The sequence below is a fragment of the Pongo abelii genome, chromosome 15 (assembly GCF_028885655.2).
Source record: "Pongo abelii isolate AG06213 chromosome 15, NHGRI_mPonAbe1-v2.0_pri, whole genome shotgun sequence".
Taxonomy (NCBI): Eukaryota; Metazoa; Chordata; class Mammalia; order Primates; family Hominidae; genus Pongo; species Pongo abelii.
Window position 1 is genome coordinate 97,154,756 of NC_072000.2, and position 72,089 is coordinate 97,226,844.

Consider the following 72,089-nt stretch of genomic DNA (forward strand, 5'->3'; position numbering starts at 1 on the left):
ATTAATGTTTATTATTCCTGTAAATTTTTATACCCTTAATATGCATTTCAATATCTATACAAATTATATAGTATTATTTTATAGGTTTAAAAGTTTTAAATAAATGCTATTATACATGTATTTCTGCAACTTATTTTCTTAATAATTATGTTCACTTCTAGCTAATTCTGACCAACTAGGCAAGTGTGTATCAGATACTCTATAAGGCCTGGTGAAAAGGTGAACTTGGGTTTGGGAATAGCAGTTGCTCCACTCTGGCTGAACAGGTGAACTCCCACACTATATACATTGTCTTTTTTGTTTTTAACTTTTTATTACAAAAAATCTCAAATATGTAGTAGCGTAGGCAGCACAGTGTAAAGGACCATATGTAATGATCAGCCAAACTCAGTGTTGATCAATGATGAGCAGTCTTGTCTGATTTGTATCCTCGCCAAGTTCCCCCAGTCCAGATAATCTTCTAGCAAATCGCAGACATTACTTGTCAACAATCTGTAATTGTTGGCCCCAAGATGGCCCCTACAGATCCTCACCTCCTGGTACACGTGCCCTCCTGTATTCTCCTCCCACAGTGAATTGGGGATGGTCTGTGAAACTAGTACAATATGGTGGAAACGTTGGTTTCTGACTTCCAAGGCTGGATTATAAAAGACATTGTGGTTTCCTCATTGGTCCCTTAGATTGCTCCCTGTAGGAGATAAGCGGTGCAGAGAGTAAATTTCCAGGCAGTGAGAATAGCAAGGCCAATGTTCCTGAGGGCTAGATGGCTGGAGCATGTGGGTAAGGAGGAGAGCAGTTTAAGATGGAGCTGGAGAGAGAGGCCTTATTTGGACAAGATCTGATCAGTTGCCCACCTGTAACTGACTGAACCTCTGCTGCTATGATTGGCTGAGACTTTCGTTACAAAAGTATACTCCTAAGTTAGGCTTTCAGTTTATGTGCCAAGTTAGGTTGCAGTTCCTTATGTAAGAACTCAAGTATAGAGGCATCCTCAGGCCAAATTTAGTTCAATTTAGCACTTTAAAGAAATAATTTTGGCTGGACGCAGTAGCTCACGCCTGTAATCCCAGCACTTTGGGAGGCCAAGGCAGGCGGATCACAAGGTCAGGAGTTCGAGACCAGCCTGGCTGATATAGTGAAACCCAGTCTCTACTAAAAATACAAAAACTAGCCGGGCGTGGTGGCAGGAGCCTGTAATCCTAGCTCCTCGGGAGGCTGAGGCAGGAGAATCGCTTAAACCCGGGAGGCGGAGGCTGCGGCGAGCCAAGATCCCGCCACTGCACTCCAGCCTGGGCGACAGAGCTAGACTCCGTCTCAAAAAAAAAGAAAAAGAAAAAGAAATAATTTTGTGGCATAAGAAGCAATCACCCACATACACCTTATAAACCACCAACTGAGGCCCTGAGAGAGTTGTCCATGACACCATAGCAAGGCACAACATAGTTTGTTTACTCCCAGGCTTGTGCTATTTCCAGGACAACATAAAGCGCTTTCTCCGCCTAGCCCCACTACCAGCATGGTGACATATGGGGGTTGGAGGGCTCTTCAAAGGCATAGACTGCTGAGGATAGGGAGAGAGGGGATCTAAGAGGCTCATCAGGGGCTCAGGGGTGAAGGGATTTATCCCTGGGAGCAGTTTAGCAGCCCAGATAATATGGAAAACACCAGAACTGGCCTGTCACATCTGGGGAACTTCCAAAAAGGTGTAGGAATATGAAATCCCCTTGGGTCATCCAAGGTCAATTCATAAAAATACTACACTCTGTGCTCTATAAAAGAAAGGATACAGCAATACTCATGTTACTTGTCAGTCTAGATATTATACAACATACATACAAACATAAGGTACATATTTTTAAGTACTAAGTGCCCTCTGCTGCTGGAAGATAAAAATGCACAAAAAGGCTCACAATTTCATTCTCTAGATCTGTGCAAAGTAGAATCACAGCGTCAAGGAGCTGAAAGACACAGGAATCTTCTAGTGAGGGTCACAAAGTCCCTAGAGGAAGCCTGCAGGGGCTGGACAGATACTTTAAATGTGGGGTATAAGGATTCACAGAGGCAGGGCTGTGAAGACATAGAGAATACATTCTGTCTCCTGGGGTATTCAAAGTTTAAAATAATTTTTTAATGTTATTTACTTTCAAAAATAAGGTTCTCATGGTACAGAGTTCAAAGGGTACTTACAAAAAAGGATACATTAAAAAATAAACCCACCGGGCATGGTGGCTCATGCCTGTAATCCCAGAACTTTGGGAGGCCAAGGCGGGTGGATCATCTGAGGTCAGGAGTTCAAGATCAGCCTGGCCAACATAGCGAAACCTCATCTCTATTAAAAATACAAAAATTAGCCAGGCGTCGTGGCTCACTCCTATAGTCCCAGCTATTCGGGAGGCTGAGGCAGGAGAATCGCTTGAACCTGGAAGGCGGAGGTTGCAGTGAGCCGAGATCACACCACTGCACTCCATCCTGGGTGACAGAGCGAGACTCCCTCTCAAAAATAAATAAATAAATAAATAAATAAATAAATAAATAAATAAACCTTCCTCTCACTCCTGTTACCTAGCTAAGCCCTCCTCTCTGGATGCAAACAAGGTGTCCTTCAAGACATAGACTCTACCTATAAAAAGTAGTTTTACACAAATGACAGTGAAACCACATTTGCAAAATTATGACAGTAAGAAAAATCTGACATAGCTGATTCCATCTTGCTTCTAACTTCCAAGCTATCCTTGTTTATTCTTGAGCATAGGCCAAGCTGGCTCTTAGAGAAATTTAGTTTATAATTTAACCTTAAAGCAAGGATGATAGGATCCCTTCCGCAAACTACCCCCTCCTTTTCTGGAGACTAAAACCACCTTTTAAAAACTAATGAAAGGCTGGCTAGGCGCAGTGGCTCACACCTGTAATCCCAGCACTCTGGGAGGCCGAAGTGGGCATATCACTTGAGGCTGGAGTTGGAGACTAGCCTGGGCAACCTGGCGAAAACCCATCTCTACCAAAAATACAAAAATTAGCCAGATGTGGCAGTGGGCGCCTATAGTCCCAGGTACTCAGGAGGCTGATGCAGGAGAATTGTTTGAACCCAGGAGGCAGAGGTTGCAGTGAGCTGAGATTGCGTCACTGCACTCACCTGAGCAACAGAGCGAGACCCTGTCTCAAAAAAGCAAAACAAAACAACAATAATTGAAAAAAAAGTAAAAAAAAAAAAAGAAGCTAATGAAAGGCCATAAGATTAGTATTATGGGAGGGGCCTACACCTGCTAAGATATAAGTGTAGTTAAACTATAACTAGCCATTGTTCTGGAGGTCACAATATTTGTAACCTCCCCATTTTCTCCTGTAGACACCACCACTATTGTTAAAATCTGAGATTGGTGTTGATGGCATTTTTCAGACCCTGTATTCTGATGGACCAGCCGGTGTTGTTGTAGTCTCACCAACGCACCACAGTGTAGCGATCTCTCTTGTGAGGTATCACTCGGAGTTCTTTATCTCACGTCCAAGATGATTAAGGAGCACAGACACAAGAGTGAGGTGGGAGCAAAAGTTTAATAAGCAAAAGACGAAAGCTCTCCGCCAGCAGAGAGGGAAGCCTGAATGGGTTGCCCACTATGAGGCTGGGGTCCAGGGATTTTATAAACTGGGAAGGGGAAAGAATGTGCTTAGTCTGTGGGCTGTCTTGGAGAAAGTGATTCAGCTTGGCCCAAGGACCTTAGCCTGGAACCAATCAGGGGCTGAAATGATGATTCATAGAGGCCAGTCTCACAATCCTAAAAGGAAAGGAAAGTGCCCACCAGAACCCACGAGAGCCTACTGTGTTCATGCCCAAAAAAGGAGAAGAAACTTTTTCCCAGGAGCCCACTGATTATGAAAAGAAAAAGGCATTTCTATGTCAGGCCTTGTTCCCTTATCTGAGTGAGCCAGAGGTTTGTACAAGTTTTTATCTGAACGGGCTGGAGGTTCTCCTATCTGTGCAGCCTCGGGCATGTCTCCAGGCACAACCCTCTGTGCTAGTTCCCTTATTGTTGCTTGCAGCTTGATTTTTTTCCCAGGCTGCTTTTTCTGTTATGTGGGGATGAGGCAGGTCATCCCCTGTGGGTTGGGGGCTCTCTGGGGACCCTTCCCTTGCTGTCTACCTAAGGCAAGCTGGCTAACTCCTCTCAGTGCCACCTGGACCGGTAACCCATACCAAGAAACTGGCTCAACTGGTCTTGTGATCCACCCAGGAAATGACTCAGCACAAGAAGATAGCTTTGACCCTCTATGATTTCATCCCCAACCCAAACAGTCAACATCCTTCATTCCCTAGACCCCAGGCCACCAAGCTATCCTTAAGAAACCCTCACCTCCAAATTTTCAGGGAGACTGATTTCAAGTAATAACCTCCCATCTTCCACTCGGCTAGCCTTGTGTTAATTAAACTCTTTCTCTACTGCAACACTGCTGTCTCAGTAAATCTGTGCGGTGGGCAGGAAGAACCTGTTAGGCAATTACAAAATCACACTATATACACCATTGTTTTCCTTTTGTGTTTTTTTCTAATTTAACATACATTCTTAAGATCTTAGAGCTTTTTTCATATCCTTGCATAAGAGATCCTATTTCTTTTTAAAAACAGCCACATAATATTCCACTGGAAGAATGTACCAAGAATTTTAAATCAATGAACATTTAACTTGTTATTTGCTGTTATAAGCAACACTGTAATTAATAACTTCATATATGTCATTTTGCATAAGTGTGAGTATCTGTAGGGTAATTTCTTAAAAGTGGAACTGCCTTCTTAAAGGTATGTATTTTTTGAAATTTTTTAAGTATAACATGATATATGTAAACAACTGTTAAGTATAGTGTTGGGTGGATTTTTCCATATGTATCTACACCTATAATGAATACCAATGTTAAGATGTAGAACACTATGAGCACCTCCACCTTGACCACTCCCAGTCAATACCTGCCATCCCAAGAGATAACTGATACTATAACTTCTTCTTTTCTTTTCTTTTTTTTAAATTTTATTTTTTTGAGAGAGAGTCTCACTCTATCACCCAGACCGGAGTGCAGTGTCACAATCAAGGCTCACGGCAACCTCAGACTCCTGGGCTCGAGCAATCCTCCTACCTCAACCTCCTGAGTAGCTGGGACTACAGGCACACGCCACCATGCCTGGTTAATTAAAATTTTTTTTTGTAGAGATGGGGGTCTTCCTGCATTGCCCATGCTGGTCTTGAACTCCCGGGCTCAAGTGATCCTCCTGCCTCAGCCTCCCAAAGTGCTGGGATTACAGGCGTGAGCCACCATGCCTGGCCTTGTTATAACTTTTGTAATCACAAATTCACTTTGCCTGTTCTTGACCTGCAGAGAAATAGAACTAGTCTTTTTGGACTGGCTTCTTTTAAGTCAAAATTATGCCTATGAGTTTCATCTATGGTGTTGTAGTTTCTTGTTTTTCATTGGTATGAAGTATCATATTGTAGAGCTATACCACAATTTTGTAATCCATTCACCAGTTTATTACCATTTGGGTTGTTTCCAGTTTGTGTTATGAATAAAGCGGCTTTGAACATCCTTGTAAATAAATGTCTTTGGGTGGATACTTGCATTCATTTCTCTTGAGCAGAATTACTGACTCATAGGGTAAATCTATGTTAGGTCATAGAGTAGGCCTCTGTTTAATTTTAGCAGATATAGCCAGTGTTTTCCAAAGTGGTCCTATCACTTACACTCCTCTCAGAAATGTATGCCTGTTCCAGTGGCCCTATGTCCTCATCAGTACCTGGAATTTTCCATCTTTTTACGTTTTAGCCATTCTGGTGGGTATGCAAATGTATTTCATTATCATTTTAATTCACATTTCTCTGATGACTAATAATGTTGAACACCTTTTCATGTGCTTTTGGATATTTTCTCTTGCAAAGTGTTTATTTATTAGCTCATTCTTATTAGGTGGATTTTTAAAAAATTTTGATTTGTAAGAGTGCATTATATTCTAGATATAAGTCCTTTGTCAGATATATGTGTTGTAAATGCCTTCTCCCAATCTGTGGCTTTCCTTTCATTCAATTTTTATGAACAGAAATTCTTAATTTTGACCAGGCACTGTGGCACACAACTGTAGTCCCAGCATTTTGGGAGGCCAAGGTGGGTGGATTGCTTGAGCTCAGTAGTTCAAGACCAGCCTGGTTAATATGGTGAAACCCTGTATCTACAAAAAAATATTAAAATTAGCCAGGCAGATAGCATGTGCCTGTAGTCCTAGCTACTTGGGAGGGTGCAGTGGGAGGATCACTTGAGCCCAGGAGGTTGAGGCTGCAGTGAGCCAAGACTGCACCACTGCACTCCAGCCTGAGCAACAGAGTGAAATTAAACACTGTGCTGTGACGAAAACAAAACAAATAAAATGAAAGCAATTAATTGAGGCTGCAGATTTGTGATCCCTAATTCTAGTTCAATATCTTCATTTAATAAATGATGCCTGGGAAGAGAAGGGGTTTGCTCAAGTTCCCATAGCTAGAAACTAGAGAATCACAATTAGAACCAAGGTTTTCTTACTTTCTAGCCTAGATATATTCTAGTTGAGTACAGTCTTTTTTCCTGATAATAAAATTGAGGGTCAGAAAGATTAAGTTACTTGAGGGTAATTAACAGCCAAATAAAAACCAGTTCATCTGATTTCTGCCTCTTTTCCATGCTATCGCAATTTACTGAACATTATCTTTCATTCATTATTCAATATGTAGGAGTATCTTCTTGTGCCATGTCCTCTGCTGGGTTCTGCTGAAACAGCCATAGATAAGACAGACACTGTCCCTGCCCTCCCTCATATAATTACAATTGTGTAAATGTTATGAAGAAGTATAGGGTAGAAGAAAGAGTATATCAGTTGTGATGCCAGTTAAATGGGAGACTCAGAGGGGAGTTACTCCCAAAAAGGAGCTTATGTTTCCACTGCTGGAGGAGGAAAACACTCTGAGATACTAGTTTAATTGCTTATCAGGTAGCCTCAACTCACTGGGGGCACTGACAGGAAATGGTTTAATTTCTTCCATTAATTCTCAAAGATATTTATATCAATTCCCATTTTTTCCTCTGAGCCATAGTTTCCTTGATGACATCTTGCCTGCTTCCATCATTTTCAGCCACTTTTAGTAATTAGAACAGACTTGTTTTAGTATTTAACACTCTGCTCTGTTTAATTTCTTTATGCAGATTTGAATTACCACCTGGTGTCATTTCCTTTCAGGTTGAATGATTTTGTTTATTATTTCTTATAGGGCAAGTCTTATAGGACTAGCCACAACTTCTCTAGTCTCTGTTTATCTAGGAATGTCTCTATCTAGCCTTCATTTTTGAAGAATAGTTTTGCTGGAAATAGAATTCTTGGTTGACAGTTGTTTTCACCTTTAGGATTTTACATATGTTATCCTACTGCCTTCTTCCTTCATTGTTTCTGATATGAGGTCAGCTGTTATTCTTGTTCCTCTATCTTTGATGAGTCATTTTCCTCTTACAGCTTTTAAGATTTTCTTTGTCTTTCAACAGCTTGACTGTTATGTGCCAGGTTGAATGTCCTTGTGTTTGTCCTATTTGAAGATCATTGAGCTTCCTAGATGTACAGATTAATGTTTTCATCAAACTTGGAAAGTTTTTGGCCATTTTTTTCATCAAATATCCCCCGTCCTCCCAATCCTTCTCTCCTTCTGAAATTCCCATTACATACACGTTGGTATATCTGATGATGTCACACAGATCTCTGAGAATCACCTCATTTTTTATTCTTTTTTCTTTATACCAATTGGACAAATTCTATTGATCTATCTTCAAGTTTTCTAATTGTCTCTTCAGCCCACTCAAATTTGCATTGAGCTCCTCTAGTGAAATTTTTTATTTTTTACTTATTGTACTTTTCAATTCTAGAATTCCATTGATTTTTAAAATAATCCCTATCTCTTTGCTGATATTCCCTATTTTATGAAGCATTGTTGTAATTTTTTTGTTTTTGTTTTTGGTTTGTTTGAGCCTGGGTCTCACTATGTTGCCTAAGCTGGTCTCGAACTCCTGAGCTCAAGCAATCCTTCTGCCTTGGCCTCCCAAAGTGCTGGGATTACAGGTGTGAGCTGCCACAGCTGGCTGTCATGTTTTCACTTAGTTCTTTGGACATATTTTTTTTCTTTTTTTTAAAAATAGAGTAGATGTGCTGTGTGAGACTTGATGTCACGATTGAGTAACTTCCTTGAAGTCCTTATATGCTAAGTCCAACATCTCACAACATTTATATTGATTTTCACCTCTGTGTATGGTCAATTTTTCTGTTCATTTGCATGTCTGCTTTTTTTTTAATTGAAAACTGGACAATTTAGATAATATAGTGTAGCAACTCTTCTGTTTTGATGTGCCCCTCAGAGGGTGTTTTTTGTTGTTTTTCTTAGTTTATACATTTGTTTTGTGACTTGTCTGGACTAATTCTGCAGAGTTTCTTTTCCATATTGTGTTGACATTGATGTTTCTGCTCAGTTTTATTTTTTTCTCTTTTACGTTTATTTCTAAGGTTGGTTTTCTAAGGTTTTCACCAAGGTCAACATAGCTTAGAATTTAGTCAATGATTGATCAGATGTGGTAATTAGACACCTCAAGCCAGTAAGACTTCTACCCTTTCTTGATGGACCTGTGTCATCTAAATGGGTTGAAGAACATTCAAAGTTCAGGCAATTTACAAGACTGCTCTGGCTTTTGTTTTGCTGAGTTTTCTTGTGTCTCCTCTGCATCTCTGCAAAGCTTCCCTGGCTTTTGTTTACCTGTGTCTCCTCTGCCTCTGTGCAAGGCTTCATGTTCTGCCAGGGTTGAGTAGATGACTGGGGCTTTTGCCAGACTCTCCTGAACTGACACAGCCTTCCAGACCATAAGCACTTCGCCAAAGCCCACTATAGCTATCTGATTCCCTGGATCTCACTGCTAAACTTCCAGCAGGCTTTCTAATCAGTTGTTTGCTCAACCAGTCTTGCAGCCCAGGTAATTGTGATGTTGGCATTCCCAATCAACCTTTCTCCTTGGCCATGGGGTTTTTCTGGCACCACTCCTTACCAAGTCAGCCCCCTCTGGCAGCAAAGCTGCTGGTTTTCACATCTACGCAGCCCTGACAGAACTATTCCCATGGAACTGGAGGAAAGGGATTGGGAATTTCCCCATGGTAACGTGTCAAAGACTCTCACTGTTGTTACCCAAGGTTTAATAGTTTTTCTTGAATAAATGCATTTTAATTTATGTTATACCTGTGGTGGATTTCCAGGAATTTGAAATGGTTGTTTTTCACAATTGTGTCCAATTTCATCATTGTTTTTTGGGGAAGAGAATTTGCTGAATTCCTTACTCTGCCATTCCAGAAGTCACAATATAGCCCCATTTGTTTAAAACTTCATCCTTAAGCTCTATTCAAAGTTCTTTCCCCTGATCTCTGGAGCAGACTAGCTTGGTTGCACTACAGCACTAGAGACTTCCTTCTTCCCCTTTCTTTTCTAGGCTTTAGCTCCACTGGTGGCATTAGGGCGGGGAGGAGGCGGGAAGAAAAGCGCAAATTTTCTGACCCATTGGGCAAGGTTGTAGCCTCTCTCTGTTGTGCTGTTTCGCTGGCTAATCCACCCTGGCCCCAATAATGTATGCATGGCAGGCATCTATATGCTGACCTCTTAGGGGGTATATGTGGGAATTCTTGAAACACTCTTTTTTGGGGCCTGCCCATTGCCATTTTTGGAATATCTGAATTAAGTCTAAAATCCACATTGAATAATTCAAATGCTCAGGACCCGCTATGTGCACAGGATCAGGCTAATTTGGCCCTAATGACAAGCCTACAACATGGTCCCTAGTCTTCATCTTCAAGTTGAGGAAAGTAAGGCTCAAACAGGTTAAGGGCTGGGCACAGTGGCTCATGCCTGTAACCTCAGCACTTTGGGTGGCTGATCAGGCAGATCACTTGACGTCAGGAGTTTGAGACTAGCCTGGCCAACATGGTGAAACCCTGTCTCTAGTAAAAATACAAAAAATTAGCCAGGCATGGTGGCACACGCCTCTAGTCCCAGCTACTCAGGGGGATGAGGCAGGAGAAACACTTGAACTTGGAAGGCGGAGGTTGCAGTGAGCCGAGATCGCACCACTGCACTCTAGGATGGGCGACAGAGCAAGACTCCATTTCAAAAAACCAACCAAACAAACAAACAAAAAAAACTCCAAAAAACACGTTAAGTAATTTGTCTAAGATCATCAGTCCTAACAAGGAGTCCACATTACTCCAAAGCCTGTGCCCTTAGACTCAAAGTTTTGTCTCCAAATTAAATATTGGGAGTAATTACAGCTCTTGCTTTTCTTCCTCTCAGGTCAGGTTTTGTCCAATACGGTGGAAGATTGGTTCCTCCTCAACTTCTTTCATTCTCATCCCTTCGACAATTAAAACATTGTTTCTAGAGTCACACTGACCCAAGTTTGAATCCCAGTTGTTCTACCTTTGCTTCTATGTGGCCATGGGCAAGTAACTAAACCTCATTGAATCTCAGTGTCTTCATCTGTAAAATGGTTTAATATATTAACAGTAGTCTGATTTTATTAGGTAGGGCTGTGTAAAAAACAATCCTAAATCTCAGTGACTTATAACAGCAAAAGTTTATATTTCACTTATGTGACATCTCAGATGTGAGCTGCTTCACATCCCCTTTTTCTTCCAGGACCAAGGCTGAAAGAGCAGCCCCATCTGACACAGACTATTCTCATGAAAGGAAAAATTTCTCTGGTTGAAATACGTAGTAACTCTTAATACTTCTGCTCAGAAAGACCCCCTGCTCCTATTTCATTGGCCAAAAGAAGATCATACAATCAAGCCTGACATCAGTGAGGCTGGAAAGAATGCTCCTCCTACAGGATGCACTGCAGTCGCATGGCAACGGGCGATGATGTGTAATCCTTAACTGGAAAAGCAACTTAATAGTTAGGAACAACAATACCACCTACCAGAGAATAATAGTACCTTCCTTATGCATGTGAGATTAAAATGAGGTGAGGCACATGCAATGCTTAACACAGTATTCTACACTTAATAAAAGGTTTGATAAATGTTAGATGCCATTATTATGATTACCACCTCCTGGTGCTGCTGAAAATTTTTCTCTTCACCGTACTGGGCTAAACCTCACCTGAGAGCAAGAAAAGCAGGAGCTGTAATTACTTCCAATATTTAATTTGGAGACAATAAAGCTTTGAGTCTACGGGGCACAGGCTTTGGAGTAATGTGGACTCCTTATTAGGACAGATGATCTTAGACAAGTTACTTAAACTGTTTGAACCTTACTTTCCTCAACTCAAAGATTTGAGACTTGGAACTGTGTTGTAGGCTTGTCATTAGGGCCAAGTTAGCCCAATCCTGTACACATAGTGGGTGCTGAGTATTTGAATTAGTGAATATGGATTTTAGACTTATTTCAGATAGTCAATGAACTGTATGCATAACATAACCACAGTACTGCCTTTTCCATCCTTTGGGTCTCAGCTCAAACATCATCTTCTCAGAGACCTTCCCTGACCACTTGATTTAAAGTACCTCCCGTGCCTCCAGTCACTTTTCCCCGTTTTCTTGTCGTTACAACTCTGGTAACGCCCTGAAATTGTCTTGTCCATTCACTGTTATGTAATATCTGTCTCTGCCACTAGAAAGTAAGCGCCATGCAATCCGGATCATGTTTTCTTATTTCCACCTTCTGCCGTGGACCTCTGGCATTCTCGTCTGTAAAACTTAGGGGAGATAGTGAGGAAAGGGAGAAACACGAAGTCTAGCCCGTCCACCCGGGTCTCAAGCCCCGCCCAACTCAGGCCTCGCGTCCCTTCCAGGTTGGGCACCGCCTTCGGTCACCCACTCTGCCCGCAGTAAGGCCCCGCCCTTTGTGGGTGTGGCCTTTCACGTTTCGCCGGCCGCGTACGGGCCGTCCACCGGCGGCGAGCCGCGTCACACGCACGCAGGCCCTGAGCCGCGCCTGTTCTCGCCACGGGCGGAAAGGGGCGTGGCCATGCGCGAGGACCCCCCCGTAGCCGCCGGCGCCACCGCCTGAGTCGCCTGCAGGTGGCTGTTCGCGTCTCCCTGCCGTGCAGGCAGCTCGAAAGCCACTCTGTTTGGGGTCCTCGCGCCCCTTCCACGTCTCCCGGAAGCGGTAGCAGGGCCGCGGCGGGTCGGGGAAGAGGTTTACTCAGTTTGTGCCCCCTCCGGGCCAGCCGCCGAGGAGGCGCGGCCCAGGACGGCGGCTAGGCCGTGGTGCAGCCTCTCCGGAGTCCTCAGGTGAGGCGGAGGCGAGGGCCCACTGGACGAGACGGGGGTGTTAACGGTCCTAGGGGCGGGGGCGCAGTACCTTCAGTGGAGACCCTGGTCTCTCCGTCTTCTTTCGGGTCGCGCTCGTCTTCGCCCTGTTAGGGGCTGAGGAGGGTAACTGGAGGGACTTCTTGGGCTTCAGCCGACGTCGTTTACTGCCCTCCTCTGTCTTCCTTTCTCCTGACCCCTGCCTGGCCTGGCCGTTCTTCCCGCACGGAACGAGATGGGTGGGGAGCGGAGTGGGGGTCTCTGCTCGCTTACCTGAGATTCCCCAAACTGACTGACCCCAGGGCTCTACCGACTGGGCCTGACCGACTGACCTCCAGCCTCCCTCCCTCTGTGCTGACGCCTGGCCTTCGAAGCAGGCCCTGCCACCGCCCTCTGCAGACCCATCCCCATCCCACGCACTCTCTCTGCCCCTGGGCAGTGCCTGGGGAATTGACGGGTGCCTCTGAAGTCCTTTGTGTCTTTGAGATGTTTGCCCAGGGCCCATCTAAGTATTTAATTAGGTAATCGGCATTAACTGCAACATTAGTAGCGATTGCATGGTATGTTTTAAAGCTCAATTAATTTTAAAATGGGAGGCAAGATACAAAGAATTCATGAGCGTGTTATTACTTTTTTTTGTAGAGACAGGGTCTTGCCATGTTGCCCAGGCTGGTCTCAAACTCCTGGCCTCAAGTGGTCCTCCCTGCTTGGCCTCCCAGTGTGTTGGGATTACAGGAGTGAGCCACAGTGCCTGGCCTTTATGGTGTTCTGTATGTTACAGAGCATTTCATCTCCATTTTCATTTGATTTTTTATAAAGTCCGAAATACATAGGCATTTAATAGTCACATGTGTAAAGAACAGATTTAAAGGATGAGTTTCTTCCTGAGGTTTTTTAGATTTTGAGCTGCATAGTTTAGGGAGGCAAGGGTTAAAAGGTGGGTTTGGCATTAGGGTGACTTAGACTTGAGTATCTGAGCTGCTGTCTAAACTCTGGGATCTTTCTAAACCCTTTCCACATTTGCTTTTAAAAAAAGATATTGCTATTTACCACATAACGTGGCTGTGAAAATTACATATGATAAAAGATACACGTGTACCTGCGTACAGCATCAGTCATATAAAAATTACACTCAGCAGTATTTGTGAGTGCCTGCTGTGTGCTGGACTCTGGGAATTCATTGGTGAGCAAAACAGACATAATCTTTATCCAGCCACTGCCCCCCTTTCCCCAAGAACAAGAAGCATGTTAAAAAAAAATACGTAATTATAAAACATGAAGGGCTGTAAAGCAAAAGAATAGGGTATGTACAGATAATGATTGACCTAACTTAGCTGGAAAGGAGAACTCTGAAGCAAATGACATTTGAGTGAAGACCAAGAACAAGAAAGTTAACCATGAAAGAGTTCTTGGCAAAAGGAACAACGTGCACATTCTGGAAATGGTTGTGGACTTTATTATAGAACCCTTCTATATCTATGTCTTCATCATTACTTTCATGTATTGTGGCACACAATAAGTACTCAAATATATGTGTGGAATGAGTGGTTATGCAATTTTGATTTTTATTCTGGACTTAGCTTAATGTGCACGTGGTAGGTATTGAGTATTGAATTATTGAACATGTACTTTAGATAAATTATGTGCACACCTAAATTATATGTAATAGTGCTGCAGTTTAACATTAAGATAGCTTTTGTATTTAACGGAAACGTTTTTTCAAGTTTTAGCACTTTAAAACAAACTTCAGTGAATTTTATTTTTATTTGGTTGTACCGGAATTTTGCCATATTGGTTATTTGCTGTTTGGATGTTGTTTTAATTTGCTGCTGTAGCAAAGTACCACAGATTGATTGGCTGGGCCAACAGAAATTGATTTTCTCTGAGTTCTGAAGACCTGAAGTCCAAGATCAAGGTATTGGCAGAGTTGGTTTCTTCTGAGGCCTACTTCTTTTGCTTGCAGATGTCTGCCTTCTCTCTCTGTCCTTTCTGTATGCCTGTTTGTGTTGAAATTTCCTCCTCTTAGAAGGACATGCCAATTATACTTGATTAGGGCCCACCCTAATGACTCATTTTAATTATCACTTTAGAGATCCTATCTCCAAAAACAGTCACATTCTGAGGTCTGGGGGTTAGGACTTAAATAAAGGAATTTGGAGGGACGCAGTTCAGCCCATAACAGATGCTTTTGCTACATTAAGATTTGCCCTTCTTTGAAATAGTAATAATAAAAACAGTAGTGGTAGTTGTAATAATGGTAATAGCAGCCACTAAAATGAGTGCTTATTATGTGCCAAGCATTTTGCAAAGTGTTTTTTATATATTATTTCATCATAAAACCATCCTATAAGGTAAGTACACTTTCCCCCCCATTTTCTAGATAAGATTTATCAGCCTCATTTAAGTAGTTTGCTCAAGGTTACCTAGCTAGTAAAAGATAGGGTTAGGATTTCAACCCAGGACTACCTGACTCCAGAGTCTGGTCTTAACCATTTATCATACTCTGCCATTATGCCACACTGATCATTTTATGTCCTTTTTACAGGTTTGCCAATAGGATTATCCTGCTGCCATCATGTCTTGGTTTGTTGATCTTGCTGGAAAGGCAGAAGATCTTTTAAACCGAGTTGATCAAGGGGCTGCAACAGCTCTCAGTAGGAAAGACAACGCTAGCAACATATATAGCAAAAATACTGACTATACTGAACTTCACCAGCAAAATACAGATTTGACATATCAGACTGGACCTAAATCTACATATATTTTATCAGCAGCTGATAACATTCGAAATCAAAAAGCCACCATCTTAGCTGGCACTGCAAATGTGAAAGTAGGATCTCGGACACCAGTAGAGGCCTCTCATCCTGTTGAAAATGCATCTGTTCCTAGGCCTTCATCCCAATTTGTGCGAAGAAAAAAGTCAGAACCTGATGATGAGCTGCTGTTTGATTTTCTTAATAGTTCACAGAAGGAGCCTACCGGGAGGGTGGAAATCAAAAAGGAAAAAGGCAAGACACCTGTCTTTCAGAGCTCTCAGACATCAAGTGTCAGTTCTGTGAATCCCAGTGTAACCACCATCAAAACCATTGAAGAAAATTCTTTTGGGAGCCAAACCCACGGTAGTTAATCAGTCCTCTATTTCTCTTAGAGTTAAGCGAATTGAATGTGTCATCACGTGATCCGATGGTGTTTCTCATCTACTGTTATGGGATCTGTCTCCACTGGTGTAAGGGCAGACTCTCTGCAAATGTGTGGTGTAAACAAGGGAGGCATCATTGACTACTATTAGTCAATAGACAGTTGTAGCAGGGACTTAATGTTGTCTGGAGGGCAACTTTACCCATTCAGCATCTAACAAAGTATTTCAAATTTGATTCTCTAAGACATTTTGAGATTAAAAAAACATTTTGAAATCTGAAAGAAAACGTGTCAGTTTGGATCGGGGACTATCCCAGTTGATATCTTTCTGTTACTAGGATTATAAAAATGACGAGGCTGTACTTCACATATTTTCTGGGTTGTGTTTTTTGTGTGTTTTTCCCCCCACATCCTCCACAAATAAAGCTGAGAGACTGAACTTTGATCCAAGTTGAAGAGTTGAAGGCATTGACCTAGTAGTGAAGCAAGAGCTTAGAACTCTTGTTTTCAATTGTTTAATTCCCTCTGAGATTACCTCTACAAGTACACCTTCTTTCCTGTGAAATGAGATTAACATGGTAAATGTGGCTAATTCAAGTACCTACTAACTGTCTTAAAATAGCAATAGGCTGGGCATGCTGGCTCATGCCTGTAATCCGAGCACTTTGGAACGCTGAGGCGGGCAGAGCACTTACACCCAGGAGTTTGGGACCAGCCTGAACAACATAGCAAAACTTTGTCTCTACAAAAAATAGAAAAATTAGCCAGGCACAGTGGTGCATGCCTGTAGTCTCAGCTACTTGGGAGGCTGAGGCGGGAGAATTGCTTGAGCTCAGGAGGTCGAGGTTGCGGTGAGCCGAGATTGCACCACTACACTCCAGCCTGGGCGGTAGAATGAGATGCTGTCTCCAAAAATAAAAATAGAAAAAAGGCAAAAAACTTGATAGTAGGTTCTTGCAGGGATTTCTTGTTGTTTTGAGACAGAGTCTTGCTATTATCACCCAGGCTTAAGTGCCGTGGTGCTATCACAGCTCGCGGTACCTTTGACCTCCCAGGCTCAAGCGATCCTCCTGCCTCAGCCTCCCGAGTAGCTGGAACTGTAGATGCACACCACTGTGCCCAGCTAATTTTAAAAAATTATTTTTAATAGAGACAGTGTCTCACTGTGTTGCTCTGGCTGGTCTTGAGCTCAAATGATCCTCCTACTTTGGCCTCCCACAGCATTGGGTATGAGCTACTGTGGCCTGGCCATAGGGATTTTTTTTTTTTTTTTTTTTTTTGAGACGGAGTCTTGCTCTGTCGCCCAGGCTGGAGTGCAGTAGCCCGATCTCGGCTCACTGCAAGCTCCACCTCCCGGGTTCATGCCATTCTCCTGCCTCAGCCTCCCAAGTAGCTGGGACTACAGGCGCCTGCCACCATGCCTGGCTAATTTTTTTTTTTTTTTTTTTGTATTTTTAGTAGAGACAGGGTTTCACTATGTTAGCCAGGATGCTCTTGATCTGACCTTATGATCCGCCTGCCTCGGCCTCCCAAAGTGCTGGTATTACAGGCATGAGCCACTGCGCCTGGCCTTTTTTAATTTTTTAATTTTTTAATTATTTTTTTTGTGAGACGGAGTCTCGCTTTGTCACCCAGGCTGGAGTGCAGTGGCGCGATCTTAGCTCACTGCAACCTCCACCTCCTGGGTTCAAGCGATTCTCCCATCTCAGCCTCCCAAGTAGCAGGGACTATAGGTGTGCACCACCACCCTTGGCTAATTTTTTGTATTTTTTGGTACAGATAGGGTTTCATTATGTTGGCCAGGCTAGTCTTGAACTCCAGGCCTCAAATGATCTGCCCACCTTGGCCTCCCAAAGTGCTGAGATTATGGGCGTGAGCCACCACACCCGGCCAGGGCTTCTTTATAGAGTTGATTATTGATGGGAGTTTGTCATGTTCTTGGATGTTATAGCTTCTTTCATTGTCTTGGCTGTTAGTGAATAAAATCTTTCTTGTATTTTCAAGACAAAAACTTGTATAGAAGAAGAGGTTTTGGGTTCTGAAAATAGGATCAGGCAGTAGCAGTTGATTAATATGTTCACATATTCCAAAATTTCTTCTCAGCTATCTTTCAATTAATTATACAAAGAACCTACTGGGTGCAAGGATATGGAAGTGTCCAGTGGGTGAGCTAGACATGTAAACAGATAATTTACTTGTGGTCTAGTAAATGTAGCAGTTAAGTATGGTCAGAGTATTGTGGAAGTATGAAGGAGGAAGTAACTAATTGCCTAAGGTATTCAGAAAGGATTCACAGAGGGTCTGTATTTTTAGCTGGGTCTTAAAGAATGAACAGGAGTTTGCCAGGTAAAAAAAGAAGTTAGAGACAGCATTCCATGCAGAGAGAACAGACTCTTTAAGGGGCTAGTAGAGTAGAAAACGTTGTAACAAAGTTGGAAACACTGAGTGAGTTGGAGGGTGATGAAGAAAATGTAGCTAGCAAACAAAGTTGGGACCTGTTTGTGAAGGCCCTTGTGTCATACTGTTTATGCAATTAAACCCATTACTCCTATAGATCATAGTTAAAGATTGATTCCTGAACAACAGGCTTTAGAATCACTTGTGTGTTGTTAATTTAAAAATGAATTATTGAGTGCCTTCCCAGGCTTCCTGAATCGTTATTTTCTGAGGATGGAGCCAGGGCATCTGATTTTGTTGTTGTTGTTCTGTAGGTGGTTCTTAGCCAATAAAAGTTGAAAGTGACTGCCATAGCTAGTGTGATGCTAGTAGAGATCTTTAAGTCAAGAGTTGACATGGCTTATTTTTGTACTTTTAAAGAAAGCAACTTGCATTTAATTATAAAGAATGGACCTAAAGGGAACCTCGTTGTCAGGGAAATGAATTAAAACTGGTTATAATACACAGGAGTTACAAAAATTGTTTCTCTTGGGTAGGACCTCTCAACCTTGAGACTTGGTGTTTTGGGCCAAATTAATTCAATAGTGTGGGAAGCCCTCCTGTTCTTTGTAGGATGTTTAGCAGCATCTCTGGCCTCTTAATCCATTAGGTGGTAGTAGCACCCCCAATTGTGACAACCAACAATGTCTCCACAAATTGCCAAATGTCCCTTGCAGGGCAAAATCATCCCAGTTGAGAACCAGTGTCCTAAGATGCCTAGAAGTGTGTGGAAATGGGATTGCTGAGCTGTAGGGTTTAACAATGTTCAGCTACACTAGTAATGCCAAAGTGGCTTTCTGCGGAGGTTGTGCCGGTTTATACTCTAACCAGCTATGGTTAAGAGCTTCTTTTGCTCCACATTTTCACCAACATTTTTTATTTTCAATTTGACTTATTACTTTTTGCTGATCAGATTTGTCGTTGATATTTCCTTCATTGCTAGTGTGGTTGAAGATCTTTTCAGCTATTTGACTATTCAAGTTTCATTTTCTGGAAGTGTCTACTCAAGTCTTTTTTATCAATTTTTTTCTGTTAGATTATTTGTCTTTTTTCTTCTTGATTCATAGACATTCTTTATATATTCTAAATTCTAAATTCTTTTCCTCCTCCAGTTTTACCTTGGTTTTTCCCCTCCCCTTTGTCTATGCTATCTCAATGAATAGAAGTTCTTAATGTAGATGGCATGTGGCTTGTGTTTTTTGTGTCTTGGAAAATCTTTCCTTACACTGAGATCATAAAGATATTTTTCTGTATTGTCTTCTGTAGTGTGCGATAGGCATTCAATTCCCTTTTTTTTTTTTTTTTTTTTTTTTTTGCCATAGGGAAATCAGCTATTCTAGCTCATTTATTCAACAGTCTCTTGTCCCTACCAATTTGCAGTACCACCTGTCTTATATATCAAGTATTCATTAGTGTGTTTCTGGCCACTTAATCCTGTTTTATTGGCCTATTTGTGTATCCTTGTGCCAGTGCCACCCTGTTTTAATTAATGTAGTTTTATGTGTCTTGATAACTGATAGGGTAGCTTCTTCCACCTTGTGGTCTTTCTTCAGAAATGTTTTGGCTATTCATGGACTTTTCCACTCCCATATGCATTTTAGGATTTGCTTATCAAGTTTCACAGAAACTCTGTTGGTCTTTTTATTGGGAATTCATTGCTTCTATATAGACAGTTTGGTGAGAGTCAGCACTTTTGCTATATTGAGTTTTCTTATCCACCAATGGGGTATAATTTCAACATATTTTGTAGTGTCTTTCATTAAAATCTTATTGTTTTCTCCATAAAGATCTTATATACTATATGTTAGATTTATTCCTAAGTAGTTTATATTTTTTGAAACAATTAATATGTCGTATTCCTTAAAATGTTTTGCTTTGTTATTGCTGGTGTATTTTTTGTTGTTTTTTTTGTGTGTACATACATAGCAATCTAGATAGCTCTTAATCTTCATGTTTTTCTGGACGTAAATTTAGATTTTCAACAATACAATTATCTGTGTATAATGATAGTTTGTTTCTTCTTAGCCCTTTTATCTTTTAAAAAATCCTTTTCTTCATTGGCTAGGACTCAACAACCAGTTTTGTATCTTGTTCTTTGTCTTAGAGGGAATACTTTGTTTCACTAAGATGATTTTATATTAGATTTTTCATAGGTTTTTTTATTAGGTTAAGGAAGTTCCCATAAATGTCTAGTTTGAGGTTTTATCATGTTGTATTTTAGCAATGTTTTTTCCTCTACCCTTGGAGATAATAATATAGTTTTTCTTCTTTAATATAGTATGCAAATCAATTTATTTTATTTTTAATAAATCACTTTATTTATTTATTTTTAATAGAGATGGGGTCTTGCTATGTTACCCAGGCTGGAATGTAGCTGCTATTCACATGTATGATCATAGTGCACTGCAGCCCCAAACTCCTGGCTCAAGTAATCCTCCCACTTCAGCCTCCCAACTCACTGGGATACAGGTGCACACCACTGCACCTAGCTCCAGCTCCAACTGATACTTTTAAATATAAAACCAAACTTAACTTTCAGTTTGCTAATATTCCCTTTAGGATTTTTGCATTTATTTAGTTAATTTAATTTTTATTTATTATTATTATTATTATTTTGAGACAGGATCTCACTCTGTCGCCCAGGTTGGAGTGCAGTGGGGGGATCTCAGCTCACTGCAGCCTCAATCTCCCAGGCTCAAGCAATCCTCCCACCTCAGCCTCAATAGTAACTGAGACTGCAGGCACACATCACCATGCGTGGGTAATTTTGTTCATTTTTTGTAGAGACAAGGTCTCACTATATTGCCAGGCTGGTCTTGAACTCCTGAGCTCAAGGGATCCTCCTGTGTTGGCCTCCCAAAGTGCTAGGATTACAGGTATAAGCCACCACACCTAACCTTTTGCATTTATTTTATAAGCGAAATCGGCCTGCGATATTGTTAGGTTTTAGTATTACAGTTATATTAGCCTTATCAAATGAATTGTAAAGTGTTCCTTCTTTTTCTGTTGTGTTAATTAATTGGTGTAAGACTGAGATTATTTATTTCCTGAACGTTTGCTAGAACTCTGTGCTAAAACCATCAGGACCTGGGGTATTCTTAGTGAAAGGTTTTAACTATTGATTCAGTCAGCTTTTCATTTCTTCTTGAATCTGTTTTTGGTAAGTTACATTTTTTTCCCCAAGAATTTGTCAATGTCATATACATTTTGAGGGGTTATACTTATTTAATTTCAGGAAAATAATGTAGGGGTCACAGCTGAAACTTTCAACGCAACCAGACATTAGTTATTCATACCAACCTTGCAAAAACCAATGCTTGATCATGCATACTGTGTGAAGAATATCAGTATCTGGCATATATTGAATCCTTACCCTGTTTCTGGCACTGCACTAAATGCCTGCTTTTAAAAACAGCTTTAATGAAGTATAATTCACATGCAATAAACTGCACAATAAGTATTGTGCAATTGATAGATTTCAGTATCGTGTACATTTTAAAATTTGATGGCCTAATGTTGTTTATATCTGTCCCAGGGAACCACTTTTGGTTATGCTGATCCTCTCTAGTATATTTCCTCTTTTGTTAATTTTTGCTTTCTTTGGGTTTGTTCTGCTGTTTTTATAGTTTCTTAAGATGGATATACAACTCATTAGTTTTCTTCCTTCCTGCCTTTCATCTTTAATGTAACCAAGGCTATAAATTTCCTTCAGAATACTGCCTTAGATATCATCCCACATTTGGATATGTACTTAATTTATTTTTTGAATTTTAATATTTTATTTTTTATATTATTTAAAAATTTTTTGTAGAGACGAGTTCTCACTGTATTGCCTGGGCTGGTCTCCGACTCCTGGACTCAGGCAGTCCTTTCTCCTCAGCCTCCCAAAGTGCTGGGATTACAGGCGTGAGCCACCATGCCTGGCCTACTTCGTTTCTTTTTAAAATCTTTATTTTAGAAATTTCAAACATACCAAAATAGAAAGTAATGACCTCCTATTATCCAACTACAATAATTACTCATGGCCATTCATGTTTCATTTATACCCTCCCATTTCCCATCGCTTTCTTCACCTGCACCCTCCGCACAATTAATTTGAAGCAAATCACAGATCTTATATCATTTTTTCTATAAACATTTCATTTTCTTACTCTAAAAATACTTTAAAAGCAAATGTTCACACCATTATCACCTTAAAAATGTAATAATTTCTTTCTTTTTTTTTTTTTTTTTGAGACAGGGTCTCACCTTTCGCCCAGGCTGGAGTGCAATGGTGCAGTCTCGGCTCACTGCAACCTCTGCCTCCAAGGTTCAAGCGATTCTCCTGCCTCAGCCTCCCAAGTAGCTGAGATTACAGGCACCTGCCACCATGCCCAGCTAATTTTTTGTATTTTTAGTAGAAACAGGGTTTCACTATGTTGGCCAGGCTGGTCTCAAACTCCTGACCTTGTGATCCGCCTGCCTCAGCCTCCCAAAGTGCTGGGATTACGGGCGTGAGCCACCATGCCCTGCCAACACTCCCATTTTTAAGTCATGTCTTAGGTGCCCATTCCCTACCCCACTTGATTATTAGCTTTTTGTGGTTATTTTTTCTTTTAGGTAAAATTACATATATTAAGATGCACACAAATCTTAGCTATATGACGAATGGTAATACCTGTGTAACCCACATCTTTACCGTGTTATAGATTTCCTTTGCCCCAGAAAGTTCTTCATGTTCCTTTCCAGTTAATCTCCCCACCCCGTCCCTGAAAGCACCCAGTGCTCTGATTTTTCTCTCCTTAGTTTTGCTTGTTCTAAAACTTCATATAAATTGAATCATATAGTATATATACTTTCTAATCTGGCTTCTTTTACTGAACTGTTAGTGAGATTCATCCATGTTACTGTTCTTTTTTTATTCTGTTTTATTGTTATGTAGTACTCTATTATATGGCTGTACCACAGTTTATCTGTTCTCTTTTATGGACATTGGGTTTGTTTCCAGTTTTGGATTATTGTGAATAAAACTGCTGTAAACATTTTTGTACTTGCTTTTTTGTGGGCAAATGTTTTCATTTCTCTTGTATAAATACCTAGGAGTGGAATTGCTGGGTGAAACGGTAGCTGCTTGTTTAATTTCATAAGAAATTGTAAAACCTTTTCCCCCAGTGATTGTACCATTTTATAGTCCCAGCAGCAGTGAGAGGTCTAGTTGCTCTGCAGTGTCACCAGCATTTGGTGTTTTTAATTTTAGCCATTCTAGGGGGTGTCTGTTGGTTCTCATTGTGATTTTAATTTGCATTTCCTTGATGACTAAAGATGTTCAGAACTTTTTCATTTGATTATTGATATTTGTTTATATAACCTTATAAAGTATCAAGTCTTTTACCCATACAGTGATTGGTTTAGTCAGTTTTATTATTTAGATATATAGTTCATTTTCATCACATAATTTTTAGAGTAATTTAAAAGTATACTTGCATTATATTTAGTAACAAAAACAAGATTAATCTGAATTCATGTGTCTCTATCTCTTTGGGTAAGACATTTTAGATTCCAGTTTGATTAAAAAAAAAAAAAAATTGTAGTGACCTGTTATTACTCTTCTTGCCTTGAAACCTGCAGCTACTCTATTGTGCCTTCCCAATTTTTCAGTATTTGAGACTTCTCCTGGTTTTTTTTCCCAAAAACATTTTGGAGATAAAAGGAAATCCAAACCCATTTTACCTGAACCCAACCACTCAGATGATCTTTGATGTTCTCCCCAGAACGGTGTTGTACTGTCTGTTGTCATTCATTCAGTGTATCCAGACTTGAGGATCTTTAGAGGTCCATATGCCCCATTTATGAGAATGACATTTAATCAGAGGGAAGACTATTGAAAATTTGTTTGTTTGTTTGTTTTTTTTTGAGATGGAGTCTTGCTCTGTTGCCCAGGCTGGAGTGCAGTGGTGCAATCTTGGCTCACTGCAACACCTTTGGTCTCCCAGGCTCAAGTGATTCTCCTGCCTCAGCCTCCTGAGTAGCTGGCACTACAGGTGTGTGCCACCACACCTGGCTAATTTTTGTATTTTTGGTAGAGATGGGGTGTCACCGTGTTGGTCAGGCTGGTCTCAAACTCCTGACCTCAGGTGATCTGCCTGCCTCGGCCTCCCAAAGTGCTGGGATTATAGGCATGAGCCACCGCGCCTAGCTGAGAATTTGTTTACTTTTTATGGTGTTTTAGCTGCAGCAGTCAACTTGAGCATCCTACCAAAGCAAGTTGTTAACGCATATGTGATGAACATGCCAACGTAACAAAAACGTATTCTTTTTTTTACAGAAGCTGCCAATAACTCAGATTCTAGCCATGAAGGTCAAGAGGAATCTTCAAAGGAAAATGCGTCATCAAATGCTGCCTGCCCTGACCACACCCCAACACCTAATGATGATGGCAAATCACATGAACTATCTAACCTTCGACTGGAGAATCAGCTGCTGAGGAATGAAGTTCAGTCTTTAAATCAAGAAATGGCCTCGTTACTTCAAAGATCCAAAGAGACTCAAGAAGGTAGAGGCTTAAATTGTTCAGGATTAGGAATTTAACTTTTAAAAATAAACTTAAGGCCAGATGCAGTGGCTCGTGCCTGTAATCCCAGCACTTTGGGAGGCCGAGGCGGGCGGATTGCATGAGGTCAGGAGTTCAAGACCAGTCTGGCCAACATGGTGAAACCCTGTCCCTACTAAAAATACAAAAAAATTAGTCGGGCATGGTCGCAGGCACCTGTAATCCCATCCACTCAGGAGGCTGAGGCAGGGGAGTTGCTTGAACCAGGGAGGTGGAGGTTGCAGTGAACCGAGATTGCGCTACTGTACTCTAGTCTGGGCAACAGAGCGAGACTCTGTCTCAAAAATAAGTAAATAAACAAAAATAAAATAATAAAAACTTTAAACTGTTAGAAATATTTACATTTAAACTGTGAGAAATTAGATGCGACTTGTAAAATGATATTTTCTTAGAAAAACTGCCCAGATTTGGAAATGGGACCAGTCATCCTCCCACCAACCCAAAACATAAGAGTATTCGCTTCTTTGGTCATCCTTTAAGATCCATGAAATTGAAGAACTGAGAGGAACAAACTAGTAGTAGTCTAGTTCATTCATTTATTCTGAACTTTCAGGGAAGCTGTTCCATTAAACAAAGTAGTAGGCACTAATAGAGTTGCAGTATTACTGCTCTAGGGCACATAAAATGTACATGGAATTCAGTTCAGTGCCCTTGGGAATTGTGCAGTGAGGTGGCCCTGGAGTAGAAAACCTCAAGTTCCTCAGAAATAGGTAATTAAGAAGGAAATAATCTCATTACTGAGGTAGTGACTGAGGAAGATGTGAATGTTATTGTAAATGTGCCTGAGAAGAAAACAAGAATAACAAAATTGCTGCCTTGGTTCCTGGGGCTAATTAGAAAGGAGTGAGGGGATGGTGGGAAAAGTTTTGCCAAGCCATGGATAGAGCCTAGAAGAGAGGAAAGGGAAGATAGTTTAAGACTCACTAGGCCAGGCGTGGTGGCTCACGCCTGTAATCCCAACACTTTGGGAGGCCAAGGCGGGCGGATCACAAGGTCAGGAGTTCAAGACCAGTCTGGCCAAAATGGTGAAACCCGTCCCTACTAAAAATACAAAGAAATTAGCTGGGCATGGTGGCGCGTGCCTGTTATCCCAGCTACTCAGGAGGCTGAGGGAGGAGAATTGCCTGAACCCAGACCCGGGACCCAGGAGGCGGAGGTTGCAGTGAGCCAAGATCGTGCCACTGCATTCCAGCCTGGGCTACAGAGCGAGACTCGTCTTAACAGCAACAACAACGAAAACAAAATACTCACTAGTCAGGCTGACTTTAGAAAAAGCTTTACTTTACCCAGACTAATTTAGACATAGAAATAGAGCTATTTGGCCAGGCACAGTAACTCACGCCTGTAATCCCAGCACTTTGGAAGGCTGAGATTGGAAAATTGCTGAGGCCAGGAGTTCAATAACAGCATGGGCAACAGAGTGAGACCCCTGGGCTACCAAAAACAATTTTTTTTTGTTTTAAATTAGCTGAGTGTGATGGTGTGCACCTGTAGTCTGAGCTACTTTGGAGACTGAGGTAGGAGGATTTCTTGAGCCCAGGAGTTGGAGGTTGCAGTGAGTCATGGGCGATGATCATGCCACTGCACTCCAGCCGGGGCAACAGAGTGAGGCTCTATCTCATGTTTTGGTTTTTTTTTTTTTTAAGAAAGGTCTGTCTCACTGAAAAAAAAAAAAAGGTTTGAGACCCTATAAAGTTTGATTCAGTATTTAAAAAATGTTTTGGTGGCTAACTGCAATTACACATGGTATGTGAGGGTGTGGAAATGCCATTGTATTCTGAAATAGAGCACTACTTTGCTCTTTTTGCATTGATATCCTAGGTCAAAAGAATAACATCTTTTTGCAACAGTAATTGAAAGCAATAGATGCTTTTCTGTGTTTAGTTTTTGTTTTGGTTTTACTAGGGTGTACCTTTGATTTGGATTTGCATTCCCTCCCCTGTCACTAGCAGAACTTTACAAAATATACTCTGCTATCTATTAATACTAGTTTCGGCTCCCAGATGCTTTATCATATAGAAACAGCATTGTAGAAGAGCAGCTAGCTTCATGCCCCTTTCTAATCTATTAACTGTAATCTAGCTGTGAATATTGCCCTTGAAAAGTGGATGACCCACTGGGGCAAAGAAAATTGAAGACGTGTAAGCTCCCAATTTTGTCAATAAGGAAAGTACTAAAGGCACTCAAAGTAGAAACTATATGTGCTCTGAGAAAAATGTGTTTGGTTTTGCTTGTATAGAGAAATTTAAATTTTTTTATAGAATTAAACAAAGCAAGAGCAAGAGTTGAAAAGTGGAATGCTGACCATTCAAAGAGTGATCGAATGACTCGAGAACTCCGAGCCCAAGTAGATGACCTGACTGAAGCTGTGGCTGCAAAGGATTCCCAGCTGGCTGTACTGAAAGTGAGACTCCAGGAAGCTGACCAGCTACTGAGTACTCGCACAGAAGCATTAGAAGCCTTACAGAGTGAAAAATCACGGTAGGTGATTCTATGAATAATGAAAAAAATGAGCAAGTAATGGTAAACATTGTAGTGTATCCTCTTATGAAACTTAGCTTTCTTGGAAATTTACAAGAGGGAATATTTCTTTTGGTAGTGTTAGACATCTGTATGATTAAAATGGATTCATCGGCTGGGCGTGGTGGCTCAAGCCTGTAATCCTAGCACTTTGGGAAGCCGAGGCAGGTGGATCACCTGAGGTTGGGGGTTCAAGTCCAGCCTGACCAACATGGAGAAACCCCGTGTCTACTAAAAATACAAAAAAAAAATTAGCCAGGGGTGGTGGCGCATGCCTGTAATCCCAGCTACTCAGGAGGCTGAGGCAGGAGAATCACTTGAACCCAGGAGGCGGAGGTTGCAGTGAGCCAAGATTGTGCCATTGCATTCCAGCCTGGGCAAAAAGAGCGAAACTGCATCTCAACAACAACAACAACAACGTAAAACGGATTCATTGTTTGAACCTTGAGATGCATTGTTAGCAAATTCTGAATTTAAAAGCATTTGTAGTGTCATTAATCTTTCATTATACGGTGTGTGCTTGTATTTGGATGCCTAAAAACGTAGATTACGTTCCATTAGAAAGGAAAGATTTATCTAAGAATATTTCAGTCAAATTATCTTTTTTGTGCTTGACTAAAGCTGATGCTTTAAAAATAATTCTGCCTTATCACTTGTACACTGTGGACATGAGTTATTTCACATGATGCATTTTCCTTTAGAATAATACAGGATCAAAGTGAAGGTAATAGCCTGCAGAATCAAGCTCTGCAGACTCTTCAGGAGAGACTGCATGAAGCGGACGCCACTCTGAAGAGAGAGCAGGAGAGCTATAACCAGATGCAGGTTAGAATGGGGGACAGCAGATTCCTGTTGTTACTTGGACACGGAAAAAATGACTTTATGCTGTTTCATAGCACGTTAACTCTTCAATACAATTCTGCAATGCATTTCAGAGAATTCTGTTTCTGTGACAACAATCAGATATTTGAAAATTTAGCTTGATCCTTGCTAAATGTATTTAATTTTATGTGTTGAGAGACAATTAAAATAGTTAAGGTGCATTAGAGATATACATCTTTGACTTAATTTTTGCAACAATCATTGTCATTATTTGATTAAATGCTAATGTTTGGGGGATCGTATTTGTTTTTTATTAATTTAAGCTTTTTCTGATTCCAGATTAATCTGGCTCATTTATTTCAGGAGAAAATTGTATGTAATATGTAAAGAGTTTTACTCTTAGATGAATTTTTGCATCTAGTTCAGTCCCAGCCCTGTCTACACGTGGGAATCACCTGTGTGATACTTTGTGCTGCCTGAGCTCCATACGCAGTCACATTCCATTGTATGAGGTAGGGCCTAGGTATTGACACTTTGGTTTTAGAAGATTCACAGGTGTAGCTAATGCGCAGTCAGGGTTGCAAACCACTGGTCTGGGCTAGCTTTTCAACAGGTGAAAGTAGTTCAGTCCTGAAAGTAAATATCAGATAGTGTGTGTTTCTTAATTTTAATGATGTATTTAACACAATATAGCCAAAGTATTAATCATTTCAACATATAGTCGATATTAAAAGTTATTAATGAGATATTTTACATTATTTTTTGAATACTGGTTCTTTAAAATATGGTGTAATTTACACTTATTTATTTACTTATTAAATTGGAAGCAGTTGATCAGCTAGTATCAGACCAGACCTAGTATCCAAGTGACCAGGTTCACCTGGGAAATTTCTTAAAAAACAGATTCCCAGGCCCATCTTGAAAATTCCAGTTTAGTAAGCTTGGGAAAGGCCTTGGATGGCTGTATTTTTAACAGACTTCCTAGTTGATTTTAATGCATTGCCATGTTTGGGAGCCACAACTTTAGATTTCCTATACTTTAGCTCCTAAAAAATTAAGAATTTTTTCCCATCCCTACTATGTTGTTTGGCTGAGCTAATAAATCCCATAAGATATCCGAATGGATGGTTGTAAAATATGTTTCAAAGCTAAATGATATCATAATTATGATATAAAAATTTGTCACAGAGTGAGTTTGCTGCACGCCTTAATAAAGTGGAAATGGAACGTCAGAATTTAGCAGAAGCAATTACACTGGCAGAAAGAAAATACTCAGATGAGAAGAAGAGGGTTGATGAACTGCAGCAGCAAGTCAAGCTGTATAAGTTGAACTTGGAGTCCTCTAAGCAGGAATTAATTGACTACAAGCAAAAAGCTACTAGAATACTCCAAGTAAGCATGAAATGTACACTTATGGATGTTAAGATGTGCAAGTTAACTGAAAGGCACTTTGAGACTCTATGTAGATACTGTGTGAGGTGCTTTGTTCGTGTTCGTCTGATTGGCTAGCTTTAGGTGCCTTACTCTACTTTAGAAATTGTATTAAAAGTATACAGTGTTTCTTGTTCCTACCACTTCTTTTTAAAAAAAAATCATTCTGCCACTGCCTAGTTCAGGTCTTCAACCTGTCACCTTACTCACTGTGATGACATTAATGCTTGTTGTTGAGCAGCTGTTTATTCTTCCTTGTTGATCTCCTATTGAATTTTTGCAGCAACTGCTTTAGGACTCATCCAGTTCTCAGAATTGCCTCACCCAGCTGTTTTTCCCCTCCTTCAGATCTAAGGTGACCTTACCCTCTACTTTACTAAGAAAGACTACAGTCATCTAATGTCGTTTTCGAATTCTCTTTCCTTTGTCCCTCATTTCAGAGGGAAAACATGTCCTTTCATTTTTTTCTAGGATCATTTTCCTGCCTGTGCATTGATTCCATCTCCCATCTCATGTGTAAGCCCTTTCTCCGTAGATCTATGCCCTTCCTTCCTTTGTGTGCCTCTCTGCTGCTGCCACCTTCTGGCTCAGCTTACTCAAGAGCACATGGTTATTTAGTGGAAAAATGAAGACTAGATCTCGGACTCCTGCCTAAGAGAAAAACAGTCTCTTTTAGCTTTGTGACCACTATTTCCCTGTCTTCCTTTCTTTCAGTGTCATACTTAACAGAATTTTTGTGTACGTGCTGTCTTCATTTCTGTAGAACTTGCTAACTCTTATCTCCTTCTTTTCCTACTACATGTCTGAAATTTCTTCTCAAAAGTATTTGATGACCTAAATAAATATTCTCTGTCCTTTTCTTAGTCTCCATACCTTGTATTTTGGTAGAACATTTGGCTCTGTTAACCCTCCCACTTTCTTGGAACTCCTGCCTTCTATGCTGTTCACATCTCCTTGGCTCTATTTTTGTCCTCTTCTACTGCTGTTTCTGTCTCTCTTGTGCCCTCTTCCCAATCTCCAAAGAGTCAGAGTCCTCCTAAGCTCTGTCCTGAACCCTCTTTCATTGTCCTTTCTTACCTTGCATTGCCATATGCTGACTCTGTTTCTAATAGCTGCCTGCATATGACTTCAAGCATGTTTCCAAGCCTGACCTCCTGACCTCAGTGCCCAGCTGTGCAGGCATGGAGTGTTCAGCTCCCAGACCAACTTCTCCCTCATTCTCCTGACCTCAGGGTCATTTTTGACTTTACCTTTTTTCTTTAGTTTCAAACTTCCAATGGCTATGAATACCTCTTTTTAATGCTACTTCTATGAAGTATCATATTCATTTCCCCCTCAAACTCTTCTTCCTAGGTACTTTTTTGTATCACCCTAATTTGTTAATTCATTGAAAAGTTACTTATTGAGCACCTAACTACTCACTAGGCACAGAGGATACAAAGCTCAAAAGATGTGTCCTCTTCCTTTAAGAAAACATTCATCTTAGTGGAAAGAAACAGGTAATTGACGTAATAAAGTTAGTAATGCAGTACAATGGGAGCTTGAGAGAAGAATCCCTTAAAACTTGCCTGGGACTGTCAAAGATCACTGGACTGAGGAGATGTGGTATAAAGAGAAACTTGAAAGATGAATAGGAAGACGCATGATAGGGAAGAGATTTCCGAGAGAACAACCTGTGCCAGAGCAAGGGGGCCAGAGAGAACATGGCATATTTAAGGGACTGCAGCTAGTTCCATACTGCTGGAACATAACGTCTTCAGAGATGGGAGGCAAAAGACTCATAAAGTTCAACGACAGGCAGAAGCCATGGTCAGGTTTGAGTGTGAGAACTGTGGCAGCCTGATGAAAAGGTTAGGGGAGATTTGGGCCTCTGTCTTGTTCATCGTTGTATCCCCAGCACAGTGCCTGGTACTCGGTACATTATTGAAAACATGGAAGTGATAAGGGGTGGCATGGTGACATCAATGGCATGTAGATGGTGAAGAGGTGATCATAAGAAATAATGAGGACCTGATCAAAGTTTGTGGCAGTGAGGATGGCAGGCAGGGGACAGCTAAGAGATATGTGGGAGATAGAATATATGACATGTGGAGATTTAACTGGAAGGATGGGGGGAAAAGGCAAATGGAATCTAGGATGACTCCAGGTTTTTGGTTTAAGTGTATGAATGATGTTTCCTTGTGTTAATAAAAGGGGAAACAGGAAAGAGAACAGGTTAGGGTTAAAGGAGAGTATGACGAATTATGGTAAGTATGCAAAATTGATGCAACATTGAAGTGACAATGTTAGAAAGGTAATTAGAAGTAAGTTGGGAGAATAGGTAAGATTAGCCAAGAGCGATGTGTAACCTAACGGGGAGAAAGGCTGAGGTCTAAAAACGCAGTCTTAAACATCAGCGTTTACAAATTGGGCAAAAGGGTAGCCTGCAAAAGAAAAATACCGAGAAGGTGAGTGGTCAGAGATTGGAGAGAACCAGGAGGAGACTGATGCCATCCAATGAAGCCAAGCAGAGGGAGAGTTTCAAGTGGTGCATGATCACCAACCACGGCAGACGGCTCTGATGTGACGAGTCCCGAGCTAAGTTCCTGGACTTGGCAACCAGGAGGTCCCTGGGGACCTCTCAACAGAGAGTTCCGGGGTGCGCTGGGAGCTGAAGACACGGAGGCAGGGTGCTTGACCATGGACACGAGGACAGTAGCTAGATAGGGGAATGAGGTTGGGAGGTTTCTGGTTTTTTATTTAAAAAATCTTAAAATGTTATAAATGATCATGTTTATTATAGAAAATTTGAAGAATACAAAAGAAGTTTGAAGAAGGAAATGGAAGTAACCCATAATCCTACCGCCCAGAAAAGGAAAAATTATTTTTGATGGAGGAGAATGACTTTAAAATATTTTAATTTAATGTGAAAGTTGTTGGTCCTTGTTGTTCTTAGTCTAGAATTAGGACTTTATAAACTGGTCTTTGCATGTCATATCTCTTCTTCAAACTCATCTTTTATCTCAGGGGTCAGAAAACATTGAGACGGTCAAATAGTAAATATTGTAGGCTGTGTGAGCTACCTGTAGTCTCCATCACATATTCTTTGTTTTTATTATTTATGATTCTTTTAAAATGTAAAAAATTTTTAGCTTGCAGGCTGTACAAAAACAGGCCCACAGACCATCATTTGTCAGCACTTTCTTCACAGCACTGCCAGGTTAGCCTCCTAAAATGCATCTCTAGTCATATCACTCCTCTCTCTACTTTTTGGTAATTGGTTTTAGCCTGCCACATAATATTAAAACATTTTAGCCTGAGATCAGGAGCCCCTCCAAATTGGTCCTAAAATACTATCTGAGCTGCATCTCACATTATTTTCTTACAGACTTTCTGTGCTTTTGCATTTTTATGCTTTGCTCTCTGTTTTTCTCTGAACTTTAAAAAAGTCTACCCATATTTCAAGGCCAACATTTATGCTGTCTTAGAGTTAAAGTCTCCTCTTACCGAGAAGTGGTTTTTCCTCTCAGAACTCTGCAAGTAATCCGACCACATCCTTTTCTGTACTTGTGTTGATTGCCTTCTGCTAGATACTTGTAACTTCTCTTTTAGTTTGTAAGGCAGAGGGTATCTATAGAGAGAGACATTATCTTTATTGCACAGAACACTTAGCACCATTTACTTGTTGGGTAGAATGTGATGGAAAATAAAAACTATGAGAAGAAAATGTGAGAAAAGTCTTGTTTGGCCAGGTGTGGTGGCTCACTCCTGCAATCCCAGCACTTTGGGCGGCTGAGGCAGGAGAATTCCTGGAGGCCAGGAGTTCAAGACCGGCCTGGGCAACATAGCAAGACCGTGTTTCAAATAAATAAATACAAATTTTTTTTAATCTTTTTTTTTTTTTTTTTTTTTGAGATGGAGTCTGGCTCCATCACCCAGGCTGGAGTGCAGTGGTGCAATCTCAGCTCACTGCAAGCTCCGCCTCCCGGGTTCACGCCATTCTCCTGCCTCAGCCTCCATAGTAGCTGGGACTACAGGCGCCCGCCGCCATGCCTGGCTAATTTTTTTTGTATTTTTAGTAGAGACGGGGTTTCACCATATTAGCCAGGATGGTCTCAATCTCCTGACCTCGTGATCCGCCTGCCTCAGCCTCCCAAAGTGCTGGGATTACAGGCATGAGCCACCACTCCTAGCTGGAAAGAAAAAAAATCTTATTCATAAGAAGTTTTCAACTTTACCATGATTGTGGGGCTAAAGTCCAAGGACATTATACAGCAAGGCTCTGTTGTGTTTTTTATCCTTAGGGATTTAAGAAAATCTGTGGACTTTCTTTGATGGAGATAATGGAATGTTTTTTTAGTGGGTTATTTTCTGTATAGTAGATGATATTCAGTATACAAACTAATCTCTGCTTTGCTTAAACATATTTCTTTTATAATAGTCTAAGGAAAAATTGATTAACAGCTTGAAGGAAGGCTCTGGTTTTGAAGGCCTAGATAGCAGCACTGCTAATAGCATGGAGCTGGAAGAACTTCGGCATGAGAAAGAGATGCAGAGGGAGGAAATACAGAAGCTGATGGGTCAGATACATCAGCTCAGATCCGAATTACAGGTAAGATTCATGGTGGTTCAGCTTAGTAGACACCATTTACCCTCAGGTGTTAACAGTTTGAGAGGTGATGGATTCTGTATTCTGGGGAAACAGCATTACTAAAGCGATAGGTTTCTCTCTTCTCTTCGCTTCTCTTCTCTTCCTCTTCTCTTCTTTCGGAGACAGGATCTTGCTCTGTCTCCCAGCCTGGAGTGGTGTGATCATAGCTCACTGCAGCCTCGAACTCCTGGGCTCAAGCAGTCTTCCCACCTCAGGCTCCCAAGTAGCTGGAACTACAGGCACATGCCATCATGCCCAGCTGATTTTTGTATTTTGTAGAGACAGGGTATCCCTGTGTTGTCCAAGCTGGTCCCAAACTCCTGGCCTCAAGTGATCCTCCCTCCTCAGCCTCCCAGAGTGCTGGGATTGCAGGGCTATTGCAGCCTGTGCTGGGCTAAAGCAGTAGGTTTCTTTCTTTCTTTCTTTCTTTTTTTTTGAGATGGAGTCTTTCTCTGTTGCCCAGGCTTGAGTGCAGTGGCGTGATCTCGGCTCACTGCAACCTCCGCTCCACCTCCCAGGTTCCAGGGATTCTTCTGCCTCAGCCTCTTGAGTAGCTGGGATTACAGACGTGCGCCACCACACCTGGCTAATTTTTGTATTCTTAGTAGAGATGGGGTTTCACCATGTTGGCTAGCCTGGTCTTGAACTCCTGACCTCAAGTGATCCGCCCACCTTGGCCTCCCAAAGTGCTGAGATTAGAGACGTGAGCCACCATGCCCGACCAGGTTTCTAATCCATAAGTTGACCATAAAGTTATGGTGATAAAAAACAGATTCATTTACTAAGTGCCTGCCATGTGCCTAGGTTTGGAGTTAGAACAGGGTCTTCATAATTATAGATCTTACATTCTAGTGGTTAAAAGCAAATCAGATTTGAGCTCATGTGAAGCTGAGATGTTTTCTGATGTTAGTATGGGCTCAGGGATGATCTTCTAATTACAGTTTTATCTTTATTCTTATAATTTATAGTTTATGTATAATTACTGTATTTAATCTAAAAGTAAAGTTGGGCCATTTATTTTGCTTAAACTTCAGGGTCTTTGACATAAATATCGTAGGAAGGAGTCTCTGAAGGTGAGAGAAAAATAAAGTGCAGCATAACGAGCTTCCTTTTCTTAAAAGAAAGAAACTTTTTGTAAAGAATGTTCATCCATGCATTAACTCTGCACATTGTGAGACTTGTGAACTACAAAAGAAAGCATAGAAGTTGTGAGAATAGGATACCTTGTCTAGAGCATAGACTTGAGTAGCAGACAGACCTGGATAGATTCCATCTTTGGTACTTAACAGATGCTGCTTCCACAAGGCACTTCATCTTGCGGAGCTTTAATTTTCTCATCTATAGAATGCAGGTAAACAAAGGTTCTCTTGACAATAAAGGATAAAATATAAAGAGCCTAGCATTGTTTCTGACATGTAATAGACCCTCAGTTAAATAATAGCTGCTATTATTTCTGGGTTTATTGTTATTCATTAAAGTAGGATTTTTTTTTTTAATCTGTGAATTCGAATTCCAAAGAATTCGGTCCTGCAAACTTAGAAATTGGGTAGATGCTAAACTTACTCATATCTGTTCACGTCTTTTTGGTGAGATATGAAAAATATTTGTTTTATTTAATATATCAGCATCATTAATGACATTGACCCATTTTCTTACCCTTCTCAAAATTTATGCAATGTATAATAAGTATTAGGTCTAACAAAATGGAAGAATTGGAAATAATTACAATAGCTATTGTTTACTGAGCACGTATGTTCCAGATACTGCACAGAGCACTTAACATACATCCTTACATTTATTCCTTACCATAACTCTGTGAGGGAGATGATGATATTCTCATTTTATAGTTGAAGAAATTTAGGCATGGAGAAGGAAAGTAACTTGCTGCAAGACTAGTAAAGTGGCAGAGCCAGGATTAGAACCTAGTCTAACTCCAGGACGTGTTTTGACCACTGTGCATACTGCCTGCCTCTCAAGAATTTGCCCGATGTAGTCAAATTGATGACAAAGATTAATCTACCTTCTGCTAACCCTGAAAACTCAAAGGTAGGGAAAAATAGTTGTCATTATTGCTTTTTCCTCTAAATCTACAAAGTTGTGTGAGTTCAGAGGATTGCACTGTGATTATCTGGGCATGTTGTTAGTCTTAGTTCTTTCAAACAGCATGTGAAGTTCCAAGGTTTGTGGTGATGAGTATGAAACAGAATGTACCAAAAGATAACAAAGCAAAAATAAGATGCTGATTTTAATCTTCTGTTGTGCCATATGAATGGACTCATGCTTAACCCATTTGGGGAAAATATAGAAACCTAGAGCCATGTTTTTGTTACTAGGAGATTTGACAGGAAATCCAGAAGGTGAGTTCAAAGAAATGAGAGTAAGGAACACGAGAACATGTAAAAACCAATAATAGTAATAAAGCAATAAAGCTAAAAGAAGAAAATTATATGCCAACTTCTGGTGATATATGCGAGACAAGTTATATTCTTATCATATGTTGATTACTGGGGAACAGATGCACAGCAAAACTAATTATAACCTGCACTTTCAGGGGACTAATGCAATGAAGTCCTTTGTGCTATTATGTTTCTGATTTTTTTTGAAACTGTTAGCTTTTGAGTAAAGATATGTCTCCCAGTGAGCCTCTGCCTATACTCATGAAACCACATGGCTTATGTGCTGCAGCAGCTGTAGCACCCCATTCATTCTGCTAACTGTTAGCCATAGTAGACAGTGAAGGTGTCAGGTTATATGCTCCCTATAGGCTGAAACCATGTCTCATTCACCTTTATTCATCAGTGCCTCCTGAGCCCAGCACATAGTAATTGCATGGTAGACAGGTTGTGTGGCTCACACACCTGTAATTCCAGTGCTGTGGGAGGATTGTTTGAGGCCAGGAGTTTGCAACCAGCCTGTGCAATAAAGCCATATCCTGTCTCTAAAAAAAAAAAAAAAAAATTAAGCCAGGCCTGGTGGCATGTGCCTATAGTCCCGCTACTTGGGAGGCTGATGTGGGAGGATCCCCTTGAGCCCAGGAGTTTGAGGCTACCATGAACTGTGACTGTGCCACTGCACTCCAGCCTGGGTGACGTGAGACTCTGATTCTTAAAAAAATAATAATAATTGCTCAATAAATATTGAACTGAACGTTAATTATTGCTTTTACACGTAAGCTTTTTCTCTTTAGGATATGGAGGCACAGCAAGTTAATGAAGCAGAATCAGCAAGAGAACAGTTACAGGATCTGCATGACCAAATAGCTGGGCAGAAAGCATCCAAACAAGAACTAGAGACAGAACTGGAGCGGCTGAAGCAGGTCAGGATTTGAGATTGATGACTTCTGAGACTCTGTCCTCTAGCGGTCATATGAGGAGACCTCCCAGGAAAGCAGCTTACTGAAATTTTTAGAGTATGGGCTCAGGGTTACCCCACAAGTTCCTCCTGCCTTCCCATCTCATCTGAAGGAGTGGCCTGCCCCTCCACACCTGTGGGTATATCTCGTCAGGTGGGACGAGAGACTGAGAAAAGAAATAAGATGCAGAGACAAAGTATAGAGAAAGAACAGTGGGCCCAGGAGACCGGCGCTCAGCATACGGAGGACCTGCACCGGCACCGGTCTCTGAGTTCCCTCAGTATTTATTGATTACTGTTTTCATTATCTCAGCAAGAGGAATGCAGTAGGAGAGCAGGGTGATAGTGGGGAGAAGGTCAGCAAGAAAACATGTGAGCAAAGGAATCTGTGTCACAAATAAGTTCAAGGGAAGGTACTATGCCTGGATGTGCAAATAGGCCAGATTTATGCTTCTCTCCACCCAAACATCTCAGTGGAGTAAAGACTAACAGAGCAGCATTGCTGCCAACATGTCTCGCCTCCCGCCACAGGGCGGTTTTTCTCCTATCTCAGAATAGAACAAATGTACAATCGGGTTTTATACTGAGACGTTCAGTTCCCATGGGCAGGCAGGAGAAAGAGGCCTTCCTCTTATCTCAACTGCAAGAGGCCTTCTCTTTTACTAACCCTCGTCAGTACAGACCCTTCACGGGTGTCGGGCTGGGGGACAGTCAGGTCTTTCCCATCCCACGAGGCCATATCTCAGGCTATCACATGGAGAGAAACCTTGGACAATACCCAGCTTTCCAGGGCAGAGGTCCCTGCAGCTTTCTGCAGTGCATTGTGCCCCTGGTTTATCAAGAATGGAGAATGGCGATGACTTTTACCAAGCACACTGCCTGTAAACATTCTGTTAACAAGGCACATCCTGCACAGCCCTAGATCCCTTAAACCTTGGTTCCATACAACACATGTGTTTGTGAGCTCAAGGTTGGGGCAAAGTTACAGGTTAACAGCATCTCAGGGCAAAGCAATTGTTCAGGGTACAGGTCAAAATGGAGTTTCTTATGTCTTCCTTTTCTACACAGACACAGTAACAGTCTGATCTCTCTCTCTTTTCCCTACACCATCCTCCTTGATTTTTGTTTTTTAACAGATGAGAAACGGAGGCACAGAATGGTGATGGCACTTGCCTGGTACAACTAATTAAAGATGAAATAGAACCAAGGTTTCCTGTTTCTGAGCCCAGAATGCTTTCTATTACCCTGTCTGTATTTTGTTATATCTCCTAGTATAGAAAACTTCAAAACGTATTATATGCATCAGTTGGTTTTCATAGTTTATTGCATTTGTGCTTTCTAGGAACAGCAGTAAATATTATTTAATAAAAATACAGATACAATATTAGTGCCATATTAACTGTTCTTTCTGCTTGAGAAAAAAGTCTTATACAGACTCTTCTAACAAATCATGTTTAAAATTATATTTCATTGTTCAGTTAGCAGTTGCGTGTTCCCAAGCCAAATTATTTTACTTTAATGTACTCATATAATAGTTTCAATATTAACAGAGTTAAACATAGCCACATTTTCAGAATAAGATTCTATATCTAATGTTAATAACATCACTAATTTACTAAGTGACAACATTGTTATAAGCATTTAGTACATATTATCTTATTTCCTACTTACAAGTAAATCGCTATTATTCTCTTTATTTTACAGAAGAGAAAACTATTCTAATAATTCTCAGTGCTTTACTGTTAGCATTTCCATCTTTGTGTATTTAAATTCTTTAAAGATGTTTTTCATTAGGATTTATTACTTCTGAAACTTGTTCTTTTCTCAGAGAAATGTTTTTTATTATAAAAGTTGTAATTCAACTCTGTTTCCTGAGTACTCAGTGAAAAACTCACCAAGTAACAACCTGCAGGGTATGTCATAGGCAGTTTTAGATAATTTAGTTATGAGATTAGCTGTCCTTTCAGAAATTGCATTTTAATTTATTCAAGGCACTATTATATATTAAAAGGCAACCATTTAATGTTCTTGATGCTTAATGAGATAATTTTCATTTTATTATGGCAGATGGTTTTATCGTACCTCTTCCCAGTGCCTTTTTAAAATGAGGGAGTTAAGTAGAAGAAAATGGAGCTTAATGTAGCTATGGGCTATTTATTTAGTAATCAGATGTTCCAAATGGAAAGTGTTTAATCTTGCAATTGAAGAGTCCTTTAGTGCTTCTTATTAATTTAAGTAATACCAACCTTAAGTTTTGTACTTGCCTAGAGCTTAAAAGAAATCAGACAAACCTTGTAAAGTGTGATTCTCCTACCCTAATTACCTTTCTCATAATCTCTTTTCTCACCTCTCAATTTTTTTCCATTTGTGTGATGAATAACTTGAGCTAAATGTTTAACAGAGTCTCTAGCAGTGTGCTGCCGTATCACCTTTACTTGTTCAGACAGCTCCTGAACTGCTGCTGTACTCTTCACTGTCTTCACTGTTAAGTGTAAAGCTTTTGAAAGTACTTAGTAACTCCAGTTACTCCTTCTCTGTTCTACATTGTATTTCAGTGATTTGGACACATTTTTGGATTGGCATGTGCTTTACTCTTAGATTCTGAGCTGTCTCTGAGTGATCCATTGTACAGACGAACAGTGCATTAGTGCAGTTGTTAATGAGTTTGGAAGTATTAGCCTTTTTGGGGAGATTAGCCTTTTGTCTATAATATGAATTGCAAATAATTTTTCCCAGCTTGTCATCTGTCTTTTAGTTTGCATAGGGTTTTTATTTTGTTTTGTTGCCATGCAGAAGTTGATTTTTGAGACGGAGTGTCGCTCTGTTGCCCAGGCTGGAGTGCAGTGGCGCGATCTCGGCTCACTGCAACCTCTGCCTCCTGAGTTCAAGCAATTCTCCTGCCTCAGCCTCCCGAGTAGCTGGGATTATAGACGTTCACCACTATGCCTGGCTAATTTTTGTATTTTTAGGAGAGACAGGGTTTCACCATGTTGGCCAAGGGCTGGTCTCAAACACCTGACCTCAAGTGATCCACCCGCCTCAGCCTCCCAAAGTGCTGGGATTACAGTTGTGAGCCACTGCACCCGGCCAGAAGTTGATTTTTATGTAGTCAACTTTATCGTTCTTTCTACCAAGGCTTCTGGATTTTCAGTCACAGTGTTCCTCTTTGTGAAATTATAAAGAAATTTGCCTTTGTAGTTTTCTTCTAGTACTTTTTTGGTTTGATTTTTGCATATAAATCTTTGATTTATTAGGAATTTACTCTGATGTGTGAGGTGAGCCACAGATCCAACCTAGTTTTCTTCCATATGGCTACTTTTTTCCTAGTATCATTTTTTAAAATAGTTTATTGATTTGAGATGTCACCTTTATCATGTCGTAAATTCTCAAGGTATCTAGATCTGCTTCTGGACTTTTATTCTCTCCCATTAGTCAGTTTGTCTGTTTATGCATCAGTACTACATTGCTTTTAATTTCTGAGATTTTATATGTTGTAATGTCTTCATGACCCGTTCTCCTTTTCAGAGCTTCTGGCTTTTTTTATTTTTTTATTTTTTGTGAGCCAGGGTTTCACTCTGTCACCCAGGCCGGAATGCAGTGATGCGGTCACAGCTCACTGCAGCCTTGACCTCCTCAGGCTCCGGTAATTCTCCCACGTCAACCTCCTGAGTAGCTGGGATTACAGGCACGCACCACCAAGCCTGGCTAATTTTTTTATATTTTGTAGAGATGAGGTCTCACTATGTTGCTCAGGCTGGTCTTGAACTCCTGGACTCAAGCAGTTCACCCACTTCAGCCTCCCCAAGTGCTAGAATTACAGTTGTGAGCTACCGTGCCCAACCTGGCTTTTCTTTCTTACAGTTTTCCATATGAATACTAGAATAACTTTATGTAGTTTTTTAAAAAAAAAAACAGCTTTTGTTTTTGTTGAGATCATGTCAAACTTATGAATTAATTAGAGGAGAATTGACATCTTTATGATGTTGTATTCCTAAGAAGATGGTATGACTTTTTATATGTTCCAGTATTTTTTGTACCCTTTAGAAATGTTTTAAAGTATTCTTTATATGTACTCTACACATCTGTTGTTAAATTTGGTTTTGCTACTATTATTTCTTGGGGCCTTTTTCTCATATCTTCTAACTGCTTTATATAAAACTATTGATTTTTATATATTGTTTTATATTCTGCCACCTTACTGAATTATTGTTTTTCTTTGTCTCACGTACTTTGCATATTTTTAAAATGTTCCTAGTTTGTGTTTTTAATCTATTTTATGAACATTATATTGACCTTTATCATATATTTTATGAATATTTTTTCCAGTTTGTTGTCATATTAATACCATATACCTGAGATTCTTGAAGAGATTATCCATTCTTCCTCATTACTACAAGATAAACATTTTTTTTGTTTCTGATTATTTACACTGTTAATAATTATTTATTATGGATCTTTGTTTATAATACATACTGAAGTGCCAGCTTTTCATCAGACCCATCTGTTATTCACTTAGTTATATACTCATTATATAATACACTCGGTTATAAACTCAGTTATATACTGAGTTACATGTTCAGCACACACTGATTGTCTACCATGTGCCAGGCACTGATTTAGGTACTGAGGATGGAATAGGGGACACTTATTTCGCTTCTGTTTTCTTTGTGCCTCACTTTGTAGGAGTTCCACTATATAGAAGAAGATCTTTATCGAACAAAGAACACATTGCAAAGCAGAATTAAAGATCGAGACGAAGAAATTCAAAAACTCAGGAATCAGGTATGAATCACTATTCACAACTTGTGAAAAGATGCCACTGGAAAAGCTACATTTTTTTAAAAAGGACACAGTAAGAACTTTCCCCGTGTTTTCACCTGAGTTCTTTTGTAACAGTGGTGACAAAAGTTCTTTTCAACCTGGTATAGAAAATTCATCTAATGCCATTTGAGTCTACGTTTGCTCTGTTCTGTGATTTGCTTCTTATAGAAGTATCTTGTAGCCAAAGTCACCAAGTAGATGAGAATTACGCCGAAATTTCAGACCTTTTGACATCAGTGTGGTTGTGCTGATTGCCAGGTTCATCATTGTGATTTCATTTTCCTAAGAAAAATCTAATGATAAATCTTCCTATTAATGATTGATCAGTCTTCCATAAAGTCACCAAGATATTTTTTTAACCCTGAAAATGTAAAACATACAGAAAATAATGACACTCATGTGCCTACCACCCAGACTTACCAAAGCCTTTATCATTGGCTGATAGACTCCCACTTTCACATTCCCTGTAATCATAGTTGTCCTTTCCTTCCTTAGGCTTAGACGATTGATTTAATGGACTTAATAATCATTAAAATAATTTACATAAAGATTGATTCTTTATTTTTTAGTTAGTTAATGGCTTAGTTTGAACTATGAAAAGTCAAATAATTTTGGTCTTTTAAGTTTCCAGACTTGATAGTAGTCCATAATTTTAAATGTTTTGAAATATTTTGTCTTAATTTTTGTAAGAGTTGAGAACAGCTCACTGATTTGAGCATTCCCTTCTTCCGTTGCCTATTTTGTGAAATACTGACAAATGGTCACATGATGTGCTAGCAGAAAGTCAAAAAAAGGAGCAAAAACCACCAATCGGTTTAATCCTTGTTCTATATTTGCTAAATATTTGTTGAGTACCTACTGTATCTGAAGTATTGCACCATTTTTGTTAATCAAGAATTAGGCCAGGTGAGGTGGTTCATGCTTGAAATCCCAACACTTTGGGAGACCGAGGCAGGAGGACCGCTTCAGTTCAGCAGTTTGAGACCAGCCTGGGCAATATAGTGAGACCTTGTCTCTACAAAAAATCAAAAAATTAGGCATGATGGCACACACCTGTAGTCCTAGCTACTCAGAGGCTGATATGGGAGGATCACTTGTGCCTGGGAGGTCAAGGCCGCATGAGCTCTCAGTGCACCTCTACACTCCACCTTGAGTGACAGAGTGAGACCCTGTCTGAAAAAAAAAAAAAAAACCATAGGGTGGCTTATGCCTGTAATCCTAACTACTTGGGAGGCTGAGGCAGGGAGATCACTTGAGGTCAGGAGTTCAAGATCAGCCTGGGCAACATAGCGAGACCCTCATCACTAAAAAAATATTTTTAATTAGGTGCATGGTGGCACATACCTGTAAGTCCCAGCTACGTGGGAGGCTAAGACATAAGGATCACATGAGCCTAGGAGTTCAAGGCTGCAGTGAGCTATGATCACCCCACTGTACTCTAGTTGGGCAACAGAGAGAGACTTTGTTTCTTAAAAGGAAAGAATTAACCATAGAAGGATTTCTCTTAAAGGTTTTTCCTCGAATTAGAAGAGAGCAAAACCTTTGTCCCGTAGAATTAAGTTGACTTGTACAATTTGAAAAGAGATCAGCATCTTAATACATTGCCAAAAAAAAAAAAAAAAATCACACAATTGGAGTGAGTTAAGATTTATTCTGAATGAACAATAAAGAATTATCTTATTATTTTTGGGCTTTCTGCATGTAGGTTAAAAAAATAGGTTGCCAGTTTGAATGTTTTTTCATTTTTCACGCCTGTAATCCCAGCACTTTGGGAGGCCAAGGTGGGCAGATCACTTGAGGCCAGGAGTTCAAGACCAGCCAGGCCAACATAGCAAAACCCTGTCTCTACTGAAAATACAAAAAAATTAGCTGGGCATGGTGGTGCAGACCTGTAATACCAGCTACTTAAGAGACTGAGACAGGAGAATCACTTGAACCCAGAAGGCAGAGGTTGCAGTGAGCCAAGATTGTGCCACTGCACTCCAGTCTGGGAGACAGAGCCAGACTCTATCTCAAAAAAAAAAAAAAAGAAAAGAGAAAAAAAAGAAAATTATTGCATGGGAGTAGATGAAAACATACAGAGAAAAAAAATGAACCTTTATTTTTATCCCCTAATTAGACTTGCAAAGTTACCAAAAATTAATTTGAGATGACGCTAAGCCTAAGCTATAAAGCTTCTAGGAGAAAGTATAGGAGAATCTTTTTGCAATTTGGAGGCTGACAGATTTCTTAGAGAAGATACAAAAAGCACTAACTGTAGAAGAAAATGATAAATTGCTATTCATAAAAATTAAAATTTTCTTCTTATCAAAAGAGACTATAAAAATAAAAACAGGTAAGCCACAGATTGGGAAATAATATTTACTCTCTCTCTCTCTCTGTGTATATATATATCTGATAAAGGATTTATAACCAGGATAAGAACTCTTAGTAATAAGGTGCACAGCCATTTCTTTTAAATAGGTAAAAGACTTGAATAGATCCTTCCAAAAAGAAGAAAAAAGCACACCTTGTTTTATTGCATTTCTCTTTATTGCAGTTTGCAGATACTACATTTTTACCAAATTGAAAGTTTGTGACAGCCCTGCATCAAGCAAGTCTGTCCACACCATTTTTCCAACAGCATGTGCTCACTTCATGTCTGTGTCACATTTTGGTAATTCTCACAATATTTCTGATTTTTTTATTATATCTGTGGTGATCTGTAATCAGTGACCTTTTATATAACTATTGTAATTGTTTTGGGGGCACACAAACTGCACCCACATAAGACCTTGAACTTAATCCATAAATGTGTGTGTTCTGACAGCTCCATCAGCTGGCCATTCCCACATCTCTTTCCCTCTCCTCAGGCCTTTCTAGTCTTTAAGACACAGCAATATTGAAATCAGGCCAATTAATGGCCTCTAGGTGTTCAAGTGAAAGGAAGAGTCAGATGTCTCTCACATTAAGTGAAAAGCAAGAAATGATTAAGCTTAGTGAAGAAGGCATGTCAAAAGGCAAGATAGGCCAAAAACTAGGCCTATTGCACCAGTCAGCCAAGTTTTAAATGCAAAGGAAAACTTCTTGAAAGAAATTAAAAATGCTACTCTAGTGAACATACGAATGATAAGAAAGCCAAACAGCCTTATTGCTGACAAGGAGAAAGTTTGAGTGGTCTGGATAGATCAAACCAGCCAGAACATTCTTTTAAGCCGAAGCCTAATCCAGAGCAAGGCTCTAACTCTCTTCAGTTCTATGAAGGCTAAGAGAGGTGAGGAAGCTGCAGAAGAGAAGTTTGAAGCTAGCAGAGGTTTGGTTTATGAGGTGTAAGGGAAGAAGCCATCTCCCAAATGTAAAAATGCAAAGTGAAGCAGCAAGTGCTAATGGAGAAACTGCTGCAAGTTATCTGGGAGATCTAGCCAAGATCATTGATGAAAATGGCTGCACTAAACAACAGATTTTCAGTGTAGATGAAACAGCCTTCTATTGGAAGAAAATGCTATCTAGGACTTCCATAGCTCCTTCTCCAGGAGAGGAGAAGTCACTGCCTGGATTCAAAGCTTCAAAGGATGGGCTGACTCTCTTGTTAGGGGCTAATGCTGCTGGTGACTTTAAGTTAAAGCCAGTGCTCATTTACAATTCTGGAAATCCTAAGACCCTTAAGAATGATGCTAAATCTGTGCTGCTTGTGCTCTGTAAAGGGAACAACAAAGCCTAGATGACAGCACATCTGTTCACAGCATGGTTTACTGAGTATTTTAAGCTCACTGTTGAGACCTACTGCTCAGAATAAAAGATTCCTTTTAAAATATTACTGCTTATTGACAACATTCCTGGTCACCCAAGAACTCTAATAGAGCTGTACAAGGAGATTAGTGTTGTTTATGAAAACATTTTTGTTTCATCCATTGTTTATGAAATCATACCTGCCAATACAATATCCATTCGGCAGCCCAAGGTATAATTTTGACTTTCAAGTCTCATTATTTAATTAAATTAATTAATTTATTTTTATTTTTTGAGACAGAGCCTGATTCTGTTGCCCAGACTGGAGTGCAGTGGCCTGATCTCAGCTCACTGCAACCTCTGCCTCTTGGGTTCAAGCAGTTCTTGTGCCTCAGTCTCCCAAGTAACTGGGATTACAGGTGCATGTCAGCACACTGGGCTAATTTTTGTATTTTTGGTAGAGACGGGGTTTTGCCATGTTGGCCGGGTTGGTCTCCAACTCCTGGCCTCAAGCAATCCACCTGCGTCAGCCTCCCAAAGTGCTGAGATTACACGCATGAGCCACTGCACCTAGCCAGTTAATTTATTTTTGAGACAAGGTCCCACTCTGTCACCCAGGCTGGAGTGCAGTGGTGTGATTTTGGCTCACTGCAACCTCCACCTCCTGGGCTCAAGCGATCCTCCCACCTCAGCTTCCCGAGTGGCTGGGATTACAAGTGCAAGCTACCACGCCTGGCTACTTTTGTTTATTTTTTGTAGAAATGAGGTCTCACTATGTTCCCCAGGCTGGTCTCAAACTCCTAGGCTCAAGTAATCCTCCCCTCTCAGCCTTCCAGAGTGCTGAGATTACAGGAGTGAGCCACTGTGCCTGGCGAGTCTTATCACTTAAGACATACTTTTTATAAGGCTATTGCTGCCATAGATTCCTTAGTTGGATCTTGAGGCACAATCAATTGAGAACCTTCTGGGAAAGATTCACTATACTAGATGCCATTAAGAACATTTGTGATTCATGGGAGGAGGCCAAAATATCAACATTAACAGGAGTGTGGAAGAAGCTGATTCCAACCCTCAAGGATGGCTTTGAGGAGTTCAAGACTTCACTGAAAGAAGTAATTAAACATGTGGTAGAAATAGCAAGAGAACTAGAATTAGAAATGGAGCCTGAAGATGTGGCTAAATTGCTGCAATCTCATAATAAAACTTAAACAGATGAGTTGCTTGTTACCGATGAGCTAAGAAAGTGATTTCTTAAGATGGAATCCACTTTTGGTGAAGATGCTGTGAACATTGTTGAAATGACAACAAAGAATTTAGAATACTACATTAACTTAGTTGATGAAGCACTGGCAGAGTGTTGAAGGATTGACTCCAGTTTTGAAAGATGTTCTGATGTGAGTAAAATGCAATCAAACATCATTACATGCTACTGGGAAATCTTTCATGAAGGGAAGAACCCATCAATGTGACAAACTTTGTTGTTATCTTATTTTAAGAAATTGCCACATCCACCCCAGCCCTCAGCAGCCACCATTCTGATCAGTCAGCAGCCATCAACATCAAGGCAAGACTCTCCACCAACAAAAAGATTAGGACTCACTGAAGGCTCAAATGATGGTTAGCATGTTTATTTAAAGCAAGCTTGGGCCGGGCGTGGTGGTTCACGCCTGTAAGCCCACCACTTTGGGAGGCCGAGGCAGGTGGATCATCTGAGGTCAGGAGTTTGAGACCAGCCTGACCAACATGGTGAAACCCCGTCTCTACTAAAAATACAAAATTAGCCGAGCGTGGTGGCAGGCACCTGTGATCCCAGCTATTCAGGAGGCTGAGGCAGGAGAATAGCTTAAACCTGGGAGGCAGAGGTTGCAGTGAGGTGAGATCACACCATTTGCACTCCAGTCTGGGCGGCAGAGCAAACTCCGTCTCAAAAACAAAAGCAAGCTTGTCCAACCCATAGTCAACCCAACACAGAATTCGTAAACTTAAATCATTAGGAGATTTTTTTTTGTGACTGTGGTATTTTTTTTTTTTTTTTTTTTTTTTTAGCTTATCAGCTATCATTAGTGTTAGTGTATTTTATGTGTGGCCCAAGATAATTCTTCCAGTGTGGCCCAGGAAAGTCAAAAGATTAGACATCCCTGATTTAAAGTATGCACATTGTTATTTTAGACATAATGCTACTGCACTGTTAATAGACTACAATATATTGTAAATACAGCTTTTTGTTGTTGTTGTTTTTGGGAGACAGGATATTGCTCTGTCACCCGGGCTGGAGTGCAGTGGCGCGATCACAGCTCACTGCAGCCTCGACCTCCCAGGCTCTAGTGGTCCTCCCACCTCAGCCCCCCAAGTGGCTGGGACTACAGGCATGTACCACCACACTCAGCTAATTTGTAAATTTTTTGTAGAGGTGGGGTCTTATTATGTTGCCCAAGCTGGTTTTGAACTCCTGGGCTCAGGCAATCCTCCTACCTTGACCTCCCAAAGTGCTGGAATTACACACGTGTGTCACCACACCTGACGTAAATATAACTTCTATATGCACTGAGGAACCAAAAAATTTGTGTGACTGACTTTATTGCAATATTCACTTTATTCCAGTGGACCAAACCCATATTATCTCTGAGGTGTGCCTGTATATGAATGATGAAATAAGCATGTGAATAGGTGCTCAGAGTCATCACTAAGGTATACTACCACACACCCACTAGAATGGCTGAAATGGGAAAGATTGGCAGTAGCATGTGTTGGTGAGGATGTGGTGCAGCTGGAACTCGCACCCACTGCTGGTGGAAGTGCACAGCAGCACAACCACTTTGGAAAACTGGCTGTTTCTGATAAGGCTAACATACATCTAACCTGTGACTTTAGATATTTACCCAGTGTAAATGAAGACATATGACCACTAGAAGACTTGTACATGAATATTTATAACATGCTTGTTCATAAATAGCGTAAATTGGAAACAACCCAAATGTCCATCAGCAGGTAATGGATAAACAAATTGCAAACCATTCGGCAAACCAACAACTCAGATGAATTTTTTTTTTTTAAGCCATATGCAAAAGGATTCATACTGTGTGATTCCACTCAGGAAATTCAAGAATAGGCAAAACTAAATCCTGGTAATAGAAATCAGAATAGTGATTGTCTAGGGTGATGGAAACATTCTTTGTTTTGATCTGGATGTTGGCTATACCGTCAAACATTTGTCACAATTCGTTTTATGCTTAATACCTGGGTATTTCACTATATAGATTTTACCTTGATTAAAAAATCTTGAAGTATGTTGATTAGGGGATCATAGTACAATCTTAAAATTGAGCATTCTTTTAAAAATAGTAAAGCTTAGTTTATACTCAATAAAATTCCATCTGGTAGTTATTTGTTGTGTGCTTAATTTGTGGGGAGTGCTGTAAAGGATTCATAAGAAAGGAAGCTAATTTTTTAAGTGCCTACCATATGACAGGTACCATATTAGGTGTTTTATATGTTAATTTAAGTAAGCATTGTATCCTATGAACAAGGAAACAGGCTCAGATTTAATAGCTTTCCCGAGATACTGTAGCTAGGAAATGTCAGAGCTGGGGTTTTAAACTTAGATCAAACTTTTTTCAAAACTGTATTGATGTAGACAATGATTCTTGCCCTCATGAAGCTGACTTACAGTTTCATTGAGGAGGCAAAATTGACTCCCATAAAACAGCGTTATCGGAGTGACTGATAAATACCAAGACATTTACCAAGAAGGCTAAGATTAACCTGGGCTAGAGTGATTAGAGAGGACTTCAACAAAGAGTATGAAGTATGTTGATTAGGGGATCACAGTGCAATCTTAAAATAGAGCATTCTTTTTTAAGTAGTAAACCTTAGTTTATAGTCAATATAATTCCATCTGGTAGTTATTTGTTGTGGTGTACTTAATTTGTGGGGAGTGCTGTAAGGGATTTATAAGAAAGAAAGGCAGGTTGAGCCTAGATAAGAGAAGGGGACTGAGTTTCCAAACAGAGGAAGCGTGGCCGGCATAGCCAAGGCCGAATGAGAGTAGAGGGAGATGGAGACAGACAAGACCAGATGGAAGATGGAAAGAAGGAAGTCGTTAAGTATCAACTTTCAGCCAGAGTCTCCTAGGACAACTATCATTTACTATCCCTAAATACCATGTGCAACAGGTGCTGTCATCTTCACTTACAGATGAGGAAACAGATTCAGAGAAGTATAGCAATTAATCCGAAGTCAAATAGCTTGAAAATTGCAGAACAGAGATGAAAACCTCAGAGTGTGATCTTTGCGCTGCACCATAACTGTTGAATGACGGAGGCTTTTGAATCCCCGTTGAAAGGTGTGGATTGTGTCCTCTAAACCCATGCCTTGAAATATTTTGACCATGATGCCTCAGTAAGAAAAACAGTTTACATCGTGTCTCAATACTCACATGCACTTACATGTACAAAACCGAAACAGGAGTTTCACAGAATTATACTTTTATATACTATGTGTGACATAAATATCAGAATATGTCCCATTCTATTCTATTACATTTTTTAAAATGCTGATTTTGACCCACCAAATTGATTTCATGACCCCAGTTTTTGAAAAGCACTTCTGTAGACATTGAGTCAGTATAGAGTTTTGAGAAATCAATGAATGTCACAATTTACCTATGAAAATGTAGTAGTGTGATTTCTGTATTGTATGACTTTCATTTTATGTAAGAATTTTGTGAACACTTTCTCTTTCAGCTTACCAATAAAACTTTAAGCAATAGCAGTCAGTCTGAGTTAGAAAATCGACTCCATCAGCTAACAGAGACTCTCATCCAGAAACAGACCATGCTGGAGAGTCTCAGCACAGAAAAGAACTCCCTGGTCTTTCAACTGGAGCGCCTCGAACAGCAGATGAACTCCACCTCTGGAAGTAGTAGTAACGGGTCTTCGATTAATATGTCTGGAATTGACAATGGTGAAGGTAATCAAAAAAGGAATCTCAAAAGAACATTTCATTCAAACATGGTTTTGAAAAGTTATAGAAAGACCATTTTTATTTGAAAGAAACTTCATCCAGTGAAGGACTCAATTTTCTGATATGAGACCTGGGCCATGTACTGTTTAGTATTGTTGTTAGTGAACCGGATAATGGACCAATTAATAGTCCTCACCGGTATTAGACTTGGGGAAAGTAGTCTGAGGATTGATAATTATATTGAAATGTCTGAGACACTTAACAAGATGATGCTGACAAGGCGAGGAGTTCAGTAGAGAGGAGCTTTCAGGACACTTGAAACAAGATTTGCTTTAATAATCTTCCAGTAAATAGTTATGGGTATTAGAGCTAATACATAGTTCACATAACCGTATCTAAAGAAATCTATAGATTCCCAACATACGTAATTAAAAAATAATGTGTAAGATAGTATAAGCATCAACAGATCAGATTTTTAATCTTGGAACTTTGTAAAGTCTACAAATTGTCATTCAGCAAATTTCTTAGTTCTTTGGCTTTAAATTATTTCTTTTAATAAAAAACAATTGTTTAAGAGATACTGGGTGCCAGGTAAGGGGATGGCACTGTAATTTAAAAAGGGTGATCAGGAAGACCTCATTGAAAAGTGTCACTTCTTTAAAGTCCCAAAGGAGGTAAGATAGTGAACAATGAGGAGGCATAGAAAAAAAGTGTTCCAGGCAGAAAGAAGAGCAGGCACAAAGGCCTTGAGGCAGGCATGTTCCTGGCATGTTTCAGGAACAGCAAGGAGGCCAGGGCCTCTGGAATAGACTGAGTGAAGAAGACACTTGTGTAAGATGAATCCAGAGAGCTTAGAGTAGGCCGTTGAGGCCTGTATGGGGACTTTTAGTCTGAATGAGGTAGGAAGCCATTGAAGGATCTTGAGGGGGGACTGATCAGACTTGCACTTTAATAGGCTGCCTCTGACTGCCGTGTCAAGAATAGACTGCACAGGGCTAAAAGTGGAAGCAGGGAGACAGGGCGAGAGGAGGCCGGAGGTGGGTGGGTAGCCATTGCATTAATCCATGTGAGAGATGGTAGTCTAGAACTGAGTGGGGTTGTGAGGGTGGATTGAGAATTTATTTTAAAGGTAAGCTGACAGAATATGCTGGCAGATGAGATACGGAGTTTGAGAGAAGGGAGTCAAGAGTTTTGGCCTGAGCAGATGGAAGGATTGGAATTGTGATGTCCTGAGACAGGGAAATGGCAGCTGAGGCAGGTTGACAGCAAGGGCAAGAACTCCGAATTGTAGTGTTAGGCAGGCTTTGGGGTGCCCATTAGACATCTGGATGGAAGCGAAAAGGCAGTTGGATGAGTCTGGCAGGGGATGAAGCCTCTGGGCTGGAGTATACATTTGGGAGTCCTCTGCCTCATAGAAAGAACACCCGGCCTCCCTCCTCCTCGCATAGGAACAAAGGGCCCATTAATATTGACTCTTGTCAACGCTTAGTATTTGTAAATTTCTTAATTTTTGCTAAAATCATTTTCTTATTTTAAAATTTTTTCTTGTTGTGGATATGGATATTTAAACATTTATGTCATCAAATTTACCTGTCCTTTCTTTATAGTTTCATCTACTTTGGGGTGATGCTTAGAAAGTTGCCCTTGAAAATTCCTTCCACATGTAATACAGTGTATTTCCAATTATAATTGTCATAGTTAATTTTTATGTCAGTACACTAATTTATTTTCTTATTTAAACAGGCACTCGTCTGCGAAATGTTCCTGTTCTTTTTAATGACACAGAAACTAATCTGGCAGGAATGTATGGAAAAGTTCGCAAAGCTGCTAGTTCAATTGATCAGTTTAGGTAAGCAATGCCAGTAGGGATGAGTGATGGACCATCAGCTGTTTTTACGTTTTTCAGGGTTTCAATCACAGTGACTCCCATCAGGCAGAATCTATATTTAAAGTGACTTACTCCTATCATGATATTTTACACTTATACACACTTTTATTTATTTTACAGTTATATTACACTTTCACAGTGACTTCTTTCATAATATTTGAAATATCATGTCATAAAATTATGTCAAGAGGTCTGCCAATGCCTACATTTTATTGAAGATGATTAATCCTGACTGTATCTCTTCTTTCTATAATAAATTATATTTTTAAAAACTTCATTAAATTTTATTGAGAAGGCCTCTACTTCATGTAAAAGTATCCATTTGAATGTTTTATCCCAGAATTTTATCATGCTATTAGAATAAAAGATGCTACTATATATAACTGAACAGCACTCATTGTATTATATATTTTATATAAATAACAAAATTTGTTTATGTATATGTAAATTTTTTATATTAGCTGACATCTGCCGTATCAAAAAAAATTTTAATAGTTTACATATAGCATTGATAAGGTTCTTGTCTAAATAACCTACTGTACACTTTTTCTTTGTAGTGTTTATAATGAAAAGTTTTAATGATTTGTGGCATAATAATGTTTTTGTACCTTTTTGTGTCAGAATTGAGCTATTGTATTAAAAATAAGAATGATATACCAAGATGACGGAAGCCTCAGAACTAGGATGCCATAGCCATTATGTCCAAATTAAGCACATCTAGTTCAACTATTCATTTATTCAACATACATAGTTGTTAGAGAACCTATGTGCAAGACATTGTGCTAGTGGCAATGAAAGAAGCAGAAAGGGGTATTGCTTCTGCATGTATCTGTCTTGATAGGGAAAAAAATGTTGCAGAGGCGTAATAGATCTGGACATCATATTGCTTCCACACTATTTATTCAAATGCATGAGTTTATAGCTTTGTACCTTTTAGAAGCATGTATCTATACAAAAGCTTCGGGATTAGCTATTTGCAGGTTAATGCCAACCAGACTCTTTTTTCCCCAGTCACATAGTTGACACTCACCTTATCTTTTGTAACTTCTTTAATTCTGCTAAAAAAGATTTAGGCCGGGCATGGTGGCTCATACCTGTAATCCCAGCACTTTGGGAGGCTGAGGCAGGCGGATCACCTGAGGTCAGGAGTTTGAAATCAGCCTGGCCAACATGGCGAAACCCTGTCTCTGCTAAAAATACAAAAAAATTAGCCAGGCGTGGTGGTAGTGGCGCGCCTGTAATCCCAGCTACTCAGGAGGCTGAAGCTGGAGAATTGCTTGAATCCAGGAAGCAGAGGTTGCTGTGGGCGGAGATCGTGCCATTGCGCTCCAGCCTGGGCGACAAGAGAGAAACTCCGTCTCAAAAAAAAAAAAAAAGATTTAGAGAGGGATCAAGTTGGCCTCCTACAATTGTGGCTGTAGAAGTAAGAGAAATACCTGTGCTGAAGTTTAACAGCCAAGCCCCAAATAATGATAAAAGCATTTGTTTACCTCTATGACATTTTTATATTATTATTTCAAGTAATCATTTAACAGTCTGCTATAAAAATTGTTCTTCTGTGGTAGCCACATAAATAGTTTAAATGAGTGAAATTTATCAGCATCATTAGATATTACCACAAGAAGATTTGTTTTGACTGTGACTCTCTTCTCCTCTCTCCTCTCTCCCCCACACCTGTGTCTGCACAGTATTCGCCTGGGAATTTTTCTCCGAAGATACCCCATAGCGCGAGTTTTTGTAATTATATATATGGTAAGTAAGCTTGTTTGAAAAAACAATGCTGCACTTAATTTTTGACTAGTTTTTTTGTTTGTTTGTTTGTTTTGGCTACTGATCTTATTGATGTTTTAGCAATCAATCAATTTTTTTTTTTGTTTTTTTTGAAACAGGGTCTGGCTCTTTTGCCGAGGCTGGAGTGCAGTGGTGCAATCTTGGCTCACTGCAGCCTCTACCTCCCAGGCTCAAGCCATCCTCCCACCTTTGCCGCCCAAGTAGCTGGGACTACAGGCATGCACCACCATGCCCAGCTAATTTTTGTATTTTTTGTACAGACAGGGTTTCACCATATTGCCCGGGATGGTCTCAAACTTCTGGGCTCGAGTGATCCTCCCACCTTGGCCTCTCAAAGTGCTGGGATTTCAGGAATGCGCCAACGCACCCAGCCAGCAGACAGTTTGGAAAGAGAGAACTCAGTTTTAGTAATTAAGATTTCTTTTGGTAGAGTATAAATTGACAATTCATTATGTCTAGAATATAAATTCCTCAAAGGCTTTTCCTACAAATAAAATTAAACGCAGTCTAATAGTTACCTCCATTTTAAAGCCCTTCTAATGATAAAAACAATTTGAATACAAAACAATTTTTTATCTTGACATTGTAAAGTTGCTTTAATTGTTTTCATGTGTTTTGCTTTATTTTCTAAAAGAACCTCAAGGCTGATTTACTTTCTCCCAGATTTCTTACTTCTAGTAAAATGGTTACGGTAGTTTGGGATGCCATTTCGCGTGTACTGTGTGCCTAAAAAGGCTGCTAACTATTTGGAGTGGGTATGTCTAAAAGTAGTTGAGTTGAATTAAGATGGGCTGTTTTCTTGAAAAGAAATTTCTTTAAAATTTCTTTTAAAGAAAAGAAATTTCTCTGTGATCCACTAGAGGGAAGAGTTATTCCTTTAAATACAGGTTTTGTGTTGTGCTTTGTTTTTGTTTTTTTTTTTCTGAGACTGAGTCTCACTCGCTCTGTCACCCAGGCTGGAGTGCAGTGGCATGATCTTGGCTCACTGCATTCTCCGCCTCCCAGGTTCAAGCGATTCTCCTGCCTCAGCCTCCCGAGTACCTGGGGCTACAGGCACATGCCACTGCACCCAGCGAATTTTTCTATGTTTAGGAGATGGGTTTTCACTATGTTGGCCAAGCTGGTCTTGAACTCCTGACCTCGAGTAATCCGCCCTCTTCGGCCTCCCAAAGTGCTGGGATTACAGGTGTGAGCCACTGCACCTGGCATAATAACAAGTTTTTAAGAAGGAAAGCGTGGGGAGTACAAAAAAAAATTGAATGGCATCAGAAAGCATTCAGAATATGTCCCAGAGGGGTTGATTTCCCAGGTGTTAGTGATTATGAGTAACACGGGCACTGTCATGAGATGGTGCCCATGAGATGTGATTTCTGGCCCACGACAAAGTGGTGAGGCACTTAGTGATGGAATCTCGTATCATTTCGGTACTACCATGAGGGAATTAAATTTGTCACTATGAATCGTGTTCTGGGCCCTACGTCAGCCTCTGAAACCTGACACATTATTCCTGTCTAGAATATTTTCCCATCTCTTCTTCACCGAACGTTGGTTAAACACTCTTTCAAAATACCAACTATAACTGTTTTAAAAGTGTTTTCTAACCAACTTCATGTGTATCTAGCAGTTTTAATCACTCTGCATTATAATCACCTGATTATTTTGCATACACGTGCATATTGTGAATGTGTTGAAGTTCAGAGCTGACTCCTCTCAACTGAATTCTGTAGGAGTAGCAAGTCTTTATTACCTTCCATTACACTGAGCTCATTTAGTTGTTTCATTCATTCCTTCATGTGTCCCATAGGGGATACAGAGGCAGGTAAGACATAGTGCCTGCCCTCAGTGTCCAGTAGGCCTTTGGTAAAGATTGGTTTATTGGCTAATCCACAAATTGCTTTTTCTTTCTCTAGGCTTTGCTTCACCTCTGGGTCATGATTGTTCTGTTGACTTACACACCAGAAATGCACCACGACCAACCATATGGCAAATGAACCAAGCCCAGTTGTTGCAGTGATTGGTTGTCTTTTTCTAGACTTGGGATCTGCAAGAAGGCCAATTGCCTAAAATTTCTGAGAACAGTGCACAAGATTATTTTATCACTACAAGCTTTTAACTTTTTAAGTTATTATACAAGTATTCTACCTAAATCTTCCAATTTCCTTTAAATGGTAAGAGTTTCTAAAACAGACAATAATTTAACAAGCTCAGCTCTGCTTTTTCTGAGTTTAGTGGTCCTAATATGTATGTAGAGAAAGACACTGGGGTTGTTCGCCTCTGCACAGACCATCTGTATGTTAGGTGAAATTGATTATGGGTTATAATCAGGGAAACTAATTGTATTTAGTGACAAAAATAAAAAGTTTTTTTTTTTTATAATTCAGTCTGCTTTTGGATTTTCATATATTTAACTTTGCAAAGAGAGATTTACTTTGTACATGTTACAGGCCTGATTGGTGTAAATCTTTTTATAAATACATAAATAAAAGAAAAATATGCATTTTTCTTTTCTAAAATAATGGTTTTTCATCCCCATTAAACAAGACCTTTCCAGATGGACTTTAGTGAGTAGAGCCAGACAGAAAGCAGCTGAAGTCACTTGTAAGTAATTCTTAGTGTTTGCCACTTCTTCCCAATGGATGCTCCTGTCTTCCCCTTTCCATCTCCCTGTGCTGTCTTCCTTGGATTCTTACTCACTCATTGCCTTCCTCCTCCCTTTTTCCTTTTCTCCAGCCTGTACATTGAGTTAGCTCGTGATACGCATAACCCCTGCTTGTAGCGTTTAGGAATCAAACCTGCCTTAGCAACCTATGCTTTTTTAAGGTACTCTAGTGCAGAGATATTATTCGAAATGAGACATTTTCTTTCAAAATGTCCATTGTATTATCTCTTTTACATTGGGTCCAGTGTATTATCTGTTTTGACTTTCATTTTCATCTTCATGTTTTTTTTATTTTTTAAAGAGACAGGGTCTTACTCTGTCACCCAGGCTGGAGTTCAGTGGCACAGTCGTAGCTAGCTGCAGCCTCGAACTCTTGGACTCAAGCTATCCTCCTGTCTTAGCCTTCCGAGTAGCTGGGATTACAGACTTGAGCTACCACACCCAGCAAAGAGCAGTTTTAAATTTTGAGGTGTCCAATTTGTCAGTTTTTAAATTTTCTTGTTCATACTTTGTGTTCCTATCAAAGAAACCTTTGCCTAACCCAAGGTTATGAAGATTTTCTCCTATCATTTCATCTAGAAATTTTATACTTTTAGGCTTTCCATTTAAGTTTACAATCCATGTTGAGTTAATTTTTATATCAATACACCCTCCAACTTGATTTAAACTTTCTCTTTTTTAATTTTTAGAAATGCGGTCTTGCTCTGGCACCCAGGCCAGAGTGCAGGGGCACCATCATAGCCCACTGCAGCTGCAAACTCCTGCTTAGGCAGTCCTCCCACCTCAGGCTCACAAGGAACCGTGACTACAGGCATGCACCACCACACCTGGCTAATTTTTTTTCTTTCTTTTTTTTTTTTTTTTTTTTTTTGTAGAGACAGGGTCTCACTATGTTACCCAGATTGGTCTCAAACTCCTCGCCTCAAGCAGTCCTCCCACCTCAGCCTCCTAAGGTGTGGGAATTACAGGCATAATCCACTGTACCTGGCCCTACATGTCTGAATTATTAAGTTCTGTCACCCGGCTACTCTCTTCATAGGTAATTAATATATGTGGATCTTGGGCTGTGCAAGGGTATAGTCCTTCCTGTCAGGGGGAACATCTTGGAAGCAGTCTGCTTGGTGCCTCACCGAAAGCCTGACTGAAGTTTCTACTCTTTAAATGTGTCTCCATCATGACTTTAATTGACATAGAAGCCCTATAAATTCTTCAGAAGTTCTGGTACACTATTAGATGTGTATGTTTCTTATTTTTCATCAGAAAATGAAGTTTTAAAGGTCATCTTAGGTGTGTTTGCGCCTTTTTTTTCAACTTGGCATGGGTGAAAAATGCAGAAAGTTCCCCATCATATGAGAGCAGATGTTGGGATTGGAGGTAGAGGCATATGACTTAAGTCTGTCTAGGACTTAGGGCACAGTCTTACTCTGGTGTGATAGCCCATCACTGTCTAAGCTGTTAAGTCAGGGCTGCTCTCAAACAGAATAAAGTAACAGTTTAGTCTTGTGAATATATTTTATTTTATTTTTGAGACAGAGTCCCACACTATCCAGGCTGGAGTGCAGTGATGCGATCTTGGCTCACTGCACCTTCCACCTCCTGGGTTCAAGCAATTCTCCTGCCTCAGCCTCCTGAGTAGCTGGGATTACAGGCATGCACTACCACGCTCAGCTAATTTTTATATTTTTAGTAGAGATGGGGTTTCACCAGGCTGGTCTCCAACTCCTAGCCTCAGGTCATCTGCCCACCTCGGCCTCCAAAAGTGCTGGGATTACAGGAGTGAGCCACCACGCCTGGCCTTGTTATTATATTTTAAAGGTTTGGTTTTTTTTTCCCCCTCTCTTCTAATTTGGAAATATTTCTGGAAAATGATTAAAACCAGGTTACAAACTTCAAACAGAAAACAGCACATGCTCCATCATCAGGTATTGCCAGACTTTCCATCTCCGTGGATGTCCTCCTGGCTTTTGTTGAGATGTCTCTAAGTCCTTTGTTCAGTCTTTACACATTCTTGGCTTTGAAAATAGTTTGACAGTGTGCTTCCGGGATTGTTTTTCTGCAGTTACTTAAATATTGGGTTTCAGTTTCAGGAACCTTGACTACTAACAAACTAGGCAGTTTTTTAAAGTGCTACCCTTCACTTATCCTCAGATGACACAAAACTTTCTTGACCTAATTAAAGGGGTTGCATGAGAGTGGAATTTTTTTCCTTCTCAAATCAATATATTTATTTAAAGACATTGTAAATTGTATGCATATATTTACACATACATATTATCAGAGCTCTTATACTGCTTTTTATTTATAGGTGTCAATTGGAAAATAAGATTATTCTAAAATTTCCCTTTCTCTAGACTTTGTGCTTACTGAAAAATACCATTTTGGGCCAGGCGTGCTGGCTCACACTTGTAATCCTAGCACTTTGGGAGGCTGAGGTGGGAGGATTGCTTGAGCTCAGGAATTTGAAACCAGCCTGGGTAACGTATTTAAAAAAAAATAAATAAATAAAATGCCATATTTATTGCTATGGAACAAAAACTTCAAAGAAAAAGCGTGGATTTTACTAAAATATGGTGGAAATAGGCTTTCCCTGTTAGCTCTGTAAATGAGGTAATAGAATGTCTGGTCAGGGCAGTTCAGCTTTACCTTAAAACTAAGACCCATCTCACCCTGTGGGGCAGGGAAGTGGAAGCTACTTAAATATGTCTTGCTGGACTCCAGCTCCCTGGTGCAAGAGGCATCTGAGTGTTGGAAAAGGCTGGTACGCATGTCTTGGTCTGGTAGGAAGTAGAAGGAAAAGACTGGTAAAGCCTAAGGGGTAGTTAAGGACTAAAGACCTAAGGGACTTCAGGCTCTAATTGGCCAGAAAAAAGAAATACCTGAGAAGGGTGTCTTAGTGGCTGTTCTGCACACGTTGAGGCTGCTACTGTATTCCTATTCTTTCCTGAATGAGAAGAACATGAATTAAATGATTCTGAACTTACATACTTCTTTTTTTGGTGGGCGGGGGACGGAGTCCCGTTCTGTCGCCCAGTCTGGAGTGCAGGGGCATGATCTCAGCTCACCACGACCTCCGCCTCCCGGGTTCAAGCAATTCTCCCTGCCTCAGCCTCCTAAGTAGCTGGGATTACAGGTGTCTGCCACCATGCCCAACTAATTTTTGTATATTTTTATTAGAGATGGGGTTTTGCCATGTTGTCCAGGCTGGTCTCAAACTCCTGACCTCAGGTGATCTGCTCTCCTCAGCTTCCCAAAGTCCTGGGATTACAGGCATGAGCCACCGCAACCAGCCCCAAACTTCCATACTTCTAATCGGTGATCTGCTTTCCAGACACAGTAAAAACACACAAACACCTCAAAATAAGTGAAACTTTCATAAGCACACTTGAGTGACAAACATGCTACATATGGAAGGCTTATTTACAGAAGATGTCTCAAGGAAAAAAGTGGGTAGTGAAATAATTTTGTTTTAAATCACTATAAGACTGCAAAGCAATTTGAATTATGAGGACCCTTTGTACTGGCCACTGGAACCGAGGATAGAGTGGTCAACAACAAAGTCCCTGCCCCTGCGGAGCTTTCACTGAAGTGGGAAAGACAAGACTACAGACATACACATCACGTCACTCAGCGTTAAGCGTATGAAGAAAAATAGAATGGGGTGAAGGTATAGAGTAGGTTGGAGGGTGACCAGCAAAGTTGTCTCTGCAGAAGTGGCAGGGCCTGAATGAAGTGGTGGGCCATGTGAAATACAGGGCGGGATTTCTACGCAGTAGGATCAGCAAGAAGCCCAAAGCCTCTGAGAGGGTGCGTGCTTAGTGTGTTCGAGAACTAGACTGGCAGGGAGGCCAGAGTGGCTGGAAGGGGACAAGTGGAGGAGAGGAGGAGAGTGGAGCCAACCCTGTAGGGACCTGTAGGCCAGCGTTAGGACTTTGTATTAAAAATCGCTTTTTGTTTCTGCTTGGTAACCCCCTCTGCCCCTGAACCACTACCTTCTTTAAACAGAGAAAACCTTTAAAAATCTACATTTGGGCATCTACAGACTACAGTTGTTCCACATGCCAATGCTGAATAGTAAGAATTCATTTTGTGGAGAACAGGCTATACCTGAGGAGGTACTTTGCTATGTACTAAGAACACCAAATCAGTGAATTTGTAGATTCCCCAGAAACTTTTGGTCTCCACATTCACAGTCAACTCATCTTTATTCAAGTCAGGGACAAACCAAAAGATGAAATCAAGAGTAGAGCCCTTCGTGTCTGAAGGCAAACATCTTCCATCCTTTGACCAACCCTAGTGTGACTCACTGCCTGGCATCACCGCTCTCGTGCTGCCAGAACTCATAAGCTGAAATGGCTTCGGACCTTTCTGATCCCCTGAGGGGAATGACATTACTTTTTTAGCCACTATTGTATTCCCCAGTGCCTAGAACAGTATCCGGCACATAACTGGCCTGCACTTGATGTTCATTGAACTTCATTGAATCGAGCAAAGCACTAATCTCATGCACGAGTCTTTAAGCTTCCTAGACCTTCACTCAGCATCTATCCTATTTATACAGCTCATCTGGTTTCTAAAACCATAGCAAAGAAGAGAAATTGTAACTGGCCAGGTACGTTGACAATAGTGTGGATTTAGATCGGGCAACTTGGCAGGGCTTCCCCCAAAACGGGAAAAGCCATAAGAATTTAAAAGCAAAAGATGGCCTGAAGATATTGCTGGCCATAGATATTCATAGTTGTGTTAGTCTGTTTTGGCTGCTATAATAAAAGAACATAGACTGGCTTATCAACAACACAGGTTTACTTCTGGAGACTGGGAAGTCCAAGAGGAAGGCATCAGCAGATTTGGTGTCTAGTGAGGGTCCTTTTCCTCTTAGACAGTCTTCTTACTGTAACCTTGCATGGCAGAAGGGGCGAAGGATCTCTCTGGGGCCTCTCTTTTTTGTTGTTTGTTTTTGTTTTTGTTTTGAGACAGTCTCGCTCTGTTGCCCAGGCTGGAGTGCAGTGGCGCAATCTCGGCTCACTGCAACCTCCGCCTCCCAGGTTCACACCATTCTCCTGTCTGGGGCCTCTTTTATGGGCACTTATCCCATTCATAATCCATCCTCAGGACCTAATCACTTCCAAAGACACCACCTTCAAATAAACTACTAGCAATTTGCTTTAATTCATAAACATGGCACAAGTCACGAATCAAAGAATTAAACTTAATTAGGACTAGAACACATATTCTCAACATAGGTGATGTCACTCCCAAGGGGGTTAAATTTCCTAGGAGGGTAAAAATATCTTACTGTTTTTATCTATAAAGAGCCCGGATATGCATGTGGTATGTAATAGTATATCTGTGGTATTAGGATTGTATGTGTGGGCCGGGCATGGTGGCTCATGCCTATAATCCCAGTACTTTGGGAAGCCAGGATAAGCAGATTGCTTGAGTTCAGGAGTTCACAACCAGCCTGGGAAGCATGGTGAAACCCCATCTCTACAAAAAAAAAAAATTAAAGCCGGTTGTGGTAGCATGCATCTGTAGTCCCAGCTACTCAGTAGGCTGAGGTGGGAGGTTTACTTGAGCCTGGGAAGTTGAGGCTGTAGTGAGCTGTGATCATGCCACTGCACTCCAGCCTGGACAGCAGAGCAAAACCCTGTCTCAAAAAAATAAAAAAGACTGTATTGGGCTAGTAATAATGAAAAAAAGTATTGAGAAACACTGGGCTAGAATGATAAGGCAGAGACCTATTTCCTGCCCTCATGGAGCCTACATTCTAACAAATGGAACTGGTTTTTAAATTTTTAAATCAGTACATAACATACATATTTTTGGGGTACAGTGATAATTTAACACATTCATATAATTTGTAAAGATTAAATCAGTGTCATTGGGACATTCATCACCTTAATTATTTATCTTTATGCTAGAAATATTCTAAATATTCTAGCCATTTAAAAATGTAAAATAGATTATTATGAACTATAGTCATAGGGTGACTATCAAACAGTGAGTCTTGTTCCATCAACTGTGTGTTTGTATCCATTAATTTGCCTCTCTTCATTCCCTCCTCCCCACTACCTTTTCTGGTCTCTGGTAACTGCCAGTCCACTCTCTAACTTCATGAGATCCAATTTTTTACCTCCCACATATGAGTCAGTACATGCAATATTTGTCTTTCTGTGCCTGGCTTAATTTACTGAACATAATGACGTCCAGTTCCATCCATGTTGCTACAAATGACAGGATTTCATTCTTTTTATGGCCAAGTAATAGTATTGTGTGTCTATGCCACATTTTCTTTATCCATTCATCCATAAATAGGCACTTAGGTTGATTCTGTATTTTGGCTATTGTGAAGAGGAAACTGGTTTTTAAAGGCATGCATGACCTGGCCCTCACTACCCCATGACTTTCAAGCCACTCCCCACATCTCCTTCTACCCTCATCTCTGGCCACTATGCTAGTCTATTACTGTTCCGATTATTCACTGCCTCGTACTGTGGGAGGATTGTACTTCCTGTCCCACTGATATCAGCCTTGGCCACATGACCTGACTTGCTTTGACTCACCAGCCAGATATCAGTGGTGAAATATTAGTGGAACAGTTCTCTTCCTCAGCAGAAGCTTTAAGAGTCATCTGTGGCTTTGGTACCTAACTTGTTCCTCCTCCATGAGTTTAGCATGTCCCAGATAGGGGCTGTCCTTCAGCCTAGGCCCTGGAATGAAGCATATCCACAGTGGACATGTGGCTGGAATGAAAAGTAAATCTTTGCTTTTGTGGATTCCTGAAATTAGGAGGAATAGCTAACAATAGCTGACTAGTGTGTCCACCAGTGCACTAACCAAGCTTTCTCCCTGCCTCCAGACCTTCCCTTCTTGGCTTTTGTCCCTTCCTAATGTCAGCATAGATGCCACTTTGTGAAATCAGAACTCCATCTTTCCCTGCAAAAAGAAAAAAAATAGTAGCCTAGGTGTTCGTGGGCAGAATGATGCTCCCCCACAAAGATGCGAGTGCCCTTCTTTGCCCTCGTCACTGAAACCTGCAAATATGTCATCTTACAAGGCAAAGGGGGTGTTGCCGATACGGCAAAATATGGAGATTATCCTGAATTACCCCTCAGGGATCCTTAAAAGATGGAAAAGGAAGCAGAAGAATCAGAGACGATGTGACAAGGGAAGCAGAGGTTGCAGCAATGCCGTTCTTGGCTTTGAAGGTGGTGGAAGGAAGGGGCTCTGAGCCACAGACTGCAGGAGGCCTCCAGAAGCTGAAAAAGATGAGGAAACAGATTCTCGCCTAAAGCCTTCACAAGAAATGCAGCCCTGCTGACACCTCGATTTTAGCCCAGTGAGACCCACTCCAGACTTATGCTCTCTAGAACTGCAAGACAATAAATTCGTGTTGTTTTAAGCCACGAAGTTTGTGGTAATTTGTTACAGCAGCCGTAGAATATGGGCATGGCACCCCTCCCTGGTGAGGAGCTCCCGCAGCACCCTCATCACAGTCCTTGTGCTTCACAGGGCTGCCTCTTCACTTTCCAGCCCGCCAGCGGGACTCCAAGCTTGACATTTCAACTCTATCACAGTTGTCTCTTCAGAGCCCAGAATAGTGCAAGGAACTAAGTAAGTATTCAGTGCAGATTTGTCAAATGAACAATTTTCAAAACCAGAACTAAATTAGAGCTGAATGCTATTTTCTGACTTGGTGGCTTAAGTAGCTGTGGTCCTTAGAAGCCACTTACCATCTCTGACCCTCAATTTCCTTGTTGTTAAAAATGGAGAAAATGCCACCATCACAAAGAAGTCCCCCATAGGGAAAAAGAGCATTTTCTAAGCTGTAAAGTGCATTCCAATTTGAGTTTTATTGAATGGCATGTTTATAAAGTCAAATGAAGCTGAGATAGTGAAAAACGGCCCTGCTAGACAATCAACCAAGTGTCCAGCAGAATATAAACAATACTCAGAACAAGACATTGACAAGGCCAGTCTTGGGAGCACAAAAATTACTAAACACTCCCTTCTTCTAATAAGCATTGCCCCTTTCTGAACAACTGCTGCTGCTTTGCCAGTAACAACTCAAGCCCCCATTTTAACCCTCTTAGATAACAATGATTGAGGTACTCAGTCATCAAATTGCTCCTGCTTCTCAACAACATCCATCCCAGGACTGGCCCCCGTTACTTATTCTCCCTCACAATGTTCCAAAACAAGCCAAAACCGTTTAAGAAGCCCCTGTCAGCTGGGTTCAGCAGCTCATGCCTATAATCCCAGCTCTTTGGGAGACAAAGATGGGAGGATCACTTGAGTCCTGGCGTTCCAGACCAGCCTAGGCAATATAGTGAGACCACGTCTCTACAAAAAATTTAAAAATTAGCCTAGTGTGGTGGTGCACACCTATAGTCTTAGCTACTTGGGAGGCTGAGGTGGGAGGATCGCTTGAGCCCAGGAGTTCGAGATTACAGTGACCTATGGTCACACCACTGCACTCCAACCTGGGCAACAGAGGGAGAACCTATCTCTTAAGAAAAAAAAAAAAAAGGCCCCTATCATCTCCCGTTACTGAGATGTTCTTGAGTACACAGTCTCCCTTGCTGCAGCAAGTCTAATAAACCTAATTCCTAATTTTGGTAGTTTTGTTTTGTTTATTTGACTACAAGTGTGGTCTTCAGTCAGCTCTGATGGAAGCTCCTCATATTCAGTTCTATAATTTTACAGACAAGCAGACAGATCCAAAGACCCATCAAGGTCCTCCAATTAGCAGTAGAAATGAGATCAAGCATATGTTTTGTTTGTTTTCACATAGCCATGGGTTTGGCCTATTTGGTTACTAAACATGTCAGTGTATCAAATCTGTCTGGCACAGAATCTTCTATTTCTCATCTTGACTAGGACCTTCCAGTAGCTTTTAGGCAGGGAGAAAACCTGCCATATTTTTTCAAATAATGCTTAGTTCTGGGACAAAGCCAGATACGTTCTAATGAGAGTTAATTGTTCTTTATCAGCGTGAGAGGAAGCAGGTGTGGGTTCCCCGCTGACATCTGATTTATTTCTTTGAGATCTTGGAACAGACACTTCATCAGCCACCCAGGCAGGAAATTGCTTTTCTGCAGAAGGTAAACAAGAGGGTTTTCTTTATTTTTGGCCATAAAATTGGACCCAAAAACATTTCAAATCACTTGGAGTTTTTTTTTCTTCTGATTATTTGAATTATATTCTTTAATTGTGGGAAATACAGAAAAGAAGAAAATATTCACCCATAGACCCAACACTCCAGACTAAGTTGTCCCATTTGGACTGTTTCCTTCCAGTCTTTTTTTTTTTTTTTTTTTTTTTCCCAATTGTGAATGTGTATGTATGTAGGAAGGTCTGGAAGTGGAGGGACAGCAGCTTTTAGTTGAAGCCATACTGAATATACAATTTTCATTTTCAATTGCATTTTTAAATTACATAACACATGAATACATGCTCACCGTAAAGATCCCAAACAATACCATATGCAGAGCAGAAAGTTCTAGTGCTCTTCAGCACTGCACCTTCTTCCCATTTTCCAGTGATAACTACTGTTAAATTAGGAAGAACGGGGATAAATACCAGGGTACGTTACTTAGTACTCACAAGTACTCAGTAAGTAAGTGCTTAGCAGTGGGTAAGGGCAGGTGTAGCAGTTGGTAAGTGGATTCCTCCCATCCCATCAGTGGTGAACAGACCCTTACTTGAACTCCAGTAGTCTCCTGCCTCCTGGTCATGCCTTCATGTAATTCCCTCCTTATGAGTGCACATGGGACCTGTGACTTGCTTCTAACCAATAGAATATGGCAAATGTGAGGGGATGTCACTCCTAAGACTGGGTTACATTCTATGGCAAAGGTGATAGGCTGTCAGGCTCATGGCTATATTATGTTGTAGAGGATTACATCTTCGCTGGCTGGACCCTTCCTGTTGGCTTGATGAAGTGAGCAACCGTGTTGGGGAGCCCATGTGGCAAAACACTATGGGCAGCGTCTAGGGCCTTAGGCAGCCTCCAGCTGACAGCCAGCAGAAAGCTTGGCCCTCAATAGTACAAGTGCAAGGAAAGGAATTCTGCCAGCAACCTGAATGAACTTGGAAGCAGATTCTTCCCCAGTTGAGCCTCCAGACGAGACCACAGGCCTGGCTGACATCTTAGTTGTGGCCTTGTGAAACCAAAAACAGGGACCTAGTTAAACTACGCCCAGATTCTTCACCCACAGCAATTGTGAGATAATAAGTGTGTGGTGATTTAAGCAAAGCTGCTGAACTTGAGGTAATTTGTTATGTGGTGGGAGGAAACTACGTTTTCTATGCATTTCCATCCTGCAGTGGTCAGGACTCCTCAGGTTTTAAGTAGGAAATACACAGCTGACACTGGCAGGGAAACCCAGTTTCACCTAACTTCAGGTATGTTTACATTCCGTGGCTCAAACACTGCAAACTTTCTCCTTTTAGCTCTTTGTTGTGTCAGCTGAATTCACAGGCAGCTACTTCCCAAAGATGACCCATCATTTAGTTCACATCCAGTCAGCTTGGTGGCCTCACGGGAAAAGTATGCTGCCTTTTCCCAGTACGTCCAGCAAAAAGCCCCAGGCTTGGTGTCTGTTGGCTCTGGTTGGACTAACTTAAGACATGTGCCTACCAGTCCCTGGGGACAGGTGGATGTGGTTCGTATGCCCTATCTAGACCTCATGAGCCAAAAGGGGGAGAGCTGAGCACTAAAAGAAAATAAGGGGGCCGGGAGCAGTGGCTCACACCTGTTATCCCAGCACTTTGGGAGGTGGAGGCAGGCAGATCATCTGAGGTTGGGAGTTCGAGACCAGCCTGACCAACATGGAGAAACCCTGTCTCTACTAAAGATACAAAAAAAAAAAAAAAATTACCAGGCATGGTGGGGCATGCCTGTAATCCCAGTTACTCAGGAGGCTGAGGCAGGAGAATCACTTGAACCCGGGAGGTGGAGGTTGCGGTGAGCTGCGATCGTGCCACTGCACTCCAGCCTGGGCAACAAGAGCGAAACTCCGTCTCAAAAAAAACAGAAGAAAGAAAATAAGGGTGCTGCTGGGTGGAGAAGGTGGAACAGCAGCTGAATTAAAACAGCAGCCATCCAGATCATGGATATGTATCTTCATATTGCATACAATGGAATATGGAATTGCATATTCATTTGGATACATATCCATGTATCCATTGTTGATGTAACAATATAACAGTATTACAGTAAACACTCCCATAAACTTTCTAACATGTTTATGAAGATAAACATGAAGGCCATGTGGAGTGGCTCAGGCCTGCAATCCCAGCACATTGGGAGACCAAGGCAGGTGGATTGCTTGAGCCCAGGAGTTCAAGACCAACCTGGGCAAAATGATGAAACCTTGTCTCTACAAAAAAAAAGTTAAAAAATTAACTGAACGTGTTGGCATGCATCTGTAGTACCAGCTACTCAGGAGGCTGAGGTGGGAGTATTCTTTGAGCCTGGGCTGCAGACATTGCAATGAGCTGAGATTGTGCCACTGTACTCCAGCTTGGGTGACAGCAAAACTCTGTCTCAAAAGAAAAAAAAAAATTACAGACAAGTTGAAAAAATAACACAATGAATATCCATATGCCCCTCACTTAGACTTCATTGTTAACATTTTGCCCCAGCTGTTCTTTTTTTTTCTGAATAACTTAAGGTGAATGAAAGACCTCATGACACTTTATCTCAGGATATTCCAGCTTGGACCTAAGAATAAAAGTAGCCTCCTATATAACAACAAAATCATTAACACATCCAACAAATCTAACATTGTGCAATGATATTATATATGGTCCATATTTAAATTTTTCTAACAATCCAAAAAATGTTTTTGTGAGCTATTTTTAATTTTTTTCTGATCCAAGATCCAACCCAAGATTGCACTGGATTATCATTCTCTTCTGTCTCCTTTATCTAGAACAGCTCTCTTTCTTTCCTTTTTTGGTCCTTTATATGTTGATATTTTGAAGAGTATGAGCCAGTTATAACATAAGAATTTGTTTATTTCTTTGTGATTAGATTCAACTTCAACACTTTGGAAAGAATACTATATAGGTGATGTTGAATCACTACGTCACTTCAAGAGGCAGGCAATGTCAGTGATGCTAACTTTGATCACTTGGTTAAAATGGTTTCTTCTAGTTCTCTCCGTTATAAAGGTGTATTTTCCCCTTTTTTGTCAATGAATGTGTGACACCTTGAGACTTTGCAAATTTCCTATTCCCTAACAAACTTTCAGCAATTTTAGAATGCATTGGTGATCCCTGTCTGAATTATTTTAGATGCAAAATGGTGATTTTCTAATTCTATCATCATTCCTTCTATTGTTAATTGTCTGTTTTCTCTCTCTCTACTCCCTCTTTTTAAAAATACTATCACGGCCAGGCGCAGTGGCTCATGCCTGTAATCCCAGCATTTTGGAAGGCCGAGGCGGGTGGATCACCTGAGGTCAGGAGTTTGAAACCAGCCTGACCAACATGGAGAAACCCCATCTCTACTAAAACTACAAAATTAGCCAGCGTGGTAGTGCCTGCCTGTAATCTCAGCTACTCAGGAGGCTGAGGCAGGAGAATCGCTTGAACCCGGGAGGCAGAGGTTGCAGTGAGCCAAGATCGCGCCATTGCTCTCTAGCCTGGGCAACAAAAGTGAAACTCTGTCTCAAAAAATAAAAATAAAAATAGGTGGAGCCAAGATGGCCGAATAGGAACAGCTCCAGTCTACAGCTCCCAGCATGAGCAACACAGAAGACAGGTGATTTCTGCATTTCCAACTGAGGACCGGGTTCATCTCACTGGGGAGTGTCGGAAAGTGGGTGCAGGACAGTGGGTGCAGCGCACCGAGCGTGAGTCGAAGCAGGGCGAGGCATCACCTCACCCGGGAAGCTCAAGGGGTCAAGGAATTCCCTTTCCTAGTCAAAGAAAGGGGTGACAGACCACACCTGGAAAATTGGGTCACTCCCACCCTAATACTGTGCTTTTCCAACCGTCTTAGCAAATGGCACACCAGGAGATTACATCCCACGCCTGGCTCAGAGGGTCCTATGGCCACGGAGCCTCACTCACTGCTAGCACAGCAGTCTGAGATCAAACTGCAAGGTGGCAGCGAGGCTGGGAGTGGGCACCCGCCATTGTGGAGGCTTGAGTAGGTAAACAAAGCAGCCGGGAAGCTCGAACTGGGTAGAGCCCACCACAGCTCAAGGAGGCCTGCCTGCCTCTGTAGACTCCACCTCTGGGGGCAGGGCACAGACAAACAAAAGGCAGCAGAATCCTCTGCAGACTTAAATGTCCCTGTCTGACAGCCTTGAAGAGAATAGTGGTTCTCCCAGCATGCAGCTGGACATCTGAGAACGGACAGACTGCCTTCTCAAGTGGGTCCCTGACCCCCAAGTAGCCTAACTGGGAGGCACCCCTCAGTAGGGGCAGACTAATACCTCACATGGCCGGGTACTCCTCTGAGACAAAACTTCCAGAGGAACGATCAGGCAGCATTTGCTGTTCACCAGTATCCACTGTTCTGCAGCCTCCACTGCTGATACCCAGGCAAACAGGGTCTGGAGTGGACCTCCAGCAAACTCCAACAGACCTGCAGCTATGGGTCCTGACTGTTAGAAGGAAAACTAACAAACAGAAAGGACATCCACACCAAAACCCCATCTGTACATCACCATCATCAAAGACCAAAGGTAGATAAAACCACAAAGATGGGGAAAAAACAGAGCAGAAAAACTGGAAACTCTAAAAATCAGAGCGCCTGTCCTCCTCCAAAGGAACGCAGCTCCTCACCAGCAACGGAACAAAGCTGGACAGAGAATGACTTTGACGAGTTGAGAGAAGAAGGCTTCAGACGATCAAACTACTCTGAGCTAAAGGAGGAAGGTCGAACCCATGGCAAAGAAGTTAAAAACCTTGAAAAAAAATTAGACGAATGGCTAACTAGAATAACGAATGCAGAGAAGTCCTTAAAGGACCGGATGGAGCTGAAAACTCCATCACATGACGAATGCACAAGCCTCAGTAGCTGATTCAATCAACTCAAAGAAAGGGTATCAGTGATGGAAGATGAAATGAATGAAATGAAGCGAGAAGAGAAGTTTAGAGAAAAAAGAATAAAAAGAAACGAACAAAGCCTCCAAGAAATACGGGACTACGTGAAAAGACCAAATCTACATCTGACTGATGTACCTGAAAGTGACAGGGAGAATGGAACCAAGTTGGAAAACACTCTGCAGGATATTATCCAGGAGAACTTCCCCAATCTGGCAAGGCAGGCCAACATTCAAATTCAGGAAATACAGAGAATGCCACAAAGATACTCCTCGAGAAGAGCAACTCCAAGATACATAATTGTCAGATTCACCAAAGGTGAAATGAAGGAAAAAATGTTAAGGGCAGCCAGAGAGAAAGGTCGGGTTACCTACAAAGGGAAGCCTATCAGACTAAAAGCTGATCTCTCGGCAGAAACTCTACAAGCCAGAAGAGAGTGGGGGACAATATTCAACATTCTTAAAGAAAAGAATTTTCAACCCAGAATTTCATATCCAGCCAAACTAAGCTTCATAAGTGAAGGAGAAATAAAATACTTCTTTACAGACAAGCAAATGCTGAGACATTTTGTCACCACCAGGCCTGCTCTAAAAGAGCTCCTGAAGGAAGAACTAAATATGTAAAGGAACAACCGGTACCAGCTACTGCAAAAACATGCCAAATTGTAAAGACCGTCGAGGCTAGGAAGAAATTGCATCAACTAACGAGCAAAATAACCAGCTAACATCATAATGACAGGATCAAATTCACACATAACAATATTAGCCTTAAATGTAAATGGGCTAAATGCTCCAATTAAAAGACACAGACTGGCAAATTGGATAAAGAGTCAAGACCCATCAGTGTGCTGTATTCAAGAAACCCATCTCACATGCAGAGACACACATAGGCTCAAAATAAAGGGATGGAGGAAGAGCTACCAAGCAAATGGAAAACAGAAAAAGGCAG

General features: G+C 40.8%; 1 protein-coding gene across 4 annotated transcripts; it reads left to right on the top strand.

Moving 5' to 3' along the window:
- The first annotated feature begins 11,973 nt into the window (after positions 1 to 11,973).
- On the top strand, positions 11,974 to 56,934 carry GOLGA5 (golgin A5). Of its 4 annotated transcripts, none has more exons than XM_002825044.6 (13): positions 11,974 to 12,316; positions 14,880 to 15,453; positions 24,213 to 24,440; positions 26,759 to 26,978; positions 27,719 to 27,842; positions 29,028 to 29,231; positions 33,691 to 33,861; positions 37,088 to 37,216; positions 41,935 to 42,033; positions 50,523 to 50,748; positions 52,486 to 52,591; positions 54,319 to 54,382; positions 56,332 to 56,934. In XM_002825044.6, the coding sequence occupies exons 2-13, from the start codon at positions 14,910 to 14,912 to the stop codon at positions 56,410 to 56,412; spliced, it is 2,196 nt and encodes a 731-aa protein (XP_002825090.3). In that variant the 5' UTR covers positions 11,974 to 12,316; positions 14,880 to 14,909; the 3' UTR covers positions 56,413 to 56,934. The 4 variants fall into 4 exon arrangements, with proteins under 4 accessions (XP_002825090.3, XP_024087668.2, XP_009247691.3 ...); XM_009249416.4 differs by having other exon boundaries at positions 12,001 to 12,316; positions 14,880 to 15,342; XM_024231900.3 differs by lacking the exon at positions 54,319 to 54,382 and having other exon boundaries at positions 11,997 to 12,316.
- The last annotated feature ends 15,155 nt before the right edge of the window (positions 56,935 to 72,089 follow it).

Excerpts from the sequence above, each read along its gene's own strand:
- GOLGA5 (XM_002825044.6), top strand. The coding sequence starts at position 14,910 with ATGTCTTGGTTTGTTGATCTTGCTGGAAAGGCAGAAGATCTTTTAAAC. Across the intron at positions 15,454-24,212 it reads TTTTGGGAGCCAAACCCACG|AAGCTGCCAATAACTCAGAT; the intron begins GTAGTTAATCAG and ends TTTTTTTTACAG. Across the intron at positions 24,441-26,758 it reads ATCCAAAGAGACTCAAGAAG|AATTAAACAAAGCAAGAGCA; the intron begins GTAGAGGCTTAA and ends ATTTTTTTATAG.